The sequence below is a fragment of the Prunus mume genome, linkage group LG2 (assembly GCF_029339155.1).
Source record: "Prunus mume cultivar Tortuosa linkage group LG2, ASM2933915v1, whole genome shotgun sequence".
Lineage (NCBI taxonomy): Eukaryota > Viridiplantae > Streptophyta > Magnoliopsida > Rosales > Rosaceae > Prunus > Prunus mume.
This window is the reverse complement of record NC_142699.1, coordinates 44,844,632-44,916,720: the sequence shown is the minus strand read 5'-3', so window position 1 is coordinate 44,916,720 and position 72,089 is coordinate 44,844,632. Positions and strand designations below refer to the sequence as shown.

The 72,089-nt window shown below is 38.8% G+C and overlaps 3 protein-coding genes, 1 long non-coding RNA gene and 2 pseudogenes across 4 annotated transcripts; all 6 read right to left on the bottom strand.

The window, feature by feature from the left end:
- Positions 1-1,434: 1,434 nt before the first annotated feature.
- Positions 1,435-2,746, bottom strand: LOC148920509 (uncharacterized; annotated as a pseudogene).
- Positions 2,747-12,514: 9,768 nt separating this feature from the next.
- LOC148920507 (calmodulin-binding receptor kinase CaMRLK-like) lies at positions 12,515-19,079 on the bottom strand. Its single transcript, XM_089046992.1, has 2 exons — positions 17,576-19,079; positions 12,515-12,840 (listed from the first exon to the last, which is right to left on the bottom strand). The coding sequence occupies exons 1-2, from the start codon at positions 18,984-18,986 to the stop codon at positions 12,719-12,721; spliced, it is 1,533 nt and encodes a 510-aa protein (XP_088903118.1). The 5' UTR covers positions 18,987-19,079; the 3' UTR covers positions 12,515-12,718.
- Positions 15,120-16,111, bottom strand: LOC148920508 (uncharacterized). The gene is made up of 2 exons (XM_089046265.1): positions 15,711-16,111; positions 15,120-15,622 (listed from the first exon to the last, which is right to left on the bottom strand). The coding sequence occupies exons 1-2, from the start codon at positions 15,843-15,845 to the stop codon at positions 15,395-15,397; spliced, it is 363 nt and encodes a 120-aa protein (XP_088902391.1). The 5' UTR covers positions 15,846-16,111; the 3' UTR covers positions 15,120-15,394.
- Positions 19,080-20,707: 1,628 nt separating the features above from the next.
- Positions 20,708-30,446, bottom strand: LOC148920506 (uncharacterized). The gene is given in 7 exon segments (XM_089046993.1): positions 20,708-21,298; positions 21,410-21,512; positions 21,514-23,390; positions 24,364-24,723; positions 24,854-24,931; positions 28,974-29,045; positions 29,594-30,446. Coding segments are annotated over 7 exon segments (3,561 nt in total). The 5' UTR covers positions 30,243-30,446; the 3' UTR covers positions 20,708-20,876.
- Positions 30,447-31,824: 1,378 nt separating this feature from the next.
- LOC148920505 (uncharacterized) lies at positions 31,825-33,577 on the bottom strand. The gene is made up of 2 exons (XR_016123676.1): positions 33,100-33,577; positions 31,825-32,958 (listed from the first exon to the last, which is right to left on the bottom strand). It is a non-coding gene; the product is annotated as an uncharacterized LOC148920505 (long non-coding RNA).
- Positions 33,578-45,931: 12,354 nt separating this feature from the next.
- On the bottom strand, positions 45,932-47,531 carry LOC148920504 (uncharacterized; annotated as a pseudogene).
- Between the last annotated feature and the right edge of the window lie 24,558 nt (positions 47,532-72,089).

Below are 72,089 nucleotides of genomic sequence, written 5' to 3'. Positions count from 1 at the left end.
TCGAAATGACCAAATTGCCCCGGGATAGACTGATTGATCTTACGAAAGAGGACGAATGTAACTTGCCGTCATCAGTGACTCCATTGTTTGTTTCAATGAGCTTGTATCCTTTTCACTAGGCTCTGTTTTTGAAATCTTGACAATTATATTTGGCTTAGGAGCCTTTGTAGTCCGGACTTCTTCCACTTTTGAGGATGACACACCATGAGGTGTTAGCTTCACTCGAATTACTTTTGAAGGTTTGGGTACTTCTACCTTTTATGATTTTCCCGCTTCAATAGATGCTCCATTCTCCTAATCAACTTTTGATGGTTGTGTGAATGAGATACTAGGTGGACCGTAAAACTTCGAATCAGAGTAATTTACCTCTTCACCTCTGAACGGGTCCATGTCAACTGAAACACTCTTGAATTCCCCATCCACCAAGTATTTGAAGCACTAGTGAAGTGTAGAAGGGACTACGCTATATGTATGGATCCATGGACGTCCTAGCAGGACGTTGCATGAAGTGGCAGCATTGATCACATGGAATAAGGTGTCTGAATGTAGGTCCCTTATTTCCATTTGCAGTGTGATAGAGCCCAGGGCTTTTTGCCCAAGTCGATTGAACCCTTGAATAGTTAGCATAAAGGGAGACAATTGTTGGCACTCATCCCTATAGCATGGAGCGTCTTTAATGGAATAAGATTCACGACCGAACCACAATCTAATAAGAATTGATTAATGGGCGTGTCTCCAACTTCGCTAGTGACATAAAGAGGTCGATTATGGAATTTGGACCCAAGTAAAAAGTCATCGTCACATAAGTTAATTGTTGCCAGACACGATGCACAAAACTTCAAGGTTTCAGTTCTGTGGACATCTGCTAATTTGAAACATGACTTGTACAAATTCGGGCTCATTAAAGCCATTACAAGTGCTTCCCTAAGCTCTCTCGACATTTGTAAAGCGTCATAGACACTTAAAGGAGCTAGGATGCGCTTAAGATGAGTCAAAATATCATACTTAATTGGACGTGATTGTGATGACTCCTTTGTATTACTGGTATCGGGCTTAGGGTCCTTTGCTTTTGAGGAGGATGGTGGAACATCCCTTGCAATAGTTTTTTCTGACGTGGAGACCTTAATCTCTTTTGCCTTTGAATTTTTCTCGGCTTTAGAGGAAACAACTTCCTCATTTTGTTGTGCTTTATCAGCAGATAGGATGCTTCAACTGGAGTGGAGGTTAATCTCATCAACCTCTGTGTCAACCTCATATTCCTCCACAGAAACCATGTTGCATTGAATAATTTCTTCCTCAACTTCGGATTCACTCGAGAAGAACTCAATTGGAAAAAACTCAGTGAGTGTGACAGGACCCTTGCAGGTTGCTCATATTCATTCTCTTGAGGGATTTGACCTTTCATTTGCGCCTTCTTTTTATTCCTCTTATTTTTCAAGGACGACATGCCTTGAATCTTGACACTAGGACAAGTAATAGATCTGTGATTGGGTGGGAAATGTTTAGCCATGTGCTTGGCTCTTTTAACAAATTTCTTCCCCCCCTTAGTAAATTCATCAGCCGAAGAATCTTCCGATATCTCAGACTGGATGCAGCCATGAGCTCATGAAGAGTGGGGATTTGAGGATCACTAGACCGTGGTACATTCGGACAGACATGTACAATTGTGCCCCCATTGTTGGTATTAATGCCTGAAAATTTCGATCCATCTAGTAATGCAATGGTGGGTGTGAGCTTTTCCTTTTTTATATTTGCTGCAGCTGATTGATGTCGGGAAGAAGAGTCTATCTCCAAACCACCATTGTTGAGGAGCTCTTGGATTTTGTCCTTTAGCATATAACAATCCTTAAGCGGTATGATTGATGAGGCGATGATACCGACAATATCTAGGGTCATTTGTCTTGTTGGCCTTAGCAAGACGCTTTGATTCTAGCAGGGTAATAGTGTTAAAGGCAAGAAGTTGGTCAAAGATTTCTTCCACATTATCATCGTCAAAAGAATATTTGACCTCTTTGTGTTCTTTAAGAGTGAGCCTTTTGGGTGGGTGGCTTTGGCCTTTGTCATTTTTCTTTTCTATTTTGACAAAAGTGGCCATTACGACTCTCCCTTTGCAGACTTCTTGTCATTTTTCTTTTCACTAAATTGAATTTTTTGGGTTGCAGACTTTTGGCAAGCAATTTATCGTTCAACATTACTCGCCTTTGACACCAAAGCATCAAATGATTGGGTTTTAGTAATGGCAACAAAAGTTGCAATGTCTGTCATGAGGTTGTTATAGCGCATTTGCATTGCTGATTGCTCAGTAATTTTCTCTAGCATTGGAGATTGAGGCTCCTCCATCTCATTATGAAATCATTGGCACTTTCCTCTGGCTTTTGGGTAGTTTGAGTTAGGTCCATGATCGAGGCCTTCTTCTTAGAACTGACAAACTGTGCCAAAAATGCATTTGCCTTCTTCTTAGAACTGACAAACTGTCCCATGTCAAGATAGAGCCTGGCGGTAGTTGTGTTTACCAAGTGAAAGCTTATCCTTTTAGGGATTGGACAAATTGAAGCACCAGGAGAGCGTTTGAGTGAGATGTCTCGCCACATGCTGAATAAAAATGTGCCAGATGTTCATGGGGTGAGTTATTTATGCCATCAAATTTATCGAATATGGGCCGTTGATAAACCTTCGAGAATGATATGGTGTCATAGTGAGAAGGGAAGGGTTTTCGATATCCTTGAACAGGAGGTGTTATGGACATTTGGAACTCATGAATCCCCTAAGCAATTAATGCCTATATGTCGTTTGGGGAAATTGTGCTCATAAAGCCTTCTCCTTTTTCTCTTTTCTTTGTTGTTCATGGGTCCCAAATTCATTTGCTTTGCCTCTGTCTTGCTCTCCTATGGTGGCTTTTCCTTTCAATTGAGCAGATAGTAATGCTATTTTTGCTTTTTTCTCTGCTAACTTCTGCTACATTTTCCTGCCTAGATCTTGCATCATTTCTTGGATTAAGGGTAACTGGTCCTCAATATAGAAGTATCAGTCATCATGACTTGCATGCTTTCCACTCCCTCATAAAGTTTCGCTGGGATGCTATGTAATCATTCTCTTGAGTTTGGGATACAAGATCATCATAAAGAGGATTCCATAGCAAATAATCGTCCAAACGGGTTGAGTTTATGGTGGATAACTCGGGAATAATCATCCCTATCATGTCTCGAGATTTGGAACGGGTCAACGGACCCATATGGGACCTCGACTGATCTTAAGGTTTCGGGATTGCCCCCTATGATATGGGAATTTGATCCCTTGAAGCATTAGTTGTCTTCATCTTTTGCACGAGCTTCCTTAGTGGATGAGGTATGTTCACCACCTTCTTTTTCAGGTTTAGGGCTTGAAGGAGGTGCTTCTTCCTTTGTTTTGACAGTTTGTACACATGAATTTGCATCCAAGTAATTTCGGGGTTTCTCACCCATGGATTTGCATCCAAGTAATTTCGTGGTTTTTCAAACATGGATTTGTGGCGTGCTATGGCTAACATAGAAAAGGAAAATAGAGATGACAGAATACCTGTATCAATTTTTTTCTCTTCTTTGCATTGCTCTAATTTCTCCTGCAATCTTTTTTAATTTGTCACCAGCATTTTTTTTTTTTTTTCTATTGTAGCCTTTTTGTAGGCCAACTAGATAGGACTCCCTTGAACAAACAACACTTTTGCATATTCAGCCTCCCTTTTATCTCACCAATTTGTTTCCCTTTTAACCATTGATGAAACTGATCGAAACGTCAAAGATTTCAAGAAGTACTACGGGTTGGGCATTTCTTATCACAATGCTTGGTATGGTTAGGAATTAGAAAACAAAAGGGTTCAAAGTGATCAGTCGTTTTCATATGGACAATAAGCTTAGTACGTCAGAGCTATATTAAGTTCAAATATTACTGTATTTTGAAGGTCGTGGGTTTTAACATATGCTCGAGGTTTGACTTCTTATTATTATTATTGTTCTACTTCTTCTTCTTCTCCTACTGTATTTGGAAGGTGGGTTTTTAAGGACAAAACTATATTAGTTCCATTTTACAGTGAAACAAATTTTATGGGATTGTGTTTTAACATATGCTCGAGGTTTGATGAGCTTAAGATTCAGGCTTTTGAGATGACATACCTCATCTCTGATCATCTTCCATGTTTACTCGAGACCAATTTGGATGTGTCTGTTATGCGTCTGTCCTGATGAGTTTCCCTTCTTTGTGGAGGAGAGAAAAAGAATGAAAAATAAATAGTAAAATAAATAAAAGGAAAGGAAAGAAAGAATGGGAGAATTTGAAGAAAACGAATGGAAGAGAAAAAGGGAAATTGTCTACTTCATACATGGCCACCAATTAATTAGGAATGTTGGCTATAAAAGCAGTTGCCTTCTTTCAGTTCATTGTATCCCTTAGAAAACCAAACTTAGATAGTTTGAGAGAAGATTAAGAAAATCTCACTTGTACGTGAGAGAGAAAAAACCAAGAGAGAGTTTAGCCACCAATGTTTGGTGAATTATAGTATTTCCATTATTTTTCCAAGTGGAAGATATTCAGTGTTATTTTTCTTTGCCCATTTTATTTACACAAAGCTGGGAAAAGTTAGATTCTGCGACTGCCAAATTTATTTATTGACTTTTATTTATTCGTCATCTTTCCCAACAAGTGGTATCAAAGGTTCGGCTTAAAAATTATATTCTTGTGTAATTTAAGATGGAGGAGTCGTCATCATCATCGTCAGTAACAATGTTAAAATTGACTGCATCCGATTACTCCATTTGGAAGTCAAGAATGGAGGGCATCCTTTACTGTAAGGATTTGTATGAGCCCCTTCAATTGTTAGGACAAAAACCTAAAGAGAAGTCAGATGATGCATGGAGCATTATGAATAGAAAATTTGTCAGACAAATCCGACAATGGGTAGATCGAAGTGTGCTCCACCACGTGGCACAAGAGATGGATGAATACAAGTTATGGACAAAATTGTCGTCCATGTACGAACGGAAGACCGCTCAAAATAAAGCCTCGGTTATCCAATGGTTGGTAAACCTTAAGTATAGAGATAGGTGAAGTGTTACCGAGCATCTCAATGACTTCCAAGGTTGGATCAACTAGTTGACTAATATGCAGATGGTGCTCGATGATGAGTTACAAGCACTAGTTTTACTCAACTCTTTGCCTGATAGCTAGGATACATTAGTACTATCTTTAAGCAATTCAGCTCCTCATGGCATTCTTACATTGGACATAGTTAAGGATTGTATGTTCAATGAGGAAGCAATGAGGAAAGAACAAGGTGTAGTAGTTGAGTCAAAAGCCCTCGTCTTAGAGTATCGTGGAAGAACTAGCAGTAGAAAATTCCACATGCGAGACAAGTCAAAGGGCAGGTCAAGAGGTGACTCGAGAAAGAGGTCCAAGACAAGAAGGGACCTATAATGTTACCATTGTGGCGAGATAAGCCACATGAAGAGAAAGTGCAGGTTGGTTAAATGAAAGCAAGATAGAGGTAATAAGAGAAATGATGCCGGGCACATGACCACAACTACCTCTAACGAAATGAGGTAATTATTCTATGCAGTGATGGCTTCGTTAATTTTTCCTCTCAAGGTACATGCCGGATAGTGGATTATGGTGCATCATTTGATGTCACCTCATGAAGGGACTTCTTTACATCCTACACCAATGGAGAATTTGGTAATATGAGGATGGGAAATGACAAATTGTCCAAGATCATGGAAATATGAGGTATTTCCCTTAAAACCAACACAAGTTGTCACTTGGTTCTCAAGGATGTGAGACATATTCCAGACATGCATCTTAATCTAATCTCCACGAGATTACTTGATGAAGAAGGATACACCAATGTCTTTGCTAAAGGGAAATGGAAACTCAGCAAGAACTCTCTTGTCCTAGCACTAGGTAGGAAGGAGAACACTTGCAAAAGTTAGTAATGGGTACATAAATGCTATCGTAAAAGACTTGATCGGGCTATGGCATAAACGACTTGGTTACATGAGCGAGAAAGGGTTGCAGATTTTAGCCAAAAAAAGGGCACCAATCGGGAGGAAGAAAGGCATTCCTCTAAAATCATGCATGCATTGCTTGACTGGAAAACAACATAGAGCTTCGTTTCAACATGGGCCTCCACAAAGAAAACCCAATGTATTGGATGTTGTGTACTATGATGTTTGTGGTCCTATGACCACTAGTACTCTTGGTAGTGCATGATATTTTGTTACCTTCATTGACGATCATTCCAGGATGGTATGGGCTTTGACGATCATTCTAGGAAGTTTTCAAGCAATTTGATGCCAGCGTTGAACAAGAGACTGGTAGAAGGTTGAAATGTATTCGGATCGATAACGGAGGAGAATATTTGGGTGCATTTAGAAACTATTGTAGATATAATGGAATTAGGCATGAATGATCTATTCTGAAGACTCCTCAGCCTAATGACATAGCTGAGAGAATGAACAGAACAATTGTTGAAAGTATTAGAACAATTCTATCTCATGATAAGCTGCCCAAGAGATTTTGGGGTGAAGCTCTAATAACTGCGGTTGATCTAATCAACAGTTCTCCTTTAGCACCTTTGAATGGTGAAGTAGCGAACAAATTTTGATTGGGAAATGATATTACCTACAATCATCTAAAAGTGTTTGGTTGTAAAGTTTTTGTTTATATTCCCAAAGACAAGAGATCGAAGCTCAACGTGAAGTCTAAAGAATATATCTTCGTGGGATATGGGAATGAAGAATTCGATTACAACTTATGGGATCCTATAGCTAGAAAGATTATCAGTAGTAGAGATGATGTCTTCTTTGAAGATCAAGACATTGAAGACATTCGAAGAGGTGATAAATCTAATAATCCTAGAGAATATCCAGCTAACTTGGATCCAGTTCGTCCTTTCTTGGAGCGGAATGACAGGGGAGATGATCCATCTAATGATCCTATTATTAATGAACCAGTTGATGATGACATGAGTGATGGTTATACAACTAATGGTATAATAGATGATGTAGCTAATGGGGGTCAAGAAGCACAAACCCATGAAGAGTTAGCAATCGAATTCCATCCAAGAAGATAAACCAGGGTACAGAGACCTCTAAGTAGATGTTCTTTAGAAGATTACGTTTCTCTTAACTGACGGAGGAGAACCAGAATGCTATGAAGAAGCATTGACTCATGATTAGAAAGATGAGTGGTTGAAAGCCATGCATGAAGAGATGCAATCTCTGCATAAGAACCACACATATGATCCGGTGAACCTGTCAAAAGGTAGAAGAGCACTCAAGAACAAATGGGTGTATTGAGTGAAGATGGAAAAACAACTTTAAGCCAAGGTTTAAGGTAAGGCTATTGTGAAAGGTTTCAGTCAGAAGAAAAGAATTGACTTTGAAGACATTTCTCATCCATAATGAAGATTTCATCTACAAGGATTGTACTTGGTTTAGCTACAAGCCTGAATAAGAGGACCACACCCGGGAGGTGTTGGCCAAAGGCCCTCATATGCCTAAGTTAGTTCAAGAGTTTATAGGAAAACAATACCTAACTAAAAGGGTACGGAGTTGTATTATGGTGTGAATCGGGTGGGCGGAGTCGTGTGTGGTGGCCGGGCGTTGTATAAGAGGGAGAGAGTGTGCCGGCTAGGGTTTGTGAGAGGGAATTTCTGCAGAGTTTCAAAGAGAATTTTATATGTACATCAACTCTTGTGCGTAGCCATCTATTTATAGGGGCCTTGGAGGCTAGGGTTTCAGGAGGAATAATTCCGCAGATGGAGCAAATTATTCCTCCTAAATCAAATCCCTAATTAAGGTAGGAATCAAATCAATCCCAATTAAATTAGGTAACTCCCGATTAAATTGGGTAACTCCCAATTAAATTGAGTAACTCCTAATTAGGGCAAATAATCCCCAAATGGAATGAAATATTTGGCCTTGGGTTTTGCTAGAATTTGGCTCCCACAAATGCCCCACAGCTTCTGCATGGTGTGTGGTGGCATGGAGGAGGTGTGAATTAAGTGTTGGGCTATCCAGCTGTAACTAGGCTTCCTTCTTGGATTTGGGATCCCAATTGGAGTAGGCTTTTGAGTGTTCTTAGAGTTAGGTTCCCAATAGGAATGGGCTTGTGATTCTTTCTTGACCTAGGATGCCAACCTGTAAAAATGCAAGGCTTCTCTTCACTCTTCCTCACATCGCAAACTTAACTACTCTAATTTCTAGCTTGAGAGAGATCTTTGAGAATTTTACTACTTGTTGAAGAGAGGAAGTTGGTGGTCTGCCCTCTGCCCAGGATGTTGAGAAATGGAAGCAGAATGGTCAAGACTACGATGATATGCCGGTGGGCGGGAGAGTATTCGCCAAATTCCTTCAAAAGAAAGGTGATGTCAACTCTTCAAGAAATGAAGCTGCGACCATTTGTGAAGGATCGTCCCGTTGAGCAAAAAGCCAATGATCCCTTACTGCTAAGAAGACTCAAGTAAGAGCTGCTCCTGCTATCAAAGGTTTAAACATCTCGTTGGTGCAGGATAACAAGAAGATTGGTAGTACACGCAATATTTGGGATGTTCCACTCAAGCCTCCTACAGACAAGCTTGGAGACCATGATCTACTCTGTGAAGTGGTCCGCTTGCGAACTAGTTCACTTGCTGAGAGGCAAGGAGATGTTGGTATTCCTCTTTCGAAGGTAGAGTCGTCTGCATTAGCCAATGGATGAAGATCGAACTAGGAGGTCAGCTCATCCGCTCAACCATCGCGATCTAGTTGTTAAGTCACGAGCAGTCAAGCGTGGAGTTGTTTCATTGTTGTTGACTTCTTTAGAGGTGAGGATGGCAATGGCTAAGAATACGAGAGAGTCCTCTACTTGGGGGAAGGGCTCTAACGCGTCAGCGGTTGATCCCAAGGTGGACACGTCTAGTCCTACAGGGGATGTAGGCATGTCTGATCTACTGAAGATGACCTTTCTATTAAGCCCGTTTGCTTGTGTCAAACTAGTTGATCATATCCATCCGGCTGGGGGTCTTGATACCTTTTCAAGTATTTTCTTGGAAAAACAAAGGAAAGCAACAGTTCATTTGCTTTAAAAAGGAGTAGTTTTTGCTACTGAGACTATCTGGAATTCATCTGCTGTTGTCCCCTCTTCTGCTGTTGTCCCCTCTTACCTTAGCTAAGCGAGTTTTGTGAAAAAGAATGCTAAACTGGCCAACAAGCTTTTTGCTGAGTAGAACCCTTATGAGAAGAAGACATTTGATTTGAGGGCGATGATATATGAGCTGAAAAGCTCCCTGGCCGAGAAGGATTCTAAGCTTAGCTCTTCTACTACTGACTTGGCTAGTCGAAAAGATGCCTACTTCCATCTTGAGGGCAAGAATGCTGACATCTCCCTCAGCTATGACAAACTTATAGCTAGACTTCATGTCCACCATAAGTCTTACTGAAAAATCCAAGTGCAAAGCCATCATAGATGAGTACAAGTTGGGATACTGCACTGCGTAGATGGGACTGCTCCCTTTTATGCAATTGAAGAGGAGACATTGAGATGCTCTGCCTTGACTTGTTCCTTGTGTAAGGTGAGCAGGTTAATGCTGTGAACATGGAAGGCTGAAGAGTAGGCGCTGAAGAGGAGGTAGCTGAAGAGGATGGAGTAGAGGAAGACGCAGTTGATGAGATGGTGGCAAGCGTCATGGAGCAAGCAAGTAGAGCTATTGAAGGCATGGCTGATCAGGTGGGCCTTGAAGAGGCTGCAAATCGGGGGTCTCTACCGCGTCTCAGAGTACACGAAGACTTCTTTCAAGCTTTTGTAGTATGCTTCCTTGTTTAGAATACTTGGTCTTGTTTGACCATCTTCTTTTTGTTGAACTTGGCCGGTTGATCAACTTGTTATGGAAATTTCAGTTATTTTTTCGACATCAATTTGCATATTGACTTGTGAAGTGCTTGCATAACCAGCTAGTATCTTGATCATGTGTCACCTTTTGGAAATTTATAAGTGACAAGGTCCCCCTTGAGGGACTCTGGGCGTTTTCTGCATATCCCATAGGATGCTTTCCCTTATGAAATTGACAAGTGCCAGGGTCCCCCTTGAGGGACTCCCGACGTCTTTGCATATCTCATAGGATGTTTTCCCTTATGAAGTTGAACCCTTTAAGGGACTCTCAGCGTCTTCTGTATGTCCCGTAGGATGCTTTCCTTAGTTAATTAACAAGTGCGGGGTCCTTTCAAGGACTCGGACATGTTCTGCATCTCTGTAGGATGCTTTGGTCGTCATCTTGCGTCTCGAAGACGTTGCTTATGGGAAACTGCATGACTACCTTACCCCTTAGGAATCGGATAGGAACATGGATACCCCCTCAAGAAGCATGAAGACCTCCCTTAGGAAATTCTGAGCACCTGCATTTCCTTGAGGACGCTTCTTTGCATCTTTGCGTCTCCGTAGGATGCTTCTAGGTGTCGCCATGCGTCTCCTTAGGATGCTCCGTATGGACCAATTGTATGACTATCACTGCCCCCTTAGGAAGCGGATAGGAACATGGATACCCCTTAGAGCAATTCCAACATCTCCTAGGGCTCGGTGGTGGGGAGAGCCCAAAAGCGAACTTCCGGCAAGGAAGGTGGCGGCAGTGGGGTCCACGTGCAGGTTGGCCAGGCGAAGGGGCGAGTGAGAGCTCAGTCTGCGGTGGCGTCATCGATGCGGCATGACATCGACCGTGGTTTAAAATTTTTATTGTTGGCGCGCATGAGCCAATGTTAAAAAATTCAAAATCGCTCGTCGACTTTTACCATGACTATGTGCGGCGTGGCGACCTCTCATCCTTCCGATTTCACCTTGTCATCCAATCCAATGACTTTGCATTTTTCAAGGCAAAAAATTATGAAAAAAAATCGTAAATTTTTTTTAAAAATTCCCAAAAAATACTGACTTTTTTTCTATAAATACCAATACCTACTCTTCAATTTTAACAAAAAATTCTCATACATCTTCTCCTTCTCCAACTATTATTCACTTTCTATTCAATATTTTCTTCACTTTTTACTCTAAATTGTTTTCATTTTAAAGTTTAATTTTTCTCTATCATTATGGCTTTTTCTCAAGAAACCGGAGGGGCATGGAGCATCATGGAAGATGTCTTGTTGTGTGAGTGTTGGGTCCAAATTAGTCATGATCCCATATCGGGTAATGAGATGAAATTCAGTCAAATGTGGAAAAAAATTCTTCACGAATTTGTTGAAAGATCGGGTTCCACCCGTACGGAAAGCGCGTTGTCAAGTCGGTGGACACTTCTCAACAAAGAGTTGGGGAAATGGAGAGATGCCCTCACAAAAGCGATGAATAACCATGCAAGCGGGGAAAATCTCAGCGATGAGGTAAATTATTTGTAATTTTAATTTTATTAATTTTAATTTTAATGTTTCTTGCAATTCGTATATTTTGTTAATATTTCTTGTCTTTCCATATTTATTTAAATGTTTCTTGCAATTTTTATATTTTGTTATTATTTCTTGTATTTCTAATATTTATTTAAATGGTTGTTGCATTCTCTATATTTTGTTAATATTTCTTGTATTTTCTTATTTATTTGAATGTTTCTTGCAACTTTTATATTTTTTTTATTTCTTGTATTTCTAATATTTATTTGAATGTTTCTTGCATTCTCTATATTTTGTTCATATTTGTTGAATTTTCATTCATATGTTTATCTTTTTTGCATTACCAATATTTTTTTTAAGTTCCTTGCTTATTCAATTTTTTTTATTTATATAGATTGTGCAAGCTCAAATGTGGTGTGGTGCTACTGGACAAGGGAAAAAAAATTTCAACCATACCCAATGTTGGGAGGTGGTGAAGCATTGTAAGAGATTTAGCATTATTCCAACGGCTCCAACGGTGGTGTTAAACGAGACGCCACTCCATGATTCACAAGCTTGGACTTCGCCTATGGAGTCCCCTATGAGTGAAGACTCACCCATTCAAAAGAGCCGAGGCCTATTGGGAGGAAGGCGTCGAAGGCAGAGAGGAATTAATTCTACGAGTAATACCTCTAAATTTTTGGAGGAAATTGCAAGGCAAAGCGCCTTGAGAATTGAAATAGACAAGAAAGTCCAAGAAGATGATAGGGCAATGGCAATAGAATTTTCTAAAGAAAGGGAGTATGTACATAAAGAAAGGAGTATCAACGCAAAGAAAATGAAGAAAAGAAGGATCGGGAAACCATGACCATGGATACAAGCCACATGTCTCCTGAAACAAAACAATATTGGAAGCTAGAATGAAAGGCCATTATGAGACGAAGACTTTTTCGTGATGATGGACCTAGCAATACGGATTGGTTAAATGATGAAAACCCTTAAGTTAGTTTGCTTGCCTTTTCATTTCATTGTATTTTAATGTTTTGTTTTAAAAATTAGTTGGAATTCATGTATTTTATTTTATTAGTAGTATTGGTTTTCTTTGAGTTACCAAAGAAACTATTAAATAAAATTCCTTTTTATTCAAAACATTCAATACATAAAAAAACTAACCACAACCAAAGCATTAAAAATATTAAAAGTAGTATTGCATTCTATACCTCCCTCGAAAATGAACATCAGAGTACAGAGATGTTGGGATAAAATAATCTTCCATAAGATTCTTACCCCAAGAATGCCAATGTCTGTCAACATTTGGGGCACGGCCTTCATGTGAACCACGACTGCTCTGGTTTTCTTCATCAAGCATGGCCACAGCCATGACAAGTTGCTGATCTAGATCTATCTGCTATTTTGCTTGCAGCTCGTCTACGCCTTCTTTCTCTTATTTCTTGCTCTTGCCTCTCCAAGACCTCCTCCATGTCTGACATTGTGAATGGAAGATGAAATATGAAATCTAAAATCTGAGAAATGAAATATGTAGTGTGAGAGGTTTGTGAGCTGAGCCTTTGTTTTATAGAAAAATTTAGGTTGATAGACATGACACGTGGCGCAAGTTGATAGGGTGAAAATTTTATCCAAAATTTGAAATTCAAATGAAATGTATCTGAAATGTGAAATTCAAATGAAAAGTTGAAATTGAAATGAATTTGTCTGAAATTTGAAATTTAGATGACATGTGGCGCAATTTTATAGGGTGAAAATCTTATCCAAATTTGAAACTCGGATGAAATTTATTTGAAATTGAAATTGATGAAATTTATCGAAATTGAAATTGAAATTTATCTGAAATTGAAATTCGATGAAATTTATCTGAAATTGAAATTCAAATGAAAAGTTGAAATTTATATGAAATTTGAAATTCAGGATGAAATTTATATGAAATTGAAATTTTGAAATTTATCTGAAATTTGAAAATAAAAATTATCTGAAATTTGAAACCGAAAATCTTATCTGAAAATCTTATCCGAATATTTTATCAGAAAATCTCATCCGAAAATATTGTCCAAATTAATTGTTTAGGTAAACAAATTTGTGAAAAAAACAAAAAATTGAATAGTACCCCCTTGCTATGGCAACTACTGGAAGTGCAACTTACTTTTTGTAGGGCGGACACTATTCAGTGAATAGTATCAACCCTAGCCTCCTTGCCATGGCAACATTCTCCTTCTTTGGAAGTGCTCTTAGGATGCATGGAAACCTCCTCGAAATTCCTAGGCTCACCTTATGTCTCCCTAAGGGCGCTTCTTTGCGGGTTCGTCTCCGTAGGGCTTTTGGTCATCGCCTGCGTCTCCCTTAGGACGCTCCTTATGGGCAATTGTATGATTATCCTACCTCCTTAGAAAACGGATAAGAACCTAGATACCCCCTTAGGAAGCATGGAGACCTCCATCGGAAATTCCTAGGGCACCTGCATCTCCTTGAGGCGCTTCTTTATGGGTTCGTCTCAGTAGGACACTACAGTCATCACCCTACATCTCCCTTAGGATGCTCCTTATCGGCAACCGTATTTTTTTGTGGCACATTTTGAAATTTGCAGTAGTTGCTTTTTTTCTTCAGAAATGTGCAGGGCTCAGTCATCTGCTGGGGATTAAGTAGGTAGGAGGAAGCGTCATGGATAATGTCTTTTGAGGTGGCAGACATTCTTTTGTCGTGGAATCTCCTTTCCTTCCATGGTGTCAAGTGTATAGCTTCCCCTTCCCCTAGACCGGCTGATCACATAAGGGCCTTCCTAATTGGGTTTCATCTTTTTGGACCCCTGTATTTATATAGTGATGAATGTATTTCTTTGTATAAGGCCTCTGGTTGAAACTGTCGATCTTGGCTTCAGCTGCTGCTGATAGGAAGCGACCGGATAATGGTCTTCTCGCACTTGCCCTCAAGTAAGTCATGGTTGAACCTCATCTGCTCAGAGTTCTGATCAACATTGCCCAACTCAAGGCTTATGGAGGGACAATGATGTGAGGAGGGATGATCGCTTCAGTCCCATATGTGAGTGAGAATGGGATTTCGCCAGTCGATCTTTGTTTAGTGGTGTAATAAGCCCATAGTACTCTGGGGAGTTCATCCACCCATTTCCCTTCGATGCCCTCTAGCCTTTTCTTCAAGCAGTCCAATATGACTTTGTTGGATGCCTCGACTTGTCCATTTCGTTGACATGGTTATTTTTAAGCGTCAGTACCTTATCAACAGTTTTGGGATTTGGGCAGGGACGACAGCGCCCCCTAATGAAACAAATAGTACATATATCACGCACCTTATTCGACATATGACCTTTGGCCAGAGGACTAGAGGCATGCACATGATTAATAATGGTACGACAAGCGGAAGATACCGTAGAAACCTTCTTCTCAAACTACAACTTATTCCTTAAATCCCAAATTAGCCACACAGTAGTTCAGAACATAAGAAGCCACAGATCCATGAGTGAGGGCTAAAATGGGCAGATGGGCGAAGAAAGAATAACGCTAATAATGGCCCTGGTGTAAAGTGCAGACCAAAAAAAAAAACATAAAACTCCATATGGAACAAGTAAAGGGGCACTCGGAAAATAAATTATGGGTCATGCTAGGGAGACCAACTTTAGATACTAACTTGTGTACCAACTCTCTAATAGAAGTAGAGCCCACCAATATAATGGGTCTCACGCTCTATTAAAGAGTTGGTACACAAGTTGGTATCTAAAGTTGGTCTCCCTAACATTTTCCATAAATTATTAACATTCTCTGGAGCCATCCCGCAAAATAAGCATATTGAAGCAAGGGCAATACCACGCTTTTGAAGAAAATCCTCTGCCAGAAGCCTGCCATGCTTAACTTTCCACACTAAAAATGATTTCCGGGGCTCAATAAAAAGTTTCCAAATTAACTTACACCAAGGAACATCGGCAAAAAGTACTAACTTGCAAATTAATGTTCTTAAGTTCGAACTCTCAAGACACCTTGCTAGTGTGTGAGAAAAACTTCTTCCATTATAGTTTAGACTATTGCCAGGAGACATACCTCAGGCTTAGGAGACATAGCAACTTCATCATGCCCGTAGTCCACAATCATAAGCGCACCTCTTCTACTTCTATTTAAACTATCCGATGGCACCGGCTGTCGTAGTTGCGGCGTTGAATGACGAAATTGACCTTCATTAAGAGTCAAATTCTCATTATCGCCGAGCATTAGGCGGTGCGCTATCGTCGTTACCAAAATCACCAGCTACCATTCTATCGATGTCTACCATTGAAGCATCTTCCGAGCCTCTTCTCAGCTCTCCATAATAGTCGTATTCTCGCTGTTCTCGTCATTCTTGATCTTCATCGTATTCTTCTTCTTCTTGTCGGTCTTGTTCAATATCCTCCATGTCTTCATCCTCTTCCTCATCGTTGTAATTGGACACCAGCAAAGCCATGGCTTCGGATTGCTTCTTTCTCGAGGCCATGGGGTTTGGGAGCGGACAGAATTTGGGAATTTAGGGTTTCGACAGTGGATTCGGGCTAATGAATTAACTAACAATTTGAAACTGGAAGACACGCAGGTAAACTGGAAGACAATTTGAAATGGGTTTTGATTCTAGAATTGAAATGTAGTAAGAAAACGATGGCAAGGGGAAGATCTATCGCGTGGACTGGCGTACCTACACCATGCCCGCCAAAAACAAAAATGGAGAAACCATTCGATGCAAAGCACTTACCGTAACAAATTTACATGTTTTGCAACGATAGCACATGTACATCTGTGTGTTCAAGGTCTTAAATATCGATAGTTTCGGAAATATCGATGGTTCAAAAACACGGAAATATCAATAGAAATATTGGGAAAATATCGATGGAAATATCGGGAAAAATAATTAAAGATGTAAACCAATTTGATTTTTCATGAAAATTAGGCACTTTACCATGCCTAAAAAATAATAGTGAATATTGAAAATTAACTAAGAACATAAACAAATTTATCCAAGGAAGAATTAAATAGCAAATAATGAAAATGATTATAGAGATTTAAGTAATTAAGCAACAATTTGAAGGAGAATTTAGTAATTTAAGTACTTATAATGAATAATAAAATAATTAATAACATTAAATAAATTAAATAGAAAAGAAAATTATATTAAGTAATTAAGTCACATTTCACACTTCCCAAATGCTTTCATGTTTCCCTACCTCCCTCTTCCACTGCCCAAGGTTTTTTTTTCCCTTTTTTTGTCTGAACTTCCCAAGGTTGCAAATAGATACACGCAACCTTCTCTCTCTCTTTTGGGCATTCACCCATCTCTTCCTTTTTATTTTATTTATTTATTCCTCTCTCTCTCCCTTTCTTCTTCTATCTCTCCGTCTCTCTCTCTCCCTCTCTTTCTCTTCTTCCTCTTCCCTCTTCTCTCTCCTCCATCACAATCCTCCATACCTTTTTTCCTCTTCTTCCCTTCTCTCTCTCGCCTCTATCTGTTTTTTTTTCTTTCTTCTTCTATCTCTCCGTCTCTTTCCCTGCTTCCTCTTCCCTCTTCTCTCTCACTTCATCACAATCCAAAACAGCAAAACATAAAACCCACTCCATCTTCTTCCCTTCTCTCTCACTCTCCTCTTTCTGAAGTTGAGTTTAAGATTGAGTTGTAAGTTCATATTTTAATTTTGTAAGTTCATATTACGATATTATCGATAATATTGCAATATATTGGCCATTTAAAGCTGCAACTTGAACGAAAATATCATTCTTGAAATATCGAAATTATCGAAATTATCGATAAATTGATGATATATATATATATATGAAAATGTGCTAAAATATCGCTGCCCCAAAAAATAATAATTTATTTGAAATATCAGTAAATTATCGATATTTTGTTCTATGGTGTGCTAATAACTAAATTTACGTGACGATGGTACCAAAACCGATTAATGCGTCACGGGCTTTGTCATTTACGACATTGTAATAAAAAAAACCTGTGTGTTTCATTTAAAAGTAAATTTAGGTTTTAGCAAAAAAATATTTCACTTTTGGAAGAAGAAAACTTTTTCAAATGCGAATGTAAAGGATTCCTTAGAAATCAAAAAATAAATAAAGCGATTTTGTTCATTTTAAACCTTTTCAAAATTTCTCTCTCCTTTGTGTTTTTCCAAAGTCTTCCTTCATTAAATGCGTTTGGTGTGGAAGATGAGAGTGACTGTACAGTACCTGCAATGCAGTAACCGGAGAGAGGCGACAGGTTGGGGTGCTTGAGCTTCGACAGATTTTCAAACATGTTCACCGCGTCATCATAATCAACGTCTCTGGCGTTTTCCAAGACTTTGATCGCCACGTGGAGGTCTTCGGGGAGTACGGCGGTGTATACGGGCCCACACCTGCCCTCGGCGAGCTGGGAGTCCCGGCCGAAGTGCGACGTGGCAGCGATCAGGTCCTTGAAGGTAAGGTTCATCAATGGCTTCTCGAACATAACCACCGGAGCTGAAGTCGGCTCTTTGATGTCTGCAACCCAGGAAGTCCCTGACTCTGTTTCGAAAGAGAAGGGCCCTGATTTTTCGATCTTGAAGGGGACCAATTGGACCGGTTTTGAGATTGCCCGTTTGTGCTTTTTGGCCACTTGCTTTCTTCTACATCTGTACGCTATGCAAATGCCTATGGATACAAGGACTAAAAATGTAGATACAGAAGATAGGATAATAATCAGAGTCTTTTTGGTTTTTCTGTGGATGGGTTTAATTTGGTTTGTGGGTTTGTGTTTTTGGAGGGGTTTGTGAGGTGGGTTTAAGACGGAATTGTGAAAGCTTGGGGCTTTGGTTTTGGAAGTGTTGAAATAGGTGAGATCTTTCCCGGCGTGGATGAAAGCGGCTTTGCCAAATTTTTGGTACTTTTCTGACCCAACTATGCCTGTGAAGTTATTGAACGAAATGTTCAAGAATTTGAGGCTGCTAAGGGGAGGGAAATCTGAAGGGAAAGTACCATTGATGCTGTTGTCTGAGACGTCTAGGTAGCTCAATGTGCGCAAAACAGAGATGGGTTTCAAGTCGCCTGAAATTTTGCAGCTTGAGATGTTGAGGAACTGGAGATTGGTGAGGTTGGCGAAAGCAGATGGTTGCAGAGTGCCCAAATCGTTGTGAGAAAGGTCAAGAACTCTAAGCTTTGGGAAACCAGAAAGCTGAACAGAGTTGGTGAACCTGTTGGTTGAGAGATTAAGCACCTGGACCGAGGAAAAGGAGCCATTTCCCGAGATGGGTTCGAGCCCAAAGCTCCCTCCGAACCTGTTCTTGGACAGATTGACTTGGACCAAACTTGAAAGAGACCAAAACCAACCTGGAACAGAGCCTTTGAGATTGTTGCTTGAGAGATCAAGGGTGCTCAGCCGTGACATGTTTCTGAGGTACTTCCATGATATGATCCCGCTGAGATTTCTGGAGGGGATCTTTATTTCTGTGATGGGCGGGCTTGAACAGTTGGATTGATATCCTTGTTGATGAAGCCAAGAGAGATTGAAACCTGCGACTGATTTGAAAGCCTTGGAGACCTGTTCTTGGTCTGTGCTGTTGCATTTGGATTCTGATATTGTAATCAGCACCAGAAGAACCAAAAACCTTAACAAGATTCTCATTTTCTTTTTCTGCAACTGGGTTTCATTTCCAAACTCTGCCGCCTGTTTTGTTGTCCATGAGAGAGAGAAGAGAGAGAGAGAGAGAGAGAGATGGAGGGATGAGAAAACAGGGGCACGCACTAGTCAATGTTATGGGTTTAGTACGTGGAGCAAGTGAAGTGGGAGATTAAGGCTTTAAGTTCAACGGAAAAATCTAGCTGCTCTGACTCATCAAGGTTCTTAAATTTCACTGGTGACTGATGCGGTGATTGCGAAATTTCTTTCAATTTTTAACATCTTGCGTTTTTCTTGTTTTGGTGGTAATTTCAGTCATTTGTTGTATTGGTGCTTTAAATTAATTAACAGGGGAGGGGACCCAAATTTTTCAGAAATTAATTCAAATTTATGGGTTTGCGGCAAATGATAGTTTTCTATTTAGGGTTTAGTTTAGCGGAAAAGAGTATTGACTTGCAAATCAATGTTCTAAAGTTCAAACTCTCATGACACATTGGTAGTATGTGTGAGAGAAACTCCTCTCATTGTAGTTTAGACTATTGCTTATACTTTAAAAAAATAAAAAAAAAAAAATCTGTTGTTTTGAGCTTGGTTAAATTAATTACCAGAAGATATGATATTAGGTTTACCTAATATTCCAAATGACCCGCTCTACTGTGTTTTAGTCTTGTTTTAGTAATATAAATTGTTTCAAGTGGGGGAAGAGGATTGGTGGTAACAACATTAATATTGTCCTTAACTAAACAACCAACAAAGTCCAGTAGGTATAGGGTTTTATTACAAAAGGTCTCGGTATTATTAGTAGTAGAATCATTCATTATATTTTGTATTTTATTTAGTCAAGTTTTCGATGTGAGACTCATATTCTTCAAAAAATTTAATTTATTTAAATAGCCTTAGATGAAAAATAAATAAATAAATAAATATATATAATGTGTCATGCTTGGTGGGACCCTTGGAATTAGACTTTTAAGAGGTAGAGTGCAATTAATCAAAACTTTTAGTTATTGCTCCGCAGTCTGCAATTCTGCATCAAATAAATTCCAATGGATTTGGAAGGAGGGCAAGCAAACTTGATCCACGGATCACCACCACCACCTATACAGGCTACATACATACATGACTTGAGTCCTCGTGGTCAAATTTACCTGCCCTCACCATGTGATCTTTGGCTTAGTTCAGCTAGGTGTTTTCTTCTTTGTGTGAATAAAATACATTAAATTTGAATCAATTTGGAGGTGTTGTTTAACATAATGCACATAAGGCATCACCTAATCCACAAAATTCCAAACCAAACCCTCCATGGAATGACAGCGCATTTGGATTGGAACTATGAAAAAAAACCAACTAACATTTGGGAATATTCTAAACATAATTTAAGCTAACAAACCCTCTCCAACCAATTTTTTCTTTCTTTATTCATAATATCTTTGGTGACTTCTCTTTTTTTAATATAAATTAAAAAAACTTTTTTTTTTTTTTCGAGAACCAGATTCACAAATTCAATTAAGTATTTTGGCTTTGTTGGGCTTAGGCCCGTCTTATATATATATCACATGTGTATGATTTTAGCTTTTAGGCTAACAGCTCCCAAATGGGTACAAACCCAACTTGTTTGTTTACACACAACAAAAATAGGGTGGGAGGCCTGGCTGCCGTAATGCAGTTGTTTGCCAAGAGATTGTGGTTGCAGCCACAGCACAACAGAACAAACCCTCCTATCATACTGATACCATAACAACAACCAAGACAAGTATATTATATAATAAGTCTACTCACTCCGCCATATAATCAGTCCGAAATAAAACGGCATGCCTTCCTTTACATTGTCTAAATTAAAGACTGAAATTGAATCAAATCAAAGTGCATGACATACATGTCATAAGATAGGACTCATTAATTGAAGCGTTGTTGAATAAGAGGATGGTTTAACAGCACACCTCTTCTTACAGCAGTGTCCTTCAAAAACTTTGTCTTGATTTTGTTGAGTGTGGCTACAGCTTCTTTCATACTTATCCTCTCTTGTGGTGATTCTGCACAGCAAGTAAGAGCTAATCTCATAATGGCTGATATGCAATCCCTCTTCCTCACATGATCATCGTCTTCCTGCTCTGTCCCAACCACAAGCAAATTGGCATCCACAACTTCATCTATCTTTGCATCTGGTAATACTAGTGAGTTTGCAATCCATTGTTTTATATTCATTTCCCCATCAAACATCTCATCTGTTGGCTTCCTTCTTGTGAATGTTTCCATCACTAGAATTCCGAAACTGTACACATCCCCTCTTGTTGAAACCATTCCTTCCAATCCATACTCTGCATTATGAATTATACTTATATATTCATGTGCATGATGAAATGAAAATTACACATAATTAAGGACAACATGTATAGAATTGAAAGATACTAAATTAGCAAGTATATCACCTGGAGCCATATACCCAACTGTGGCTAGGGTCATAGTTTGGGTTATAGAATCTCCTCCACCCAAGAGTTTTGCAATTCCAAAATCAGCAACATGCGCAACCAATATCATCATCTAGTAGTATATTGCTCGGCTTCAAATCACAGTGGACAATAGGTACCGAATAACCATGATGAAGGTATTCCATTGCCGCTGCAACATCTGCCATTATATTCATCCTCTCTAGGATATTTAGAGAAGAGTTTTGAGAATACAACCACTTTTCGAGACTCCCATTAGGCATGTAGTTCAATACCAAGGCTTTGAAATCAATTTCACTGCAACAGCTGATGATTTTGATAAGATTTCGATGACAAATATTGCTCAGCATTTCACATTCCCTATCAAAACTCTTGAAAGCCCCTTCTAGCTGTAAACTGAAAACCTTTATTGCAACATCTATTCCATCTAAAAGTGTCCCTTTATATACTGAGCCAAAACCCCCACTTCCAAGTAAGTTATTTTTGTTAAATCCATCCGTCCCCCTTAGAAGTTCAAGGTGTGAAACTCTTCTCCAATGAAGTTCAGAGAATAAGGTAGCCTCTATTGGAACTTCCACATTCCTTTTCCTCCATAGTAGAAAGATAGATACAGAGGCGACTAGGAGAACTACTGATATGATCCCTGCGATGATATATTTAGCTTTCTTCCAATTTGGTTCAAGTGTACTATTTTTGCATGGTGGAACATGAAATCGAGCTGCACCACAAAGTGCACTGTTTGAGACAAATGATTGAGTGGAGAAGTTTTGGAAGGGTCCACCTGTTGGAATTTCTCCTTGGAGCCTGTTGAAGGACAAATCCAGGTAGTTGAGAAGTAAGAGAGCTTCTAAAGACCTTGGGATCATGCTAGACAGATTGTTTCTGGATAAATCCAAGAATTCCAGGCTGATCAAGTGCTGAAATGAACTTGGAATAGGGCCATCCAAATTATTATTTGCCAAGGATAGAATTTTCACATCCAAAAGACCCCCAATGGCGCTTGGTATAACACCAGATAAATGGTTATTTGATAAATCTACACTTTCGACAACTTTCAACTCAGCAATATCTTGTGAGAGAGGTCCAATTAGAGAATTGGATGATAAGTTTACATACAAGATATAGGCCAGTCTCCAGAGAGTAGATGGTATTGTGGAACTCAATGAATTGGACTCCAGTGATAGATTTCTAAGAGATCCGGCTAGATTGCCCAAGCAGGAAGGTATAGAACCAGAGAGCTGATTTCCACTTAGATATAAGTAAGCTAGGTTATCTAGTTGACAAAGCTGATATGGGATGTATCCTTCCAACTTGTTGTCATTCAAATACAAACCTTGGAGATTCCGAAGTCTTCCCACTGAAGTTGGAATTGATCCACTCAATTCATTGTATCCTAGGGATAAGGTTACCCAGCTGCTAATGTTGCCAATACCAATGGAAATGTTACCCCTCATGCTGCAATTGAATAAATAAATATATTGAAGCGACGATATAGAGCAATTCCGAAAGGAATCATCAAGTCTGGCATTTAACGGATTATTTCCCAAACCTAGTACTATCAATTTTCCAAGATTAACCAAACAAGAGAGAGTGGAAGTATCAATTGTCAAATTATTCATTTCGAAGTTAAGTGACTGAAGGTTTGTTAAGGCACAGAGTGTCCTCGGAATAAACCCTGTAAATGAGTTTTGGCTCAAATCTATCTTGATGAGCGTAGAAGCATTGGAGAGGTTGGGGATTACTCCACTGAGGTCATTTACTGCTATATAAAGGTGTTGTAGGTTTGGAAGCCCAAGGCCTATGTTTGCTGGGAGGCTACCCGATAGCTGATTAAGAGAAAGCGACAGTGTTCTCATTGTGGAGATATTGAAGATTGAGGATGGGATGAGGCCATTGAGATTGTTAACTGGGAATAACAAAAACTCTAAATTTGGAAGATCACCTATCTCGTCTGGTATAGTGCCTGCCACAATGTCATAAACGTGGCAGCATTAGCATTAGTTGAAAAGAATATTGACTTAGATAGAAACGGCAATTTAATCTTCTTCTTCTTTTTTCTATCGTGGAGATATTGAAGATTGAGGATGGGATGAGGCCATTCAGATTATTAATCTAATCTAACGCTACATACTTGTTCATGACCTTTAGTATAAAATGTCACACTCATAATATTAATTAATACAACAATATTAGTCAATGCGATAAACTATAATTGTTTGAATTATATATATAGAGTTAAATTGCAATTATTTTCTTTTATTCTGATTTTTTTAATTTGGCAGTGGCTCCAGGAAAATTAAGAAATGCATGGTAGAATTATACCATTTCAATTTTAAACATACAAGTTAGATATCTGGCTATTTATTTCTCAATCATTCAATTATTTGCCAAGAGTTTTGTTTTGTTTTGTTGTGTTTTTTTACAAAAATATATTCTAACGCTATCTACTTGTTCATGACCTTTAGTATAAAATGTCACACTCATAATATTAATTAATACAACAATATTTACATGGAAATCTCTAATAAGTTTTGTGTTTGAACCAAATTAAGAAATCTGGCCATAATTTGGGGATGAAAATATGTGGTTTACAAAATGTCATATTCCCTTGAGCAAAACACTTTTTTGTTTGCATGCCTTTATACCTCTTCTTCTTTTTTTCTTCTTCTTACTTTGGTTAACCTTAGATTTGAACATACTGACTTAGATAGAACGTTTATTAGGCAAGTCAATATGTTATATTCATGATTGTAAACCTTGCTATTCGATTCTAATGAATTTTCCAGCGATTTTGACAACAAAAAAAAATTGTTCTATTCATGATTAACTATCTCCCTCATTTACTAAAATATGAAATAGTTAAATAACGATAAATTATGCAAACAAAATAAAAAAGATAAATCATAATTGAATCAACATAATTAAATATCAATTACCCGTCAAAGTATTGTCGCGAATGGATAAAACCTTCATCATTGTTAAGTTCCCAATATTTTTTGGTATGCTTCCACTGAAATTGTTTTCCTCCAAATTAAGTACAAGAAGCTCTCTGCATTGCCATAATTTGGATGGAAGCGGACCATCAAACTGGTTGCGACCAAAATTCAAGATTTGAAGATTCGGAAGATGTTGGCATATATTGTCTGGAAGACCACCACTGAAGTTGTTTCCATATAGATTCAAAGTAGTCAAAGAAGACATGTTGAAAACAACCACAGGAACAGGCCCTTTTAGGGCATTGCACGGCACACTCAACTCTTCCACATGATCTAAAAAGCCAATCTCTTTTGGAATTTCTGAAAAATCATTAAGATATATGCACATTTATATGTTAAATTCATGTTTTATGCACATATAATGCATTGCAACAAAAGCGGAGTCATATATAACTTTATCACATCAAGGCAATGCAACAAGTATATATACCATGGAAATTGTTGAAGCCAAGGTATATCCTCTTCAACATTGTTAAGTTCTCTATTTCTCTGGGTATCGCACCTGTTAAGTATGCCAAACAAAGACTCAGAATACATGTAAATAAATGAAATTAGAACAAAGACCACACTACATAATTTATAGAAAAGCTGTTAGAGTGGCTATTTTGGAGGAAAAAAAAAACTCTCAACTAGTCACTTGGTCACTTTCTAATTGGTTTATTAATATGATACAATTTTTTCACTTGAAGGTACAATATGGAATTTTTCAAGGGTGTTTTTTACATCTATAAAATATCATATTATAATGAGCCTCCATATGAAAAAGGTCATAAATATTCCCTATTACTTACAATGTATCATCTATGTTTTTATCCCCCAACGCCCAACTAGTTTTATCATTTGTAGCGTACACAACATGTACTCACTAGTTTCATAAATGTAAGTTTTGTAAAAACTTTCTGAGTATATAAAAAAAAATAAAAACCAGCATTATATACTCAACCTTTCTTAAAATTAAAAACCAAATACATAATCTATTCGAGTGAGAGTTTTTGAGTATTGGATTACCTGCAAGTAAGAAAAAATTAGCATAATTTTCTAAAGAAAAAAGAATACACCAGGCTTATAGATTAATAACAAGATGCAAAACATAATGATAGATCACCAATAGAGTCTAGATAAATTGTTGACACATATGTACCTGATAGTTTGTTAGCCCCTAGATTAAGTACTTGCAATGTACATAAGTTGAAAATAGTCGTGGGTATAGAACTTGAAAACTAATTGCCATACAAAGAAAACTTTTGAAGTTTGGGGAAGGACCCAAACCACGATGGAATGGATCCCATAAAATTGTTGAATCTTAAGCTAATAAACTTCAGGTGATGTAAATAGGACAATTCATGCGGCAAGGTGCCATGGAAACTGTTGTTTCTAAAGCGCAGCTCAACAAGAAACAAGAGGTGGCCGAGGGGTGGAGGAATGGTGCCGGAGAGTCCCATGTAAGAGAGGTTCAAGCATGTTGGGTTTTGAGAGAACAAAAGAGTGATTTTATTTATTCAACAATAGATGGGTACAAGGCTATATATATAGGACTAGGCTTATTGGCCTTTTGGCTTATTGGCATCTTCTCTCTCTTAGCTCACTTTGACAGGACCCTTCCCGAATTCTTCGAAACCCGAGACGAATCCTATGGAAATTCCAGACATCACACTGATGTCGGGCCCACTCACTAAAACTATAACCTCCTTTTCCAAAAAGGAATAAAGGCATGAGACTTTCTGTCGAAATTTCGGCAGAGTCTTCCCTGTAATTTGAACATTTCCCAGGATTTCAACCTGCAAAAACACATTTGATATCACCAACTAGCAGCATGCACAAGATAATTCCATGCAATTCACATAATCGGCATCCGGCCTTTAAATAATCCGAACAAACCACCAACAAAACTCTTAAGTCAAAAATAGTACCTTAACCAATGCAAATAATAAGCTCAAACATAATTATTAATGCTAAATGCACTTTTCATCATCTAACTTCCCAAATATCCAACATACGAGCCTTTAACCTCCTAACACGACCGCATCTCATTTTCATCTAAATTTCAAGACTAACGACAAGGCCCGAACCAATCTCAATAAAACAACATAAATAGAGTTTCGTCTGCGGCTGCACCTGGGTGGGACCCGGCTACCTACGTACCCTTACTGAAGGATCAAGCCACACGTAGTTCTTTCCACAAAGTCCTAAAGTCTCGATTCCGATAACGTACGATTCATTTCGGCAGTACGAAATAATATATGCCAGAATTTATCCCTTTCCCTTTTCTTTAAATCACAACCTACCAATATAATCTTTTTCAAACATCTTTCTTTCCCAATATAACATAACAATCCTTTATTCATCTCCCTGTTATTTTATAATCTTCCCATACGCCGGAAAATCCAACGTCCCGTATGGGAAGTGTCTCACACGCTGGAAAATCCAATGCCACGTATAGGGTCTGTCTTACGCTGGAAAATCCAACGTTGCGTGAGACCTAATAATCATATGACTTTCCACCATAAACCATGATATTCAATTCCCGATTTCCCCCAAAATTCATTAAATACTCAATCCCAATTAACTTGACCTTTTATATAGCTCATTGTCAAATCAAATCAAATTCCCGATTGAATGTTACTATTATGATTATATACGAATTTCTCAATCCTTATTCCCAAAATATCTTCATATATATATATATATATATATTAATTTCTAATCTTGCATAAACCTCAACCACAATATAGCATCCGGTAACCCCCATAAACATCAACCACAATATAGCATCCGGTAACGCCCCCCCTCCCCCCAAGTTTAAAACAATAAATTAATATCCTAATCCCACATAATTAACATAACTCAACTAATGATCAAGACCTGCCACTACGGTCATTTTAATCCTCTTAGGAAGGTGAAACTACCCCATAAGACTCACAGTCAACCAAGTGTCAAACTACCCAAACTTGGTCAAACGGGCCCACGGGGCCCACGACCTCGAAATTATGATCCGAAAGTTCCTATGGATTCTACAAGGTTTAGGACACACGTCAAACAAGTTTGGTCCATATCGGAAGGTTGGATCACTCACGATCACACGATCAGACAATTACTGTAAACATAGCCCTAGGGTTGGCATTCTCGGAGTATCCGGGACTCCGTTTTACAATCCGTCAAATCATATACGATCCTAAAGATGCCTAGATTATCATATATCAAATTCATGGTGATCCAACGGTTCAAACCTATCGAACCGGATAACGCACAATAGGCGAAATCCGTTTGGGGCTCAAACGGTATCCAAATTGAAATATGAGCACCCTACGCGCTCGAGAGAACCTAGAGATCACATAAGGACACAACGCCCATTTTCTACAGTGCCCACGCACCAGCAGCATAGGGGTGTCCAAAGCGAATAACCTTTCGCCGGAAAAACTCAAAATCACGACCCAAGGTTCCTACCCTGGATTTAACACCCTATTTGAAGTCACTTTTGTTCTTGGACATGCCCTGAAAAATGGACGGAAGTGGCTGGAATCGCGATCCCAAAATCGGCGAAATCCAATTCGAAAATCAAGCTACCTACGCTCAAAATTGATGCAATCTTACCCAACCATCAACTAGATTATGAAGAGTTGAATTTCCATACCTTGATAGCCAAAAATGGCGGCCGGAGGAGAGAGATTGGAGCCGGAGAAGTTCGAGTGAAAACCGGCCTAAAATCACATTTTTCGGCAATGTCATATTCCCTTGAGCAAAACACGTTTTTGTTTGCATGTCTTTATACCTCTTCTTCTTTTTTTCTTCTTCTTACTTTGGTTAACCTTAGATTTGAACATACTGACTTAGATAGAACGTTTATTAGGCAAGTCAATATATTATATTCATGATTGTAAACCTTGCTATTCGATTCTAATGAATTTTCCAGCGATTTTGACAACAACAAAAAAAATTGTTCTATTCATGATTAACTATCTCCCTCATTTACTAAAATATGAAATATTTAAATAACGATAAATTATGCAAACAAAATAAAAAAGATAAATCATAATTGAATCAACATAATGAAATATCAATTACCCGTCAAAGTATTGTGGTAAAAGGATAAAACCTTCATCATTGTTAAGTTCCCAATATTTTTTGGTATGCTTCCACTGAAATTGTTTTCCTCCAAATTAAGTAAAGAAGCTCTCTGCATTGCCATAATTTGGATGGAAGCGGACCATCAAACTGGTTGTGACCCAAATTCAACTCTTGAAGACTTGGAAGATGTTGGCATATATTGTCTGGAAGACCACCGCTCAAGTTGTTTCCATATAGATTCAACGTAGTCAAAGAAGACATGTTGAAAACAGCCACAGGAATAGGGCCTTTTAGGGCATTGAAGCTCACATTCAATATCTCCACCTGATCTAAAAGGCCAATCTCTTTTGGAATTTCTGAAAAATCATAATAATATATGCACATTTATATGTTAAACTCATGTTTTATGCACATATAATGCACTGCAAAAAAGCGGAGTTATATATAACTATATCACATCAAGGCAATGCAACAAATATATATACCATTGAAATTGTTGGAGCCAAGGTATATCCTCTTCAACATTGTTAAGTTCCCTATTTCTCTGGGTATCGCACCTGTTAAGTATGCCAAACAAAAACTCAGAATACATGTAAATAAATGAAATTAGAAAAAACACCACACTACATAATATGTTACACTTTTTTCACTTGAATGTACAATATGGAATTTTTTCTATAGTATTAGATTTGAAGGTTTATATTTATAAAATATCATGTTATAATAGGCCTCCATGTGAAAAAGGTCATAAATATTCCCTATTATTTACAATCTATCATCTATGACACACCCAATCAGTTTTATCATTGTAGTCCACAACATGTACTCGCTAGTTTCATAAATGTAAGTTTTGTAAAAACTTTCTGAGTATATTAAAAAAAAAAATCAACATTATAGACTCAACCGTTCTTAAAATTAAAAACCAAATACATAATCTATTCAAGTGAGAGTTTTTGAGTATTGGATGACCTGCAAGTAAGAAAAAATTAGCATAATTTTCTTTTAAAAAAACATACTAGGCCTATAGATTAATAACAAGATGTTGAAACATAATGATAAATCAACAATAGAGTCTAGATAGCTTGTTGGCACATAACATAGGTACCTGATAGTTTGTTCATGATTAGATCTATGTCTTGCAATGTAGACAAGTTGAAGATAGTCGCAGGTATGGAACCTGAAAACTGATTGCCACGTAAACTGAATGTTTGAAGTTTGGGGAAGGACCCAAACCACGATGGAATGGATCCCATAAAATTGTTGAATATGAAGCTAATAAACTTCAGCCGACGCAAACAAGACAATTCCTTGGGCAGGGTGCCATGGAAGCTGTTGTTTCTTAAGTCCAGCTCAACAAGAAATGAGAGGTTGCCGAGGGGTGGAGGAATGGTGCCGAAGAGTCCCATGTAAGAGAGGTTCAAGACTGAAACTCTGAGGTGGCGAGCGCCACAAGTAACTCCAACCCAATTGCAAACGGAGGTGGTGGTTGACCAGTTGACCAAGATGCTGTGAGGGTCACTAGTGATGTGGGATTTGAGAGCTAGAAGAGCAGACTGGTCCGTGGTGATGTTGGTTTGTGCTGCACCTACTGTGCCTAGAGAACTGCACCACAGCTGCAGCACCAGCAAGAAGGTGATTGACAAGAGGAAACAACTTCTCTCCATGACCATGAGCACCGAAAACAGAGAAGTTCCTTCCAACTTCAAATTGTTTTTTGTTTGTTTTTTCCTTTCCGATTTAGAACTTGAAATCATTGAATAATTTGTTGTTGTGCCAATCTATGAAGGTAGAACAAGTTGCCAAAGAGTGGGGCACATGATTGCACCATGGGAGGAAGAAATTCGCGAGTAGCCAAATGCAACTGGTCCATTCATTGCAGCGACTTAGACTTGTAATAAGGGAAGAATGGACAATTGGGCATTTGCTTCCCACGCATCTGTCTTCATAAATGTGCAACAACTTGCTAATACATCTCATCTGTTTCTGTTTGTGAATGTGAATGTTTTCACGAGACTGTAACAGGAAAACTATACTCATCTATTCCTTTCCTTCCATATATGCCAAAGAGGGGGCCGAGCAGTTAATTGCAGTGCAGGGCAAGGCATCCTTAGCCTCATCCGGACTTGACTTACATTCAAATGGTGCCCATGCTTATATGACTCATAAACACTTATAAATTTTTCAGCGAAACGCTGTCAGATATTCGCAAGTAGCCAAATGCAACGACTTGTAATGAAGGAAGAATGGACAGTTGGGCATCTTCACAAATGTAGAAGAACTTGCCATACGTCTATATATTCCGTCAATCACAAATGTAGGACCCTTTTGCTTTGATTTTTTTTTTTCAGAAACAAAGCATATACACATACATATATGGTAGAAAACAATTCCAGGATAGCAAGCTGGTGGACTAAATTTGCATGCAGTTAATTGCTCAGACCACGGCCAATTTCCGTTAGTTTTTCGCTTTGTTGGGCTTAGGCCTGTACATACTTGATAATGCTGCCACAAGGTTGATAGTTGAATGGTAAAACCGTAAAAGTATTTATTTGGTTAGTGATCTCAAGTTCAAATACCAATAACACTTAATCCCCTCTCCTTTCCGTGTTTTAACAAATAATAATAATAATAATAATAATAATAATTTGTGTATGCGACTAATTTCAGTTTGATCACAAAATATTTTTCAATATTATATGCATTGCATTTAGCTTTATATCAAATTGAAAAGTCAAAAAACTTGTATATATTGTGTCTACGGACTCATCTCGACATGCTCTATGCAACAATACAACTAAAATTCCCAAAGTCTTTCCCAAACAAAAAGTCAACTTTTAAACCATTAAAATAGTCCCGGGGTAAAATCGTCTTTTATTTGAATATTTTATTAATTAAAAATTAATTTAGGATTGGGTTATTACATCTTTAATACTAATTTCTTCTTACTTTAGTTAACTTAGATTTCAACATATATATTGACTTAGATAGAACGTTTATTAGGTGAGTTAATCTGTTATATTCATAATTAACTATCTTCCTCGTTTATTAAAATATGAAATAGTTTTTTTTACCAAACAAGCGATAGTATTTTATTAGATCAATTGAAAAAGAACATAGAAAGCCATTTCAATTAGTAATATGATTGATATGGGTAGAACTTCCCTAGTGATTTCACGTTCAGGCACCAATGACACCTCACTCTCTCCTTTTCAAATTTTCACAAATAATAATAATAATAATAATTTGTGAATTCGACTAATTTCAGTTTGGTCACAAAATATTTTTCAAGATTAGGACATCATTATAAATGTACATTGCATTTAGCAGCATATGAAATTGAAAAGTAAAAAAAACTTGTGTATATTAGCCTTTCAAGACACTTTTCTGATGCATGATACACATCCGTTGGCATTATGTACACAGCTGGTAGACAATACAAAACAATAATAAAAAAAATACATATATATATATATATAATTCAAAAAGCCCAATAAATCAACCCCAAAAAATTTTCAATCAAACAATCACAAAAACCCAAATTCACCTGAGAAATCGAGAGAAAGGGCTGTCCCTTCCCGGAGGAATGGCAAACCTCACCACCAAAGCTACCGACAACGGCGTAGCTTTCACCACCACCACCCCTACCAACAAATCCAATTCGTGAGTGGAAGAGCACTATGATGTCATTAAAAATTGTGTCGTCTATTTTTTCTAAGCAAATCCATTCTAACCCATTAATGAGACTGATCAAAACCGTCAAGGATTTCAAGACGTACTATGGGTTAGACATTTCTTATCACAATGATTGTTATGGTAAGGAATTAGCAATGATCGATTGGTTAGACATTCCCATTAATGAGACTGATCAAAACAATCAAGAAGTACTATGGGTTAGACATTTCTTATCACAATGATTGATTGGCAACTTCTTCGTCTTCTTCGTCTTCATTGGCTTCTTCTTCTTATTCTTGTTGATTGGCTTCTTCTTCTTATTCTTGTTGTTGTTCTTCTTCTTGTTGTTGTTGATTGGCTTCTTCTTCTTATTCTTGATTGGATTCTTCTTCTTATTCTTGATTGGCTTCTTCTTCTTCTTCTTCTTCTTCACATGGGGTTCAGTCTTCTTCTTCTTTTTCTTCTTCTTCTTCAATCATTTTGGGCAATCCCATGAATTTTGTGGATGATGAATCCATTTTGAGGCAATTCCATGAATTATGTGGATGATGAATCCATTTTGGGGCAATCTCATTAACTTTGTGGATGATGAATCCATTTTGGTGTCTAACCCATGAATCAAATTATTCTGGATGTTGAATCCTTAAAAAGGACACGAATCAATTAAGGGGATAAAATATCCTGTTGCAGGAAAAGAACAAAAAAATGAAGGGAGTTAATCTCACAAAACTCAGCAATTGAGAAATAAAAACTCGGGTCTTCACTCCGCCGCTGCCCAATTGTTCTTTCTTGGATGATCTGCACACAAAAAAAGAGTTGAGATTCAGAAAACAAGAGAAAAAAATGGGAAACTAATTCTCAATCAAAAGTGCAGTAAAAGAATTGATGACTGAAGTAGAAGCACATGGGCTTAATCCCGCAGCAAAGGAAAAATTATACCTTTGCTTCTAAATTCTTTGATCAATTCTCTCTCTCCTTCCATGTCTAAGCGAATTGCACAGACCTTGTGCTTTGTCTGAGTACACTACGCCAAAAGTAAAAAGAAAGAGATTAGTTGTACATTAAAAATGAAGAAGAGAGGAGGCCATGTTGCACAACCCACTCTTGCATGAATCTTTCATCTTGTGTTTGTGTGCATACAGACAAAACAAAAGGAGGCCAGCAAAGAAGAAAGAAAAAAAGAGGCCAGCGAAAAGAAAGAGAAGCAAAATAAAAAAGAAGAAAAGAAAAAGGCTAATGCTTTTTTGTAGCTCGTGGCAACTAGAAAGCTCTATACCAGTTGTGGTTTTTATTATGACTGTTGTTTAGTCTTTTAAAGGACTGAAAAGATATAGTGAAATATTTGGATTGATCTCAAGTATTCCAGATAGATATTGGAGTGCAAAGCTTGGTTTCACTTGGAAATGAACTCTGGAAGAGTTTGGCAGCCCCTGGTTCGGCTTCAATTGGTAGTTGGGTTTGGAAGCCTCTCTCTTTTGTACTCCTTACTCGTGGGCTTGTAATAAATATCAACGTGACCCATTAGTTTTTTCGAAAGCCCAAAATATTTAATGGGTGATTCAACTCAATACCCATTAAATCTGCTCCAACCCAAATGCCTATTATATGGTTAATGAATTAATTTAAAATCTTCAAAGTCATATTTGGGCCAAATGCAAATGTCAATGGTCGTAAATTAATGGGTCCATTAAAATGCCTGTTAATTTTTCTCAGACATTGATAATAAAAAAAATGGTACAAAACCATTCAAATTTTCTCAGAGGTCATCTATCTATGAAAATTTTAAAATCTCCAAATTGTCTCAAAGACATAAATTCTAAATTAGTGGGCCATATTTACTCATTAATTTTCAAATCATTTCTGAACTACATGGGTTTGATCCCTTCGAAATGATATGTAGGCAATCTAGATGCAACCGCTCTCAAATACAATCCAAACAGAATCTATTGTTTCTTAATTAAATTCGACCCCAAACATAATTCCATATCAAATCCCTAGTTTATTCAACTAAATTCACTTAAACACTCAATACAACTCAAATCAAATTTTCCTTGCAATGAGTCATTTATTCATTGCGATTCTCTAACCCACAAATGGCTTGATTCCCGTAACGGATACGTAGGCACCCCGAGGTTCGACTTAGGAGCAACAGCAAAACCAAACACATACTTTATGTTTCTTTATGATGGAATCAAAGTGTGTTCCCCTAAGAAAGGGATTATAATTAAGAGACAATATGTCTCGAATAGGTCGAATCTAAAATAATAAAACCCCATTAGTTAAATAGGTGTGGGAAAATTATATTGGGAGGTTCACATTTTTCTTCAACATAATTTTTGGTACATCCAGTCGGACCCATTTTCCTTTTCATCTCCATTTATAGAGTGACTAATGTTTTGTTTTTAATTTGTGTTTGCCTCAAGTTAACAAAACCCGAACAAACAATGGCATTACAAGTTACGGGTTTATTTCACAGGATTAGAACTACCATGAACGCATGTACCAGGGGGTGGGGTTTCGAAAGACGTTTGTTGTTGTGGAGAGCCGAATCAAGTGTGTTGTTCCAAAGCCCGTCTAGAGGACTAAGCCACAATCCACTTCTAAGGTCATTAAGACCCAATTAAAGAGGACGTCGTGCAAGAATGCTCTCCGTAACGCAAGAAAGAGGGTTGCTCGTGGCTTGAGGAAAAGAGATGCAAGGAAGAGGAAGGAAAAAAAGCAATCCATTGAGGCAATTTTATTTGAGCTCTCCAAAACAAGTCCAACTGTGGCCTCGAGCAACATTACCTCAAGCATCCCTGAAGTGCCGCTTCCCAAGAGAAGCATCAATACATGCTTTGCCCAAATCATGATTGGGTCGATCCTAGTCAACTTGTATCCTACAAATTCAGTTATGACAACTTCTACTAGTGAAACTAGTGAAGAAAGTGAAAAGGATGACTGTGAGAACACTGAGGCCCAAGGGGCTAAACCTCTGTCAAGCCCTAGAGCCTCTAGGAGAGATTTTAGTCCCACTAGAATATTCGTCTAAGATTCCGTCTTCCTCTTCGCTTCTCTTTCTCCCTTCAAAACAAATCGGAATAAAAGGACCACACCCAGGGGGTGTTGGCCAAAGGCCTTCAAATGCCTAAGTTAGTTCGAGTGTTTGTAGGAAAACAATAGCTAACAAAAGGGTATGGAGATGTATGTATGGTGTTAACCGGGTGGTCGGAGCCATGTGTGGTTGTCAGAGCCTTGTGTGACAGAGAAAGAAAGAGTTATGGCGGCTAGGGTTTGTGAGATGGAATTTCTGTGGAGTTTCGAACAAATTTTTAGATGTACCTTTACCCTTGGTGTGGCCATGCATTTATAGGAGCCTCAAAGGCTAGGGTTTCGGAAGAATAATTCCACAGATGGAAAGGAATTATTCTTCCCCAATTTGGAGAGATTGATGTAATTAGGGATTTGATTTAAATCAAATCCCTAATTAGGGTAAGAATCGAATAATTGCTAATTAAATCAAATAACTTCCAATTAGGTCAAATAATTCCCAAATTGATTGGCTTAATTATTTGACCTAGGATCCCTAGATATTTTGTTCCCACAGAGCCCATGTTGTGGAATCCACATCGAAAGAGGTTTATCTAGGTTATTCTAAGGGTAAAAGCAAAGCAATCATTATGAAGAAAGTAGTGGTGAATATACATTATCCACAGAGGAACCTCATGTAAAAGGCGAAGATGATTGATGCTCTAAGAATCAAATTCCCATATAAGAGGGGGTAGTCCCAAAACCTCAAGATCAGTCGAGGTCCTACATGGATCCATTGACCCTTTCCAAGACATGCTGGGAATGATTATTCCTGAGCTATCTGCTCTAAACTCAACCTGCTTGGGCAATATTGACTATGGAATCCTCTCTATGACGATCCCATATCTCAAACTCAAGAGAATGATTGCATAGGATCCCAAGGGGTTACACTTCATGAGGGAGTGGAAAGCATTGTTGTGTTGAATTCAGCTGCGCCAAAATTGATTCAGCTACATCCCCAACTTGTGATACTCACAAGTGCACGAACCATTGGGTAGTATAGTATATGTAAGTGCGAGGTCGATCCCATGAGGATTGATGATATATTGATTCAGTTTGATTCCATGTACAAAACAGAAAATGGAAACAAGATTTAAAGATGATTGTGAAGAGTACAAGAATTGAAAACATAAAGTTCAAACAAACAAAAAAGAAAGACTAAAATTGGATTTGGGTTTAAAAACAATTTTAGGACACTAGGGAATAATCCAATTCTAAGTCTCAACAACTTTCGTACTCACACAGTAAGATGCAATTCCCCCAAACTTAAAGCCACTAATTTTCATAGAACAAGGTAGGATGAAGTGTTTAAGTTTAGGGTTAATTAAGGATAAAGTTTGAAAGGACCCACCCCAAATTTCTCCTTGGAATCCATGACGAACCCTCTCCCTATCAGACACCAGGCATGTGTTGGCCCAAAATTAAGCAAATACCCTTCTTGCCCTAATTCCAAACAATTTTAGGGCTTGAATCTACCCGGAAATTGGCAGAGCCTCTCTTGAAACTGTCTCAAAACCCAAAATCTACTTGCACAACAAACACAATTCTTTCCCAAGCGTTGAGCAAGCACAAGATATAAACCACACACCAATTAGCACAAGTTTCAATGGGCTTCAGGCCCCCTTTTTACCAACATAAGAAAGTCAGCAAAATCATCTTAACATGACTAAACATAACAAACAAATCCTAAACATGCTGTTGCACCTAGCTTAGCCTAGGTTGCCTATGTACCCTTATTGAGGGATTAAACCACACGTAGTTATTTCTCCCATAAATCGCAATTAAGATAGTACAATAATGTACAAGGTGAAACCAACAATAAAATTTTAGAATCATTCTTTATTGAATTTCAACAAGGTATAAACTGAATGTCATGTCCTGAAATTGTGTACCTAACTATTTAATCAATTTATCATTGTACATCCAAACACATGTGTAACCAAACATTTTACCTGAAAGCCATACATGCAAACGTTTGCATAGTGCATATCTCTTGCAATCACCCACCAAGGAAAATATGGAAAATATGGAAAATGTCCGTAGACATTCCAAAGGCAATTGTATGTCCGAAGGCAATCGAGATGTCTGAAGACATCTATATCTCCTAAAGTAACCATATTTCCAAAACCAAACGGGATGTCTAAAGACATCAATATTTATGAAGGCAACCATATTTGAGAAGGCAACTGAGATGTCCGAAGACATCAATATTTCCGAAGGCAACCGAGATGTTCGAAGACATGAATATTTCCGAAGGCAACCATATTCCAATTTTAAACTATTTAACACATATATAAAAATAAACATACTTATACCATGCTTGGAAAGTAAAAGTGATAGAATAATAATTCATAAACAGTTAATAAAACTCTCATAGCAAAATACCATTTTAAAATCAAACAACCAAACCACAAACACCTCTTAACCAAGTGGCCCCAATAGAGCCAATGAGGCCCACCATCTAGGTAATTACGCCAGTAGGGTCCCATGACCTATAATTTACAACCCATAAATTCCTATAGGTCCAACAAAATCTAATAAACATGTCTCAAAAGTTTGGTCTCAATCGAGCGTTCAGATTTAAGCCAATCGCACGATTGGTTTAAGCCAATCGGACTTCGATTCTTTATATGTAAGTTTCTACACAATCCTAGAGATACAAGGAACAACATAATTTTAATTCGAACCGATTGAACGATCCAAACCTATCAAACCAGGATCTCATAATAGGGCGCAATATATGTTCAATAGTCAAACGGTAATCCAATTCAAATCCAAGCATACCGTCGTTCTCGAGATGACATGGGGAACATTTTCGGATGAAATGGCAGCCACCCAGTGGTCCATGAGCCACCACCGGTTGTGGACAGCGATGAATGTCTTGAGAAATTTTTCGGTGATGGAAAATCCCCAAAACACCGGCCAATACCTATACCAATGGATCAAACACAACTAGGGGAGCATTTTTGGTTCCTTGACCCCAGCCAAAAAGTGGCCTGAAAACATAGCCAAAACCATTGGCCATTTTTGCAGTTTAGATCAAACTCTCAAATCTTATACTCTCAAACTCCTAAATCCATACTTGGATCGACGTCAATGGCTGGCAGAGTTGCCAAAATCGATGTCGGAAAGCTTGGAAGATGTTAGCCATTTGGGGCTTAAATTGGCATCGTGCAGGACTTAGGTTGGCTAGGTCTTAGCCCAGACGTGATCGACAACCTGTGGTGGTCCTTTTCTGACCAGTCTTGACCTCACCATGGTGGTGCCGACAACGTAGCCGAGGCCCTGAGCGTTGAGAGAGAGGAGGAAGAGATCTGGGGGAGAGAGAGAGAAAGAGAAAAAGTGACGCGCGTGTGGGCTAGCTTGTTGGGGCCCACCACGTGTGCAACTACACTTCCGTTGACCAAAATGTCTTTGTTTCAACTCTGATTTGGGCCTACCACTGTCTATGAACTCGTGAGCTTGAGCACTACACTAAGAAACCAAGAAAATTTTCAAAACTAGCCCTGAACAAAAAGTCAACCCTGAACCACCAAAGAACCCTAAGGTTAAAGTCATCCTTTCACTTTAGAATTTTTGAAAATTAAATTATATTTTGGGATGGGATGTTACAATGTGGTTCATGAAAGAAAAGTCTTATTTATGCTCAGAGGGGCTATCTAAGGGATAATGTAGTAGGGACAAAAGTTTGTTTGGCCATGGTGGTGATCCTAGGTGCCTTAATCACTTCCTAGATAGAATCATGTGAATCAATACAAAGCCTTGAAAGATATTGAAGCAAGTTCTAGTAAATCATAATGCACTCATGAAAAAGAATATGCATGAGGCTCAAAAACTCACAAGGGTTGTACAAGTCTACACTAAATCTACATATAATTCTTTAAGTCAAAACCAAATTCCATTAAATTGGCTATGTGCATTGAAAATATGGAAAAAATCATGTAAGAGAAATTTAACTAAAGATTCACATAATGATTATCAATTCTCAAAAGCCATATAACAAGTACAATTCAAGTGTTATCATTGACTTATGGACGACTTAACTAAAACGACTCAATAAAAGGAAAAAGAAAATCTTTCTGGATTTTTGAATTTTTCGAATTTTTCTGGGTTTTGTGAGTTTAAAAACAAAAAATTAACAATTGAACTACCTCAAAACACAAAAGAAACAAAATAAGACTCGAACAAACAAAGAAAACAAAAAGTTTCAAATTGCAGTTTTTGGCAGTTTCGACCTCTGTTCAGATTTTAGCTCATAACTTTCAAACCATTGGTCTAATTTTCACGTTCTTTGTATGGTTAGATTCAGCATGAAAAATATCACAGAAAATTGTCAGAGCAGTTACCAATTAAAAGAGTTTTAAACAAAAAGAAAACCTACGTTTTCAGACATTAGCAATTTTCAAATCACAAAAAAAAAAAAAAAAGGCAATAAAGCTAAATCATTCCCCCCAAACTTAAATGAAAGATTGTCATCAATGTAAAAAGAATCAAAATGCATGCAATCAATCAAGCAAAGGGAGAAAAGAATTAAATATTATAATAAAGAGTAAAGAGTAAGGATTAGAACTCCTTAGGCAAATAATCTTGAGTAGGAAGTGTTGCAAACTCCAAGATCCTCTCATCATCATCATGCATCCAAAACATGGATTGCCCCCCAAAGAAGAGCTAAATTTAAAGTCTTTAGCCGGACTCAGCGACCATATATTTGGGGGATCATCGTGGTACATCACTTGAATAGTCTTGGTTTGTGTCATCAAAGTATCGATATTCTCTATCGGATTTGTAAGGCTTGATTCAATGAATGTCTTCTCTATAATTTGATCCATAACTTCGGCATGGAAACAATCATAAGGATCCAAAGGTCTTTTCAAACCTTCAAAGACCTGAAAATTTATAGTAATATCTTGCACATTTATGGTCAGTAAACCGGATTTCACATCAATTTTCATATATACAATAGCCAAGAAAGGTCTACCAAGGATGAGAGGGAGTTCACGACCCAAAATTTCAGCTTCCTCCATATCCAAGAAAACAAAGTCAACATGGAGGATAAGTTGATAAACATGGATAAGTACATATTCAACAATGCCTCTTGGGTAATTCACATAACGATCCGCGACTTGCAAAGAGATTGAGACATACTTTAGTTCCCCCAACCCAAGTTGTTCATATACAAAGTAGGGCATTAAGTTCACACTTTCTCCCAAATCAAGCAAAGCTTTGTCAAATTTTATTTTTCCAATGGTGCACGGGATTGTAAAGCTTCTGGGATCCTAAAGCTTGGGTGGCAACTTTCTTTCAAGCACAACACTCACGTTTTTCGATAACATCACTTCTTCATGCTCTTCAAACCTCCTTTTGTTGGTGCAAATATCCTTTAAAAACTTTGCATAGGAAGGGATTTGTTTGATTGCATCAAGTAAAGAGATATTAATTTACACCTTCTTAGATTGCTCCATAATGTCTCCCTTACTTTTCTCTTTTCTAGCATGTTTGTCACATTGAGAGAAAGAAAGAGGACCATGAGTTGCTGTGTTTGGAGTATGAGGGACATGCTGCAAAAATTCGGTAACTTTGTCAACATGAGTGGCGTCACTTTCAGATTTCAAAAAGCCCCCAAATTTCTTGTCAAGCTGCTGCCTTGTTTCTGTCATGCCTTCATCTTCCTCTATATCATCGAGCTCTAGATTTCCAATCTTATTATAAATCACTTTTCCACTTCTCAAAGTGGTAATAGCTTGAATCTGCTTATGATTCCTAGGATTAGCTTCCATTTGGCTTGGAAATTGACCTTGTGCACTCACTATTCTGTTCAGAGTAGTAGCTATTTGTCCCAACTGAACCTCAAATTTGGATAACTGATGCAACCTCTTGTTCATATCTTTCTGATTTCTTCAAGATTTTAGATAGCATCACCTTGATAGAAGGATCTTCTTGTTGTGGTGGAGGAGCTTGATAGGGCTATTGATATGACCCTGATGAATTTGTGCGTGTCATTGTATTCTATGAATTTCTACAAGAGAAGTTTGGGTGTGGTCTCCACCCCGGGTTGTACGTATTGGAGTAAGGATTATTCGGGGGCCTTCTTCCATTGTATGCATTGACCTCTTGCACATCTTCTAAAGTAGGATTTGATGGGCAATTTGTAGTGTTGTGGGTGATGCTAGCACATAAATTACATGGTTGTGCATTTACCTTCTTTACTAGTAGCGTGAGAAGTCTTGTGAGAGCTACAACTTGTGCTTCCAAACCCGTGCTTGCACTAACTTCATACATGCCTCATTTCTGTGTCGATGATGTAAGTATAACTCTTGAATCTTTTGTAGGAAAGTCTGAATGCTCAGAGTTCTCACAAATTGTCTCAAATGCACTGATGGCTTTATCTATAGTCTTGTCCATTAAGCTTCCATCAACTGCTGAATCTACCAAGCTCCTGCTTTGCGGGTTCAACCCTCTATAAAAGTAGTGAACTTTTTGCCATATGTTGAAACCAGGATGAGGGCATTGAAGAAACAAATCCTTATGTCGCTCTGAACATTCATAAAATGTTTCACGCTCTTATTGACGAAAACTCATAATATTTGTCATCAAAGCATTGGTTTTATGAGTAGGGAAAATTTTGAAAGAAATTTCTTAGATAAATCAATCCAAGAATTTATGGATGCTTCTAGAAGAGAGTATAACCAGTTTGTTGCTTTATCCCTTAGAGAAAATGAAACAATCGAAGTCGAATTTGCTCTTCACTAGCACCGCCATAATTGAATTTGGAGTATATGGTGAAGAATGTATGGATTTTCCTCCTCCTTCCCATGATAACTGGGTAGATAGTTATTGCATTTTTAGAAACTGGATTTTTAGAAATTGGATTTTTATACTTGCAACAAAAGAAAATTGTTATTTAAATAAGAGGAGAATAATAGAACTCGGGTAGGAAATAAAAAAAAACCCAAATTGAATTGTAAAGAAAATTAAAAATTGAAGGTTCAATGGGAAGAGGAAGTCGATTCCTAATTAAAGAATGAGAAATTTTGGTTGGGCGTTGTGTTGGGAGAAGCGGATGTATGAATGGGGTTCTCACTTTTGGTTTCTTGGACAGCCCCTCCTCTTTTGCTTCTATTGGCTACTTCTGAGAAAAGAACAAAGGTTTTAAATGGCACTACATAAACAAGATTAGAAGAATGAAATTGAATGGAGGAAAAAAAAAAACAACTAAAGCCTGATTTGGACTGGAACTAAAGATTCCAATTTGAAGAAGGGAACTTTTTTATTGAAAGCAAAAAGTAGTGATGCTTGCGGGGTGTAGAGCTGCTACTTGAAAACAGTGAGTTCTCTTTATCGTGATGTCTCTTTTCTTTGTTGGAATGAGAAAATAATTCCCAATTGAAAGATGGAGTTGGCGGGTTTGGAATCCTCTAATTGAAAGGAACATGAAGGAACTTTCTTTTTCTCATTTTTATTTCACAACTTGCCCTTTTTTTTTAGTTGGATGTGTGGTCTTATCCAATACGCCACAGGAAAGTTGTCTTCCTTCTCTGTTTTTTTTTTTCAATCTTGTATTACCTAAAACCAAAACACACTAAGAGAAAAATTATTAATAAAAATAGTAAAATAAGAAACAGAACATGAATTAAAAATAATGATAATAATAAAATAATAAAACAAAAAACAAACTAGAAACAAACTCAATTATACGTAAATTAGGAATCCAAATTTTAAATTAACTTAGAATCCTCGGTAATGGCGCCAAAAACTTGGTCTATCCTTGCAAGTGCACAAGAATGATGTAGTATAACGTTTGACAAGTCCAAGTATCATTCCCACAAGGATTCCAAATTAATATAATATTCGAATACCTAAATTAATTCTAAATGATACGTAAGTGAATTTGTAGAAGTTGTTGTTGTGAAAGTTTATGACACAAACAAACAATTAATCAAAGCAATTAAGAATAAAAAGGTTGAATTTTAAGGTTGAAAAACAATGATGAAGGTCTAGGGTTTCGGAATCAACCACAAGTGATCCAAGTTAGATTTCAATGCATTCAATAGATTCTTTCGATTCTATATGATAATTCCCATATATAAGTCCTTTTCAGGGCCTTAGACCATAATTTTCCTTAAGTGTAAGATTCTTTTCTAGTTCAGACAAAGATCATATACCCAATCCTGCAATCTATCCTGGTTAAGGCATAAATTTAACAAGTTAGATTCATTACCTTCTAGAAAACGAGAAAACCAAGCAAACCATTATTCTTAGTCAAGCAATAATGTAATTCACCACACTTAATCACAAGAAGCTAATTGATTTACATTGCGAGTTCTGCCTCAAATTCATCTTCCAATTTACTAGATGCAAAGCCCTAAGGTGATCAGTCAAAGAACTTAAACAAATAGCAACAATTAAAATAGTGATTAAACATTTATCTAAAAGAAACTAAGAGGCCCCACTCTTTCTTTCCTGTTCTCAACATCATCATCCATAAAATAACCCACAAAGTGCAGGTCTCCGTCGTCCTCCAACATCCTTTTAAAAGCCTTTTGATACCTCAATTCCCCTTCCAACAAGGAATAGGTGGAATTCCACCTTGTACACACATCTAAGGCACAAGCCCTTTGATATCAAGTTTCTCAAAGGCCACACATCTTCTCCAACTTTCCAACTTTCCAACTTTGTAGCGTAAGAGTGAATGTACCTCACTAAATTAGTTATCCAATTCTTTCATCCCTTCAGACACAATTAAATTGAGAATATGTGCACAACATCGCACATACAAACAATCACCACCAAACATAAGTGTCTTGCTCTTGGTCAACCTACCCTTCATATAACTTATCATTTTATCATTAGGAGTAAGATTATCAACAGTAATAGTAAACACCTTTCCATACCCCAATCATTCAAACAACAATCTAAAAGCTTTCCAATAGTTTCACCCTTATAGTTTGGAATGACACAAAAGCTTATAATCCTCTTGTGCAAGTGCCAATCAACATCAATAAAGTGAGCCAACAATATAATTCATCTTTTGAAGAGATGTCCACGTGTCTATGGTAATAGACACTCTGTTGTTAGAGTTTGTATAGGGAAATACACTTTCACTTAGTCCCACATTGGTAGGAAATTGTTTCCTTTCATGGTTTATTAGCACCAATACTTTAGAAATACTAAATAGGATATGGTCCTAGTGGAGGCAAAATTTGGCCTCATTTTGGTTTGGACTTGGAATATACATATATGTATATATTGGGTTAAATTAATATTCTTTTTTATTAATTAGAAATTCATTTTTAGATAAAAACATTATATGAAATTCGAATATGTTAAACAGTTATTATAACTGTTGGATGAAGAGGTATTAGACCTCTATATATTGACAATTTGTTCAAACCAGAAAACATAGAATTTGGAATTGCATTATCATTATCACACATAAATACTTCCTGAGAGAAAGCATATACTGTTCGCCAGAAATCAAAGCCACAATGTCTAGGCTTTGATTTGTGATAGTTTAATCCTGGTGGGCAGACTCCTATCGAACTACAAGCACAAGAGTAGAGGAGAAATATTGTCTAAAGGACACTGCAACTTTGCAGGACTCTATCATCTATCCAAGTCAGTATTTGTACTTCATACTATTGTTGTATTAATTTGATTTGATTATTTAATTTGAGTATATTCTATGTTAATTTTATTATGTTATTTGGTTTTATTCTGATTGTTCTACAACTATCTTTAAACAGTAGCATGGAACAATCAGGAAACATAGAATTTTGAATTGCATTATCATTCTCACACATAAATATATTTACAATTCATCCAAACCAAAAAACATAGAATTTGGAATTGCATTATTATTCTCACACATAAATACTTCCTAAGAGAGCATATACTGTTCGCCAAAAATCAAAGCTACAATGCCTAGGCTTTGATTTATGATAGTTTAGCCCTGGTGGGTAGACTCCTATCAAACTAGAGTATTTATCAAAAATAGCCACAATTTACCCCCTACTTTCAAAAATGTCAATTTTGATAAAATCTTTCAAATATAGCCAAAAACGCACTTAAATAGACACAAATGCCCTTAAAAATTAAAACCCACATAAACTTAAAAACAAAGATAATGTACAAACGGGATCCTGTGCTCCTGAGGTCCACAATCTCTCCGGGAGGGTCCACACCCACTGTCTGTGTGAGAGCAGCCATTGCTGTACATTGCAGCACCAATAAATAGGACCAAGAAACTTAAAAACTTATATTAGAGACACTAGTATTCAAAAATTATGTTTTGAATATTCAACTTATTGAAAAGCTATCTTTCTTTCACACATAAAGGTCATCTAATCAAATTTGTAGAAAGCATGGTCATTGCATGAAATGAGGAGTGTCTCTATGGGAGTTGATCAGGAACTAAATAACCATACCAGAATGCTTATAGCTTGTTTTTCCAAATCACAAAATTAATAGAAAAATATAATAGTATTGAATCTATGTGCAAAGACTTTATCCTCACATGGGCCAAACCAAAAACGCTGCATCTCTACTGTATATCATCTCAAATCTACAAAAATTGTGAGGGAAAGCATGCTTTATTCCTCATCTTCAAAAGTTTACACCAAAAGTTTAAGAAAATTATAAAATTAAATATTCATCCATTGTTCATACTAATTCATAAATTTAAATAGTAAAATATTACACCTATCTACGAGGTAGGATGAAGAGCAATCGGATTTTTGCAAGTTTGTCGATAATGGCCGGTTGGACCACATCTTGAACACTTATGAGTTGATGGTTCTTCTCCGCGTGATGGGATTCTCTTTTCCCTGCGTCTGCCGTACCTTTTTCTTGTAATTGGAGGTAGGACAATTCTATTTCATACGTCATTAGGTACCACCCAATCTGTCTGATCCCCAACTGGCCAAATAGGTTCTGCATACACAATGACCAATGAATTTGTAGTATAATATTGTGAACACATTGGGTAACATGAAATTTGTCGATGCCTACATGCAGCACAAGCATGTGCACATGGTAGTTGGTCAAGATCAAACTCTCGGCATGTGCAACACTTCCTCTCTAAATTTACAACTTCAACACGACATTCATCATATAAATGAAATGAGTAAGCCTCAATAGGAGAAACCTGCATATTCAAGAAACAAGAAATAAATTTATAATACTCCACAATTATTTTATTTGAAATATTTTCAAAAGATACATAGAATATTATGCATGCATATATTTCTTAAATAAAAGAACAAATAAAAATATCAGCAAAAACCACAAAAGAAAATGTTTGCCCACTTTGTCACATGTCAGCATATATTCCTTACTTGCAACAAAATAAAATTTAATGAATTTGAAATACCTGTAATGACAACCCTTTCTTGTTATTTTCTCGCACCAAATTGTCTGCCCACTCTGTCAAATGTGAATCCATTTTAGCTGCCTCAGTTCGACGTTCATGGAACCACTTTTGAAGTATATTCATTCTTAAATACTCCATAAAATTGGTAATAGGTAGTTTACGAGCATCTCTAGTGATTGAGTTGAGACATTCAGCAATATTTGTTGTCATTAGGTTGTATCGCTTCCCATTGAAGTGTGCACGAGCCCACTTTTCATATCCAGCCGCATTAAGATAATCACCCACTTTGGAATCAACATTAAATATTTGCACCATAAGACGATCAAATTCATGAACAAGATATGCTTTAGCAGCTCTAAAATACAGTGAATGAGCTCTCTCATGCTTAAAATGGTTCTTAAGATTCTGACTTATATGGAATATGCATGCCCCATGATGAGCATCCGGAACTATAGTGGAGATAGCCTTACGAATGCTTTCATGTCTATCAGAAATGAAAACTAAGTCATTAATATCCGCAATAGCTCCCCGTAATTTTGTCAAAAACCAATTCCAAGATGCATCATTTTCTGAATCTCCAACTCCGAATGCAATAGGATATATTTGGTTATTTCCATCTTTGCATGTGGCAACAAACAATGTCCCACGATATTTACCTTTTACAAATGTTCCATCAAGTGCAATTACTGGCCTGATAACAGTGCGAAATCCTCTGATGCAAGGTCCAAGTGACATGAAAAAATACATAAAATGATTATTACTATCAGTTTCAATATGAGTTATCGTACCAGGATTTTTGGATTCTAACATAGCACAATATGATGGCTTCCTCTGGCGATCCCCTAACCAACTCTAGTGCATGTTCCCTAGCTCTCCAAGCCTTCACATAACTTATACTCACACCCATGTCCTTTCGCATATCCTCCATGATGTCATGGGGTCTATGTACTCGTGATACACCCTCGTACTTAGATTTTATGAATTGGCCAATAAGAGAACTACTTGCCTCTCGATGATGGCGATGAATAGCATCCAATGAGCATGAGTGTTTTGTAAAATATTTTTTTACCATGAAATATGAGGATTTTCGTACCTTGGATGCACGCAGTTTCCACATGCATCGGTCATCAACACAACTAACTTCAAATCTTTCTTTATTGGATCTCTTCACTTTGAACTCATAATTTTTCTTCATAGCATCAATACCCAACTTCGTTTTTATATCCTCCTTAGTCTCATACACTTGACCTACAATTATATCTCCACTTGCATTGCATAGCTCTGTCATGTATGATCCATGTACATTGTTTTTATCCTTGTTCCGAGCATTTGGTTTGTTGGATTTGGGTTCATCAGAGTGCACATTGATAGTTGGAACATCATCACATCCCATGTTTTCACGAGACAAGTCATTGAATTCAACATTATCTTGGAACGCATTATCAACCTCTACATGTGGCATATCCTCAAATTGAATGTTCTCACAAAGCAACTCATCTAGCTGTGTTGTATTGTTTTCCTCTTCATATTCTGAGTCCTCAATTTCTGCATTTTCCATGTCATTTTCTGAATCATGGTATTGATCATTATCTTCTAAATCAGCTTGAATACCCAAGTTAAGGTCCATTGGCATTGGTTGATTGCTTCCACAAGAAAATATTTTACGCTTCAATGTAATGCACAATGGAATCTTGTAAGTCCTTGAAAGACTTTCAAAAATAAAAGCTCTCATATCATCATCATCAACTATTTCTGCAGGCCATGCACTTTTCATTGCATCGTATATGACTTTCATAGTTATCTCATACTCATTTCGGTCCACATTTACAATGTCATATACCTTATTCCGAAGCTCCTCTATCGTAATTTTATCTGAAACAAGTAGTGCTTTAGTTTTGCAATTTTTGTACGTTGAGTTAACCCACTTTCCATCTTAGTTAATCAAAATTGTCAAACTAGACATTATCCTGAAAGGTAAACCAACATAATAAATAATACAATACACATTGAGAAAATATTGTTCAAACCATATACATATAATGTCAGAATAGCAAATATATATATATATATATATATATATGATTTGTATATTTTGTTGTCAGAATAGCATATCAGTAATCATGTCCAATTTGGGTCTACCACAAGAGAAACACTCAACACCCACAAAACACAAGAAACAAATTTACAGAGAGGAAATTTCCAATTATTTCTGCTAGGGGATGGATTTGCCTAGATCATTGTAAAGTACTTTCTACTCTCTGGCCAATCCCAATGGGCAACACGTCTGTATAGCCTCAACACTCCCTAATTCAACTTTAAATGATCCAGGCAGACCCAAATTGGAAATATATTCATCCAAATCGAAAAAGAAATACAATTAATAAGTTCTTTATCTTCAAATCCAATCCAACAAACAAAATTAATTGTATTTCAAGTGGCCAACAGAAAATCATGGAATTAAAACAAAGATGGAAGGAGAGAGAGAAAGAAAAGCAAACCTGGGATTACAGATTGGTAAGTTGAATTAGGGAGTGTAGGAATTGCTTCAGACCAAGGCTACAAACATACGTGCTTAGCAATAGTTCGACCAAAGGCTACAGACGTGCGTGCGAATCCAAATTTTGTGTAGTAGGGTTTTGCTTTTTAGGTTTATGTGGGTTTTAATTTTTAAGGGTATTTGTGTCTATTTAGGTGAGTTTTTGGCTATATTTGAAAGATTTTATAAAAATTGACATTTTTGAAAGTGGGGGGTAAATTTTGGCTATTTTTGATAAAAACTCATCAAACTACAAGCACAAGAGTGGAGGAGAAATATTGTCTAAAGGACACTGCAACTCTGTAGGACTCTATCATCTATCCAAGTCAGTATTTTTTATTTCACACTATTGTTGTATTAATTCGATTTGATTATTTAATTAGAATATATTCCATGTTATTTTCATTCTCTTATTTGGTTTTATTCTAATTGTTCTACAACAATCTTTAAATAGTAACATGGAACAATCAGGAAGTAAGACCTCTCATGTAGAAAAGCCTGAGAAATTTGAAGGCACCGACTTCAAACATTGGTAGCAAAAGATGTTGTTCTATCTAACAACATTAAATCTAGCCCATATTCTCAGACAGGATGCCCCTGTGTCGAATGAGAATCCTGCAACCAGAGAGACTGTTGCTTCAATTGATGCATGGACACAATCTGATTTCCTGTGTGGGAATTATATCTTGAATGGCCTTGATGACACACTGTATGATGTTTATGCAACATTCAAGATGGCTGGAGAAGTTTTGGAATCTCTTGAGAAAAAGTATAAAACTGAAGATGCAGGATCTAAGAAATTTGTTGCCAGATTTTTGGATTTCAAGATAGTATATTCCAAACATGTTGTCAAACAAGTTGAAGACCTCTAGAGAATTATCCATGAGATTTTTCTGAAGGCATGAAGATCAATGAATCTTTCCAAGTAGCGTCTTTGATTGAAAAACTTCCACTAAATTGGAAAGAATTCAAGAGTTATCTGAAACACAAGAGAAATGAGATGAGTATGGAGGATTTTCAAACACGGGAGCCAAGGCAAACATAGTTGAAGGAAACTCATCAAAACCAAAATCCAATCCCAAAAAGAATAAGAAGAATTTTGTTCCCTGAGCAAAAGGAAGGACTTCAAAAATATTAAAGGAGCATGTTGGGTTTGTCGGAAAGCAAAGCCATAAGGCTCAAGACTACAGGCACATAAGGGATTAGAATCATGCCAATCCTGCAAATCCAAACAACAACAGACCAAGGAACAATCAGGCCAATGTGACTGAAGAAAACCTGGCTGCAATGGTGGTTGATACTGGAGCCAACCGCCATATATGTGGTGATAAGAATGCATTTCTTACTTACCAAGAGATACATGGTGGTAAGCAACTGTTTATGGGAAATGCCTCTGCATCTGCTCTTGTTGGAAAGGAAAAAGTGCTCCTGAAATTAACCTCTAGAAAGGAACTAACCTTCCTAGATGTGCTATATGTGCCAGACACACGAAGGAACTTGATATCTGGACCTATTCTAAGCAACAAAGGATTCAAACTAGTTTTCGAATACAACAAAGTTGTACTAACTAAGGTGGAAATGTTTGTGGGAAAGGGTTACCTTGCTGATGGGTTGTTCAAACTTAATGTATCTGCCAATTCTATCAATAATAAAACAAATAAGGCTTCCCCTTATATTGTTGACTCTTCCTCTACTTTATGGCATGCTAGATTAGGACATGTTAATTTTCGTTCTTTACATAGAATGTATAATTTAGGATTGTTGCCTAAGTTAAATTCTATTGAAAATGTTAAATCTGAAAATTGTACACATAATTTAAATTTGGTAGACAAAGTTTTTAATCTGTACATAATAGGTCCAATGAGTTGCTAGGCTTAATTAATAGTGACTTGTGTGATTTTAGAGCAATGCCAAGTCATGGAGGGAAGCACTATTATGTTACTTTCATTTATGATTGCAGAAAGTATTGCTGTGTATATTTATTACATAGCAAAGATGAGACCTTGGATATGTTTAAGACATATAAAGTTGAAGTTGAGAATCAACTCAACAACAAAATTAAAGTCCTAAGATCAAACAGAGGAGGGGAAATCCACTGTCTTTGCTGAATTTTGTGCCACAAATGGTATAGCTCATTAAATGACAACTCCTTATACACCACATCAAAATGGTGCTCTTGAAAGGAAAAATATGACATTTAAAGACATGATAAATTCTATGCTAAATTGATCTAGGCTTCCACATAATATGTGGGATGAAGCCTTACTTACTACAAATACTATCTTGAATCGAATCCCACATTAAATGAGTAAAAAGTCACCATATGAAGTATGGAAATGAAGGTTACCAACTTATTTATACTCAAAGTGTGGGGTTGCCTAGCAAAAGTTTAGGTTCCTTTGCCAAAGAGAACCAAACTTGAACCCAAAACTATATATTGTGTCTTCATTGGATTTGCATCCAATAGTGCTCCTTATAGATTTTTAGTCTTTCATTCTAAAGTTTTTGATATACATGTGAATACGATATTAGAATATGTGGATGCAATATTCTTTCAGGACATTTTTCCTTATAAACAAGGAAGGTTCAATGTCAATAGAAAGAGAACTATTGATAATTCTAGAATAAATGAGAATTCTGGAATAGATGATAGTCATCCTACTTCATCTAGTGTTCAAGAAAATGAACATGATCAAGAACCTAGAGAAAGTAAAAGGACAAGAATACCAAACGATTTTGGACATGATTCCTTAACCATGACAGCTGAAGCTGAGCCTCAAACATATAAACAGGCAATATCAAGTCCTGAAGCTACATTTTGGAAAAAAGCAATCAATAATGAAGTTGAATCCATTATGCAAAATCATACATGGGAATTGGTAGATTTACCACCCGGTAATAGACTAAATGGGTACAAATGGATCTTTAAGAAGAAATTAAAACCAAATGGTACAATTGATAAGTATAAGGCTCGATTGGTAGCCAAAGGATACCATCAAAAGAAAGGTTTGGATATCTTTCATACATATTCACTCGTGACAAGAATAACATCAATAAGGACGTAGATTGCTATAGCGTCAATTTATGACATGGAAATACATCAAATAGACGTAAAAATCGTTTTCTTAAATGAAGAGTTGGATGAGGAAATATATGTGGAACAACTCAAGGGATTTGTAGTAAAAGGTCAAGAAAAAAAAGTTTGCAAACTTGTAAAGTCTCTCTATGGACTAAAACAAGCTCCAAAGCAATGGCATGAAAAATTTGACCATACTATAATGACACATGGATTTAAAATAAATGAATGTGATAAATGTGTCTATATTAAGACACATAAGAAAGCATGTGTCATAGTTTGTCTATATGTAGATGACATGCTCATAATTGGGACAAACAAGGACATAATTGACTCTACCAAGAAAATTTTAAACTCCAGTTTTGACATGAAGGACTTAGGTCTTGCTGATGTGATTATTGGCATTATAGTTAAAAGAAATTCAGTTGGTTATGTATTAACACAGTCCCATTATGTAGAAATTATTCTTAGAAAGTTTGGTCATTTTGGAAGTAATCATGTTGTGACACCTTTTGATACAAGTTGTAAATTAAAAAAGAATGATGGTGAAGCTGTTTCACAAAAAAAATATTCACAAATCATTGGAAGTCTTATGTACATTATGAATTGTACAAATCATTGAGTAGGCTTAGTAGGTATACAAGTAATCCAGGACATTATCATTGGGAAGCATTTATCATAGTTTTAAGATATTTGAATTACACTTTGGAGTATGGATTACATTATACCAAATATCCTCTAGTACTAGAGGGATACAGTGATGCCAATTGGATTTGTAATGATTTAGAAACAAATTCTACTAGTGGATATGTTTTTATACTAGGAGGAGCATCCATATCTTGGAAATCTACAAATTCTACAATGGAATCGGAATTCGTAGCTTTAGATAAGGCTGGCGAAGAAGCTTAATGGCTAAGAAATGTTTTGGAGGATATTAGTATTTGGCTGAAAAATAATGTATACAATGGAAAGTCTAGACATATTAGATGAAGGCATAATACAATCAAGCAGTTGCTCTCAAATGGAATAACTTCCATCGACTATATAGAAGGAAGAAGTACCATTACGGAAGTCACATCCATAATCTTGCTTACAATACCTATATATGCACCTAAGTTCATCGTCATTCGTACTTTCTTCCTTCTTTATCTTATAAAAATGTTCCACACATTAGACTGAGAAGCACCTTTTCTTTTTAAGTTTTTTGTTGGTGGAAGTGGAGGAAGGACATTTGATGAACTATCCCTAGTTAGAGTAGAGCTTGGTGTTGGAGTAATTTGTAAATTGTACTTACAATAAGCCTAATTGAATTAAACAAATAATTCTTCAGTCCAGCCAACAACATAAAATAAATTGATATTTAATCAAGCATATGGACTTATTTAGGGCCCCTTATTTAATAAACAATTATTCAATTAAAGTAATTGATTGGACGCAGAGCTTGTGCAATTATTATTGTAATTTCTATGATGGAAATACTTGTGCAAACAATTATTAAATTACTCATCAATAGAAATACATGTGCAATTGAAGCAAAGCATAGAGGATTCACATCAAATCTTTCAAACACCTCACCAACATTTCGACCTGATCCATCTCAAGTGTTGAATTAAAAATCCATAGGTTCCCTTGTAACTCCCTCAAAACTGAAAACCAATTAAAAAGCCAATTAAAAAGAACAAGCAAGGAGTGAAGAGTAAAAAGAGCATAAAAACAAACCTCATGCAACCAATGATAACCCAAAATGATGTTGCACAATATTGTGGGTTAGAGACGGCGGCGGTGCCTGTGAGCTGCTTGTGGGTTAGAGACGGTGATGGTGCAGTTGATTTGAGCTGACAGAAAGATGAGATATCATATGCTTGAGGGGTTAGACATTGGGTGTTTGAGGTTTGAGTGGTTGAATGAGAAAAACAGACAGAGTTAATTTAGGGTTATGTTGTGATGTGTTCTAGTGTTTCGACAGCATTGGATAACTTTCAACTCCACCACTAATAAGTGGACATGTATATATTAGTATTTGAGTATTAAAAAATTTAGAAATATTGGTACGGATAGAATCAGAATAATTAAAATTAACCAAACGTTTCTGCACGGATTGAATCAGAATAATTAAAATTTAAAAAATAATTATTTAACCAAACCAAACCAAATCGTCGATACAGTACGATTGGTACGCAAAGAATTCAAATGAGATACCCACCCCTATTTAGGATCATAGTTTTAGGCTTATGGAATCAGGGAAGTTACGTAATAACCCGATCCTAAATTAATATTTAATTATTAATTTATTCAAGTAAAAGACAATTTTACCTCGGGAATATTTTAATGGTTTAAAAGTTGACTTTTTGTTCGAAAAGGAATCTGGGGATTTCAATTTTACTATTACGTGCAGCATGTCGAGATAGTGGGCTCAAATCGGAATTATAACGAAGAAGTTATGATATACGGAAGCTCAGTGGCATTGTTGGCTACGCAAATCTCACGGCCTGGTGCTCCGGGCCGACGGATGTGAGTTAACACGTGACGTTCTTCTTTTGGATGCGGTGCGGTTGTGCGCGAGCATGCCAGCACGGTCTACCGTGCGTCGAGATGGTGATGAGGTTCGGGTAGAAGATGGTTAAATGATGCGCCTGTTTTGAGTTCGACTCCTAATCAAACGATTGTGGCGAGAGAGGAACTGATATCAGCCGTCGTTCACGACCTGAGCTACAAGGCCGTTTAGTGGTGGTGTTGGTGGCGGGTTTTAGGCGATGCTCCGGTGAGTTGCTCAGAGAGCGACGGTCATATGATATATGGGGTGAATGAGATGATAACAGAGATGGTGCTCCGGCGCCTTGAAAATCAAGGGTCATATGATATATTGATGAATGGATTTTCCTTACAATCTACCACTACTCCTAGGAAAGCAAATAAAGGTATTGAAAGTGTATTACAGGAAAATATAACTTGCTCCGTGGGAGGCTTTTCGTTTGGTGTTTGAACCCTTTGAATGTAGTCTTGAGCTTAGTATTTATAGGGGGAGTCCTGGAGGGACAATCGAGGCTAAAAGACTTGCGTGGTGGAGCCTAATCGGGGCAAGTGGGTAGTCAAATCGGCATTTGGGATCGTGAAGCATAGTGGTGTGACCCCCATAAATCCCGGTAAATCTTGGCCACCGCCCTGATCGTGGGTTCTGCCCCCTTGGCCGTGGGAACGCATTTAATGCCCTGGTCTGGTGGTTGGTGATCTGACCTCAAATTGTAAGAACACTTGTGAGAATGTTTGCGCCTAACCACTCTAATTTCCATCACCAAATCCTGACTTCAGTCACTTCCCTTCTTCCCTCGTGCATTAAATGCTTCTTGCGACTAGTGGGTTTGCCACGATAGTCAGAGGCATTACTTCATTAAATGGGGCGTGGGACCCTGAGGCCACGTGGTGATTTAACTAAAGTATCTTCGACCGTGTCTTTTACGGCCTTCGTCTTCGGCCTACAATACCGCGATCGCGAGGCGAGAGGATTACGCTGCGGCTTTTCTTTTGTTTTCGGGAAGGCGAATCGTAGCGAAGCGTGGCCATTTCAGTTCATGAGTTGGTGCTAGGGCCGAGAGGAAGTCCCTTCAGTCAGTTTATGACCGTGATTTATTAGGTACAAACATTGCCCCACATCCTCGGATTCTTGGTCGCGGCCGGCAGAGGCGAATGGATTCAAGGGATGGACCCTTTGCATTCCTCCTAAAGTGATTGATTGGCGCTTTAAATGCGTAGGTTGGATGGCGCATTTAATGCGCAAGCACGTCTTGTAGGCCATCATTGCCCAGACTTGCGTGAGCCGTTGTTTCGTCTCGTCAAATGAAGTGACGGCCTCTGGGCTTTCGACACGTCATCGCGCTCCTTGAGCACGCTGTCGACCGTTACGTCTCTCGAGAGGATCATGCCCTTTCGTTTTGAATTCTAGCGCCAATATAAAAGCCTATCCTTCTTCATTCCTTCCTTATGCTTTCAGAATTTTCAAACGGCCAAACTCTGCCAAACTCTCCTCTCAATTCTTCAACCCTTTCGAACTTCACATTTCAGCACTCCACCTCTTTCTACCCAGTTATCCCTTTGTTAGTAACCAACGACTTCATCGCTTTGCATTTCTCGAAAAACTTACGAACTCTTCGTCCTTTTTCTGAGTGCTCAGCTCCCAGTGTTCTTCGTGTTCATCACCCTTTCTTCGACTTTTTCCTTTAACACACCCTACTTCAATATGTTTCAATGGCCTTCAGCACCTCTACATCTGTTGAAGCTTGGTCCCAAGTCTTCCAGGCTGAGTTTGAAGACATTTGCCGAGAAATCCAGGGCTCGGTCCTACCCAACATCATCACGCCCTAGACTGATGATGACGGCGCCACTACCGATTCCTGTGTCCTCGGCCCCTCTGTAGATGGCGGGATGCCAGAGAGGCTGGTGGCTCATTTGAAGAACAATCTAGTGGACCTCTCAGGCCTTTGACGGGGGGGACTTTCAAGATGGAATGTCGCCAGGCCGCAGCCCCAATAGCCAACCTCGACCCCGGACTGGGAAAAATGGCTGCCGAGGATGGAGCACTTCTTCGGCTAGCAATGGAAGGATTAAGGCATCTACCACTTGATTAAGTGTTCGATCAGCTGCTCATCATGGACCGGTCGCTCTTGGCGCGGCCCTATGCTTCTGGTCGTCGACCACAAATACTATGAACCTTCGGTTTGGGTCATGCCAACTGTTCTAGACATGGCCGCCCTATTCGGCCTCTCCTCTTGGCGTGGAAGTAACGCCGCTCTGGTCGCCCCGAGGTGAAGGGAGTTTTAAGGCCGCATGGCCTACGGTGCCAAGCTTCTGGGAGTAAGGCGAAGAACATGCTCAACTATTCCAGCTTCTATAGCAACCGGCGTGGAGGACAACGCCGATGACGATTCCATCGCTCCCTTGGGCGAGGTCGAGCATGTCGCGTTCTTGCTCATTGGCTATGCAAGTTCGTGTTTTGCACCCAGGCGAACAAAGTCACCACAGAGTTCGCCCATCTGGCCGACTATCTCGCGTAAGGCGTAGAAGGCGGCACTCAGCCCATTCCTCCTTGGTCATATCTACCGTGACGCTTCACGACGTCATCACGGTTGGGATGAAGCCAAAGCACGCTGGTCCACTATGGGCCTTCTAGTTCTAGTTGCAAGCTTGCTTTCCAGAGCCGAGGGCGGTCAATATTGCCAACACCAAGCCGTTGACCAACGCATTCGCCCGGGCCCGGAAGCATAACACCTCGACTTTCGCTACAAATTTTTATACGGCTTGTCGAGAGGACCGGGTCGCGATTCGGGTGTGCCTTGCTCGGCCGTACCCTTTGTTCCTAGCGCACGACCTCTCCGTGATTCCCGATGGCAAAACGGAGAACGATCGAGGGAGATCTGGGCTCCTTCCGGTCGTGTGCGACCTTCATCGCGCCTATCCAGTGGGGCCAGGTTTATCTCGCCAAACTTCATGGCGCGGCAATTCGGCCTGATCCAGTTGCACCGTTTCCCGTTGTCAACCAACCGGCTCTCGTCTTGGAGGGCCGACGCGCCAAAGACGGCGTGGCTGGCATTTCCTTCCAACTGCAAAAAGGGATGACCTTCCTCACTCTGACGCCTTGGTTGCGTCGTAATGCGTATGACGAGGATAGAAGAGTCAGTACAAGAAGTGCATCTCGGCCAGATTCATTTGGCTGTTGAAGAGGCTGTGAGGGGGCTTTGAAGAATGCAGATTGGGACCCCTCCTTCCCAAGCCCGGCAAGGGAAGAAGGCCTTGGCCGTGCTTTCGACCGAGTACGGTGGCCGCGACCGTACCTGTGGTGGCGGCCCTCCTTTGGCTAAAGCAGCGATCGTGACTTCAACCGCGGCCCCAACCTCCAGAGCGCCGGCTGTGGTGGGGTGCGAAAACTTTATGGCGCATAGGACCGTGCCATCGCCCGCGGCTCTACCGATCGCTGCATTGGTAGGCCCCCTTTCTTTATGTTTTCCGTCGGCCTCTCTGAGCCACCTTTGTCCTTGTTTATTTTGCTTCTTACCTCTTTTGCTTCTCTCTCTGTACACGTAGCCCCGGGTCACAAGAGGGATCGAGAGGCCTCAAATCTGAGGCCGCGGCAGAAAGTGTTGCGGTTGAGACAGCGGTATTAGAGCCGCCGAGAAAAAGGGTCCTCCTTGTTCTTTCAGAGGTCGAGGACGAGGAAGAAGTCCCTCCTGTGATCGTGAGTGAAGCCCCTCTCGTGACCGTAAGTACTTCTCCTTGATTTCTTTTTACCCCTTTTTGTCAACCCACGCCTCCTCCTCTTTATCCATTTTGATAATCTGGTCCTTTCCTCGGCGGCGTGGCGAGGAGGTGGCTGCGAGGTGGCGGTCGAAGGCGGCCACCGCTGAGGTGGCGAAATGCTGCATGCGAGGCGCGATCGTAGAGGTGCCAGCCATCGAGGAGGACGTCGCGGACATGCGGATGACGAGGTCCTTGCCGTGGAACCGACGCTGGCTGCCCTGGAAGTCCCTTCGGCCGCCTCTGTCGTGCCTACCTTGGCCATTACCGCGTCTGTCGAGCTGTTGCCGTCCGCTCCTCGTCGTCCAAGTGGCATTGTGATCCGCTCGGTAAGCGTTTGCTTTCACTATGCTTTGTTTTATTTTTAGAATTGCGCCACATGCCTTTGACCGAATTTTTTGCTTCCAGCCTCCCCGGTCGTCATTGCCGCTATCCACGGTCTCTGTGAGCATGCCCTAGCGCTGTTGTCCCGGACTCAGCGGTAGTGGTGAGCTTGCGTGGTTGAGGCTATAGCTCTTGACGCGCCAAGCCCGCCACCTGTCTCTTCGACAGTCTGACCGAGCTTATTTAGATTTTCACCTTGTCATTCCTCATGTCCCAGCTGGTTGTTTCCCATTTAAATCTCCTTTTCCATTTTCAGGAGACCACCTCCTCCGATGATCTCGAGGAGTTATACGCCACCTCCATGAAGAATGAGGCAACTCGCCTCGGCTCCCTTGGGCGAGGATTCGGCCGTCGTTGAAAGGCTCAGAGTTCCTATTCTTTGGGGTTCACCAAATGACCACCGCCGAGGCATTCATGGAGTTGAGTCCTGCTGGATACGTCCATGGCGTTGGGTCTCTTGGACTCGGCTCGGTGGATGAGCTACAGGCTCGCTTGGCCCAGGCGGAGATGATTAGGTCGATGCTGTTGAGGCAAACATGAGGATGACCGAAGGGTGCTTGCTCGAGCAAGAGCTGTCGCGATAAAGAACAAGTCCAACCTGCCATGGCCCATTTGAAGGAAAATGACCTCGTTGTCCAAAGAGAGAATGAGGAACTTGCGCAGGTCGAGGTTCGATTGCCGAGCTCCAGGCCGTCGAGATCTCATCCTTCAACGCCAAGATGGTGCGGTCGCGGTCGGAACCGAGCTGAAGTCTTTGCAAGGCAAATCCTCAAGGCGAACCGAGAAAAGAAGGCAGCCGAGAGGAAGCTGATCGAGGCAAGGTGGTAGACGGATATAGATGGTGGGGACATTGCCTGGAGAAGGATAACATGCCTAATATGGGGATGTTCAGTGAGGGGGTTTAGGTGGGCGGCCGTTTAAAGATCTTGGGATGTAATAATTAAATATTTTCTTCTTTTTCCACATAGACACATACAAATATACGCATATATTTTTTGTTTTGATCGCCATGATCCGTTCTTTTTCTTTTGTAAAAAAAAAAATGATCTCTTAATCTAAATACAAAGCGTGGGCCTTCTTCTCTGAATGATTAAATGTATGTTGTTCGCTTTATATTGGCCGCACCGTTTGTTTAGCTTCGCTCGCCTACTTCCCCTTATTTCTCTTTTTGACTTTTTTGTCGTAGGCCCTCGGTGCCATTTTTTCTTGAACTCGCACCGAATTGTAAGCATCAAGTCTTGGTTCTAAATTTTCTAAACTCCAGGGCACGGTTTGCGCGTAGTTCTTCGTCTTTCGCCTAAGTCGCTTGAAAACTTGAAGAAATCGAACCTCTAGCTCCATTAGTTTATCAATGTCATGGTCGTAGGTCAAGACACAAGCCCATGGCCGAGTGTTTTGATGTGCGGCGTGCCCAAAAAGCCTTAGGGAGCAAGTCGCATTAAGTCTGGGCTTTACGGGTGGGTATGCGGCTCGATATAACTTGGTGCCCCGCCGCCTCGGTCTATGCCGTGGTCGTCGTTTGCGCCGACATCTTCGGTTCGAGGATCGGAGGCGACTCGGTGGGTTGAAGTGGCACTGGACTGTTGCGCATCGTTCTGCGGCTTTATCTGCGGGCCACTGAACAAGGGCTAGGCGATTGCGACCGAGCCGGGCGGCATTAGATAAGTCGTAGGTTTGACCGAGTGCGTATGTATTCTTTGGAATGGCGGACCGTCGCGAAGGTGGGAGCTCGACGGAAATAACGACGCTTGTATAAACGGTTTGATTGATTTGACCGTCTGCTGTGTGAACCAGCGTCGCGTTGCTCGAGCCAAGACGGCCACGGTGAATGGGGCCAAGTTGTTGGACCGCGGAATGCGTGGGGCTGCTTTGCCCGATGATATGGCCAAAGCATGGAGTGGGCGTCTGTTTCTTGGCGGTCGGTCCGAGATTTACCCATATTGGTACCGGGATTGCCCTCGACTATTTGTCGAGGTGAGAATGCGGCGTAGCTTTACGCAGGTGCGCCCGAGGCGCCGAGGCTCTTTGCCGCCGTGGGCTCGAACCTCTCGCGCTCTTGGCTTCTGTCCGCTCGAGAGGCATCACGACGGCACGTTGATCCTCTCTCTGAAGAGCATCCGTAGCTCACGAGGAGAATCTGCCCATTGCGGCCATAAAGCATGTCTCTATCCTGTAGGCTCTTTGAGCCATCGGACCCTCCACTACTGCTTGCTCTTGCATGGACTCGGCCGTCACGATCTGTTGTTATTGGAACGCGGGAGATTCGACCGCGTGTTCGGTCTCGGTGATAGTGAGGAGCCTCGGAAGTCATTTCAATCGCAGTGTTTTTGAGCTTTGCCTATGCCCTAGTTTCCACCATGAGTTTTTGACAAGTGTCCCACTGGGCATGCAAAGTGTTGGCTGCGCAAATCTCACGGCCCGGTGCTCGGGCCGAGGGGATGTGCGTTAACACGTGGCGTCCTTCTTTGGATGCGGTGCGGTTGTGCGAGCGTGCAGCAAAGACGGTCTCACCGTCTTGTCGAGATGGTGATGAGGTTGGGTAGAAGATGGTTAAATGATGCGCTGTTTTGAGTTCGACTCTAATCAAATGATTGTGGCCGAGAGAGGAACCCGATCTCGACCGTCGAGTTCACGGCCTGAGCTACAAGGCCGTTTAGTGGTGGTGTTGGTGGCGGGTTTTAGGCGATACTCGAGAGCGACGGTCGTATGATATATAGGGTGAATGAGATGATAACAGAGATGGTGCTCCGGCGCCTTGAAAATCAAGGGTCGTATGATATATTGATGAATGGATTTTCCTTACAATCTACCACTACTCCTAGGAAAGCAAATAAAGGTATTGAAAGTGCATTACAGGAAAATATAACTTGCTTCGTGGGAGGCTTTTGGTTTGGTGTTTGAACCCTTTGAATGTAGTCTTGAGCTTAGTATTTATAGAAGGGAGTCCTGGAGGGACAATCGAGGCTGAAAAGACCTGCGTGGTGGAACCTGATCGGGGCAAGTGGGTAGTTCAATCAGCATTTGGGATCGTGAAGCATGGTGGTGTGACCGCCATACATCCCGGTAAATCTCGCCACTGCCCTGATCTTGGGTTTTGCACCCTTGGCCGTGGGAACGCATTTAATGCCCTGGTTTGGTAGTTGGTGATCTAACCTCAAGTTGTAAGAACACTTGTGAGAATGTTTGCACCTAACCACTCTGATTTCCATCACCAAATCCTGACTTCAGTCACTTCCCTTCTTCCGAGAGGAAGTCCCTTTAGTCAGTTTATGACCGTGATTTATTAGGCACAAACAGGCATAATCTTAAATTTCTCGCGAGCTCCACGACTAGCCAACTTTATACAGAGATTTCTCCTCCGTCCAGCCACCAATTCTGACGCCACAACTTGCAAACTCTTCATCTTTCTCTCCTCTTCGTATCCATAACAATTTCCAGCCCCCAAAACGAAGGAATTAAACCAAAAATTAGAGCCAAAATCGAGCCAAAATGGGTTGTTTTAAAACAGCAGCTTCCGACAAGTTTTCCGCTAACTTCAGCCACCCCAAGCCATGCAATCACACCCAAAACAGTCCCCTACCTCCCTTATGTGTTTTCCTTCAAATACCCGACCCAATTTCAAGTAGAAATTGTCACATCCAAACCCAAAAGTTTCTAGGGTTTTCAAGAGACAAAATTGTTCGTTCGAGGGCTTTAACGTTGGAATTGATCTTCGAGCAAGGTATAAAGTTACTCCTCTTGATGTCCTTGATCTGTAGGTATGATTATCGGCCTGCGGTTTGGAGTTTTCGGATCGCCTGAAAATTGCACTAGACACCCGCTGGCAATGGTGGTGCCTGGCGAGGCATCGGCAGGGTGTCAAGGTTGGATTTTTGTCCTAAAATGATCCCCACATCGTCTCGAGCATGACGATATGCTCGGATTTCAATTTGGTTACCATTTGACTATCAATCGGATATCACATATTAGGCGTTATCCAGGTTCGATATGTTTGGACCGTTGGATCGACTTCATTTTCCAATGTGTTGACCTAGGCACCTCTAGGATTGTGTAGAAATTCGCGGATCGAGAATCGGAGTCCCAAATACTCCGATACAGTAATTTAAAGTTTAGATAAACGATAACTATCTGATTACGCGATCGTGAGCGATCCGACCATTCGATTCGGACCAAACTTGCAGGACATGTTTAGTAAACCTTGTTAAACCTGTAGGAACTCTCAGTTCGAAAATGGGAGGTTGTGGGCCCCATGGGCCAGATTTACCCAATTTAGAAAGTTTGACCCTCAGTTGACCATGAGTCTTCCGAGGTAGTTTCACCCTTCGAGAAGTGCTAGAATGACCGTGTAAACGAGGCTTGACTGTTATGTGCACTATTTTGTTTATGTTTGGATTTTGAGTTTATGTTATAGTGTTTTATGGTATTCTTGGGTGTTATTCTAATATTCGAAGATTATCTTGTTATTTATATATTATTATTATTATTATTAAAGTATATGACTGAGTGATATTTGGTTATCTATGAAAGCCTATTGTTTTAATAGTGGAATATAGTATTATTTGGAATTTATATGTAAACAAGTGTTGATTAATTTTTGAATTACCTTGGGATTTTGATGGGTTTACAAGATTATGGTTGAGATTATCAGACTTTAATTTGATATTGAGGTTTGTGAATATTTTGTATCTTTATGAGCTTTATGCTTGAGAAAGGATTTTGGCTACCCATGTGGTCTATCCTTGCAAGTGCACAAGATTGATGTTGTATAGTGTTTGACAAGTACAAGTATCGTTCCCACGAGGATTCCAAATTAATCTAATATTCAAATACCTAAATTAAATCTAACTGATACGCAAGTAAATTTATAGAGATTGTTGTTGTGAAAGTTTATGAAACCAACAATGAAATTAATAAAAGCAATTGAGAATAAAAAGGTTAAATTTTAAGGTTGAAAAACAATGATGAAGGTCTAGGGTTTTGAAATCAACCACAAGCAATCCAAGTTAGATTTCAATGCATTCAATATATTCTTTCGATTCTTTATATGATAATTCCCGTATCTAAGTCCTTTTCAGGCACTCAGACCATAGTTTTCCTTAAGTGTAAGATTCTTTTCTAGTTCAGACAAAGATAATATACCCAATCCTGCAATCTATCCTAATTAAGGAATAAATTTAACAAGTTGGTTTCATTACGTTCTAGAAAATGAGAAAATCAAGCAAACCATTATTCTTCATCAAGCAATAATGTAATTCACCACACTACATCACAAGAAGCTAATTGAATTATATTGCGAGTTCTACCTCAAATTCATCTTCCAATTTACTAGATGCAAAGCCCTAAGGTGATCAATCAAAGAACTTAAACAAATAGCAACACTTAAAATAGTGGTTAAACATTCATCTAAAAGAAACTTAGAATCCATTAAATAGCATTAAAAATCATAACTATCCATGCTCGGGCGTCATCCTCGCCCTAGAGAATAATTTAGTTACTGATGTTCAAAGAAAACATAATTGAAAAACTAGAAAACATAAAATAAAACTTATGGATTGTAACGATGCTTGAGAACTTGACAATGGAAGCGACTCTTTGACTCTCCTTCAAATTCCAGCATAAGAGTATTTTCTGGTCTTCTTTAAATAAAGAACAAATCATCTTTTGACTTGGTAACTATGATTTCCTAGTTCGGCTTTAATTGTCTTTGATGCAAAATCCTACTAAATATAGGATCAGACCTTAGAAAATAACCTTGCATCCTTGTAGGCACTTCCCAAATGGAATTGATACAAATTAAACTCCAAGGATTGGACTTCAAATGGATTATTTTGCAAAACCCGCAGAACACATTCTGCCTGAACTGTCTGTACTAAAACGGCCACAACTCTCTCCACACATGTCCAAATCACGAACCGTAAAATTCTACAGAACGCTAACATCAGTATATTTCCAACAATATAAGGCTCAACATCTGGTTCGCTCTAAGGAAGTACAGTATATTCTTTCAAGTTGACTGTTCTGCACAGCACATTCTGCTCCCAGGATTTTACATCATATTTCAATTCCAAAATTGCTACTTTTGCTTGCTTTTCCATATTTATTCTTCAAACCTAGTAAAACACAAGACGAAGTAAAAATGGACTAAACTCACTCAGGAACACAACAAGAATCTAAGAGAAGGATAATAAAAATGTATGAAATAATTGTTATATCACCATGTAAGAACTAATTTTGGGAAGTTGAGAAAAGATTTGGAAAATGGGTTTGTGAAAGTGGATTTTGTGGAATAAGAGAAATTTTATGATAAGTGTCGGAATATGGTTTTCAAACCCACCACAGGAGTACCCTCCCACCTCCTCCCAGTGCCTTTGAAACAGTTTTGTCAATTATAACAATGCCCCACTAGTTTCGGGGACGCCTGAACCGTGTGATGCGAGGATATGAGTTCTCAGGCTGACTATATGTCCCCTGAGTTCTACAAGGATGTGCGGCTCTGGTTGACTAGGTGTCCCCTGAGTCTTGCGAGGAATGCGGCTCAGGCTAACTAAATGCCCCCTGAGTCTTGCAAGGAATGCAACTCGGGTTGACTCTATGTTTCCAAGGCTTGCGAGGATGTGTCATTTATGTGACACTTGGAATTGATGGAATATTATTGGAACTGATGGAATATCATTAGAATTGATGGATCGTGAATGGGGGTACGCCTAGGTGGAGAGTATTTGAGTTTTGAGATGTTTTGAACTAAAAATTGAGGATTTTATCTTGGTATTTATGAGCAAATGTTTTAATATATGTTTTCCTACTTAAGAGACAAGGATTAAGGGTTTTCTAAGTTTTAATGATTTTGTATAATTCACAATTATTTTCTTAAGTGAAGTTTTATTTTACCATGTCGTTACTTGATTTTCTATACCCATTTTGTTCTCTTTGTGTTTCTTTTCCAATTTAAAAGTTATTCTCCTCTCATTATTTCTTTTCCTTTTTAATTTCTTTTCTTATTTGATTTTGCAAAACAGGTGGTAAACATAAAAGTTGAATACATAACTTGTCAATAAAATAAAGGGAAAGAACTACATGTGGATTGATCCCTTGTCAAGGGTAAGTAGGTAACCTAGAGTTACTAGGTGCAGCAGCGGGACCAAGTGATTGAAAATCTGTTCAATTTAGTTATTTTGAAATCTGTGAACGTATTCACGTTGTTCCAAAAGTTGGGATCAGTTTTAGTTGGCAGAACGATTTATTTGATTTAAAGAGGCCTGAGGCCATAAAGATTTGAGGTTTGGTTGCATGAATTCTATTATTGTGCATGTTAAACGGTTGTGGTTATTTATATTGCTTGTTGTACAGGTGAAAAAGTTTGGGAATTGAGCAATTTATAAGGGAGGCTCTACTGAATTTTCGGCAAAAGTCAAACCCTAAAGAAACTTTGGATTTCATTAGAATGGCAATTTGGCCTAGTGTGCTCGACACCTGCCAAGTGTCGAACATGCTCAGGGTTCGGCTCAGATTTCAAAGGGGAATTTGGGTCGGGTCCTAACAAGTTATCTATGATGGCGTTTGCTTTGCTTCACTTCCATCGTTCTAAATCTTTTAGTTTTTTTGGGATTGAGTTGTTGTTCATGGTCATATTGTTTCTCCTGATACCACAACCTCGTTTCATTGTAACCTCAACTATATTTGTCTTAATTTGATTGTTAAAGAACTCTACTAATCATTGAATCGCTATGTGGAAATGGAAGTGTGTAAAGAGTTTGATTTGGTAACCTTGTAGATCCTGGTACTTCTAATTGAGCAAGTTAATGAGTGTAAATTTAATTCTTCTTTTAGTGAATTTGGGAGTGTGATAATTACATTTTCACACAAAGGCCAATAAAAATTTTGAATTGTCTAAAAATCAAGAGGAATCTTTCCATTTGTTAAAACGAAAGATTACCGAGGTCCCGGTGTTAGCCTTGCCAATCTACAAAAGCCATATGAAGTTGAAGAAGATGTGTCTAACTATGCCAAGGGAGCCATTTTATTTCATGATGGAAACCAGTAGCCTACCAACCTGAGATGTTTAGTGGACCAATATTGAACTATCTGACTTACAAAAGGTCACTATATGCATTGTATCAAGCAGTGAAGCATTGGATAGCTTACTTTTTAAGGAAAGAAGTTGTGGTTCACTCATACCATAAACATCTTCAGTTTTTAAATACACAGTCGAAGTTGCAACAAGATCGACATATGAAATGGATGTCTTACCTACAACAATTTAATATTGTGATCAAGTACAAGAAGGGAGCAACAAATAAGTTGTGAGATATGTTATCTCGACCTTCTACACTAGCAACTTTCGCATTACTGGCGACTATGGAAATCCAGCCTATAGTTCCTTCTCAGTATGCCAAAGGATATGACACATATGCTTATTTTAGTTCAACTTAGAAAAAGTTGCATATATATATATAAAGTCGTTGAAGTTGAAATTGGAAGAGAGAAAGAAAAATGCCGTCGAAAAATTCACAAAATCTGAAGAATATAACCATGAAATGGTTGAATGTTTCAACAACGGCTTCGAAATGTTCCGAGATTATGCTTTGGTCATCTCACCAGACTAAAATTGGAGTGAAATTGATGTAGCTGGTGTGTGGCAGGTGCTGAATATGGGTGCTGAGGGAATGGCTCATCATAGCCTCGTGCATGCAGCGAGGAGAAAGCACAAAGACATGGATCTTTTCATGGACCTGTAGTAAGGGTGAGTGCTGTTGTAGTTCATGTCAACCGAGTACATGGATCTTTTGGTGCCTTCGTTTTTCCTTCGCGGAATAGGATTGTTAAGGTTCGGAGGCGATTTGGTTTGCATGTGTAAAATGTAGTCTGTAATGGATGTGTGTGTATTGTATGTAGATTCACTTAATATTGCTGTTATATTGCATGTATATTGCTTCATATTGCCTTTGTATTGTATACATAGTGTATGTATATTGCCACCCTATATGAAGTATATTGTGATAATATGGCTGTGGTATTGTACTTATATTGCTCTAATATTGCCTTTACAGTAAAGTATATTGGCCTCATATTGCTATTACATCGTATGTCAATGGCAGTTTGTCTAATAACAGTCTCCACTTCGTTCAAAGTAATCCTGAATTCAAATATCACGGACACGACAATTGTTATCCATCCTTATATTACCATGAATTGATGTTTACCTTTGAAATGATAGTTGGAGTTGCACATCGATTCATTTTCAAATGGAAAGTACTTCTCTTCCTCAATGAATCGTCCTCAAAATAAGGTAGCTATGAAATATTGGGTACAAAAATGCACGAGCCACGGTAAATTAATTGGGCTCAAACCACATATTACAAAACCAGGATAATTTTTGGCATGCTTGAAAAGAGAAGGGTGAAATACAATAGAAAAGAAAATCCATTCAAGCTTGGCCAATGGAATGCACAATAACCCTTTTACATGTCCTTCAACACCAGTGTTTTGCCTGCTTTAGGGTCGTCGGAGGAGACCAAATTGCCATTGTGCAATTCGAGGGGGCAATCAATTTGGAATGGTGCCATAAACATGTTTTCTTCCCCCGACTTTAACTAAATGAACTTTAGTTTAATTACTTGTAAGCTCCAGCTAGGTCCTTCTGTTTTCTCTTCTTCCTCTTCTTCTTCTCATGACTCTTAAGAGGCAGTTTGATGTAAAGAAATCCTAAGATTTCCATGTGATGCACAGGCAATTGGAATAAATAAAATATAACAAATAAAGGGATCAGTCATTAGTGGTTACATTTAATCTTATCTATGACAAATGTAAGAAGATAAAAACAAATTTTTTGTCAAGTCTCATCGGATGGTAGCATAAAACTCTAGCTCCATGCGGAATTTGACAGAAGAAAACTTATTCCCACGTCATTCATATTTGTAACCACTTTGCTTCTTCTCCGAGGAGGAAACAAAAAAAAAAAATAAAATAATAATAATAATAATAAACGGTGTGATTTAAATCTTCTGAGCACGCACAAAACGTTACTACTGCCACAGGATGGTGACTACAACAACAGGGTTGGTGCAAACCTTAAACAAAAACAAAAAACTGAAAACCCCTAATAGGCAGTGCAATGGAACTACTGTCTCAAACTAACTCAGTCCTCTAATTGTTGGATATAATCAAACAAATTACTCACAGTTTCTCCTCAAACTCGGATAGTGGGGTCATTTGTTCTTTCAAACCCTTCCTCTTACGGATATCTATCACAAGCTATGAAGCCTGGGATCCAGCTTCTAATGGATCAGACATCATCATCTCCCAATGATCAAAGACACATTGTGGGAAGGCCTGCCCTGAAGTCGAAGCCCTCATTGACCAGAGAACCCAAAACATTCAATAACGGGGAGGTATGCCTTCATATTGTACAATGGAGTATCAGGCCTCTACATTTCCTGAAACACGTGCCCACGTTTCTGATTAAGAACACCGTAGATACCACTAAGAGTCTGCCTGGAGCTTGATTTCAACAAGATATACAGGTTCAAGGAGCCTTGGCTTGGCAGTGAGTGGGAAGCATAGATGAGTGTCCTAGTAGTGGGAATGACCTGACCACCTCCTCTGTGGATGGCATCAGCATGAAGAACCACATCACAGACTTCAAAGCAAATACCCCTCATGTTTTCTTATGCCAATGCAAGCTGAATACAGGTTGGTTCTGTAGCTCATAATGAATGAGCAAGCAAAACAGAAATAAACACAAATCCATCAATTTTTTCAGCAACAAGACACAAGCTCCTAAATAAATAAACTAACTCATAAAAACCCTAGTTGACCAAATGCATAACAAAAATTAAAAACTCATACACAAATAACACCAAATACAAATGTTGTGCGAGTTCCACTAGCAACGCAGAGTAAAAAGTATGAAAACAGTACCTGAAGTATTACGATCAAGTCAGAGAATGAACCATTCTTAAGCATCCATAAACATCAACTATAAAAAGCATCCAAAACCAGCAACTATAAAAGCATCCATTAACAACAACTATAAAAAGCATCCAAAACCAGCGACTCTAAAAGCATCCATTAACAACAACTATAACAGCATCCATAAAGAGCAACTACAAAAGCATCCATAAACAGCAACTATATTTACATATGGAGGTGTCCAAAATAGTTAACCTTCAAAATCGAAACAGTGTGTGTGCCATGTAAGGCAATTAGCCACTGCTTCTATATTGTACAATATTACACCTCACAATACTAACAAAACCAACTAGCTCTAGCAAAAAGGCAGGATTACGAGCCAAAGTAGGCCCAGCAGAGCTTCCACGTGTACATCTTCATATAAAGGAGTTCCTGACATAAATAATGAGCAAAGTGAATTCCCAAGTCATAAGTCGTCACTGAGGTCAATTCACACACATGAAGACATTTACCTCATAAATATGCCTCCCCCCTTAAACCCTCTATTGCAAGCTTCAGTCGGTAATATTTGATCTTCGACGGGTCAATTTTATGCACCGAAAGCCCAACACTGAGATGCTCGATGAATTGAACGGTCATGATTCCGCAAGACGTACTGTGAGGCCAATAAGTTGGGAAATTACAACTGCATTTATGTAAAATTTTGAAAAATTAACTAAATTCACAATTCTTACCCATCTCGTTGTTGTGGCACACCTCCAATGATGCAAACTGAGAATGGCGTAAACCTCGACATCTGCAGCCCCTTTTGCTTCACCTCTTCAACCTCAGAATCTTCATAAAACTTCATATTGTACAGCACTCAGTGCAAGCGTATCGCTAACAGGCTGCGTAGTGTAACCTTGACTTGAAGATTTGGTATATTCAACATATGAGTCATACACAGTTGCAGTATGTCGAACGAAATCAATTTCGATTGCAACCCAATGGGACTCTCATAGACTTTGCGGACTTTTTCCAAGCTTGGGCATACCCGTGTTGCCACATACCGTGCACAAAGTGATGTACATTCTTCACCTTGTTGGAAGGTCATCGTGTTTGAAGCAACGCTGCCTTCTTTGATCCACGTGTCTTGCCGATCGCTTTTAACGGCTCTAGAAATTGCTGCAGACATTGAAATGAAACCATATTACATAATGACAACCGAAAGCAAATGAAAGCAGTGAATGTAACATGGTAAAAGTGTACCTGCAAGGCATAATCTGCCGTTGTCCAGATCGGTTCCAAATAGCAACGGATGAGAGAGTTGCCGTTTTCGGATAAGAAAGGTTGCCATTTCAGTGCTGAGCGATTGACATATAATATCAGCACATTTTCAGACAATTGTACACTTAAAAAAGGAGAGAGAACAATTGAATTATCATAATAAAGTAGAGATTTGTGTATTCTTACCCTTGAGCTAATCCATGCCGTTTCATCGATGAGTTTATAGAAAAAATCAGCGCCCACGGAAAATGCTTCAAGCTGCACCTGCACACTAGAAAAGGCAAACTTGCAATGGTTATGTTTGGACTCATCTCATAATTCTGACTTTGTTAATGACAAATATACAGATGCATATTAATACGATGACGATTGGATTTTGAAGGTCAAGAATCCGAACCTGATATCGCTTTTCCAGAGCAAAGGTAAAAATCATTACTCGCCTTCACATCTTCAATGGGCAGCGGTTTTGATGGATCAAAACATGGCGGGGTTGCAGGCGCATCCGACATACTCATTGTCCTCTTCTTCCTCAAAGGATCAGTAAATGGACTTAACAATGTCTGGTCGGCCGCTTCTGTCTTCACACCCTTTACCTTCCACTTCTTTTTTTTCAACACTCAAACTACCTTCTTCATCTGCAGCCATACTAATTGTAGGTATACTTGGAGGATTCATCGGACTGCCGATGGCACACTGCCGCTATTTTCCAATCTTCTAACAAAAACATAAGTCTTTGGCAGATTTCGTCACACCCGCCACATCTTCCGGGGTAGGCAGCTTCACGGATTGTGCATGCGCAGCTGCTTCATGCACTTGTAAGTCGAGGAACTGTGACCATGGCTGCGGAAGGTTCGGCTCCATCACTGGGGACTTGTGTTTTTGCTGCCGGTTTTGTAGGCGGACTGACATTGTCATGTAATGGCGACAAGTCATTGTCGCCTCCTTCATTCATATGAGGAGTACCGAGGTCCTCACGTCCTTCCCAAGCTTCTTTCACCCCACCATCTTGTTTTCGCAGCTGCTCTATCTCCACCTTA

Bases quoted from the DNA above. Each gene is read 5' to 3' on its own strand.
- LOC148920508 (XM_089046265.1), bottom strand. From the start codon at position 15,845: ATGGCCTCGAGAAAGAAGCAATCCGAAGCCATGGCTTTGCTGGTGTCC. The intron at 15,623-15,710 runs TGACGAGAACAG...ATAGAATGGTAG, and splicing joins AATACGATGAAGATCAAGAA to CTGGTGATTTTGGTAACGAC.
- LOC148920507 (XM_089046992.1), bottom strand. From the start codon at position 18,986: ATGAGAATCTTGTTAAGGTTTTTGGTTCTTCTGGTGCTGATTACAATA. The intron at 12,841-17,575 runs GTACTGTACAGT...TCACAATGTCAG, and splicing joins CTCCGGTTACTGCATTGCAG to ACATGGAGGAGGTCTTGGAG.